The 72089-nt window shown below is 36.9% G+C and overlaps 2 protein-coding genes, 1 long non-coding RNA gene and 2 other non-coding genes across 5 annotated transcripts; all 5 read left to right on the forward strand.

Moving 5' to 3' along the window:
• Positions 1-4099: 4099 nt before the first annotated feature.
• LOC130977511 (small nucleolar RNA R71) lies at positions 4100-4207 on the forward strand. The gene has a single exon (XR_009085200.1). It is a non-coding gene; the product is annotated as a small nucleolar RNA R71 (small nucleolar RNA).
• A 4615-nt stretch (positions 4208-8822) lies between these two features.
• Positions 8823-24265, forward strand: LOC130975442 (cold-responsive protein kinase 1-like). Its single transcript, XM_057900238.1, has 9 exons — positions 8823-8991; positions 18533-18588; positions 18677-18760; positions 18982-19102; positions 19677-19728; positions 23068-23173; positions 23838-23902; positions 23996-24055; positions 24205-24265. Exons 1-9 carry the CDS (start codon positions 8823-8825, stop codon positions 24263-24265), a joined length of 774 nt encoding a protein of 257 aa, XP_057756221.1.
• A 1403-nt stretch (positions 24266-25668) lies between these two features.
• Positions 25669-34970, forward strand: LOC130973289 (uncharacterized). Its single transcript, XR_009084100.1, has 7 exons — positions 25669-26253; positions 32402-32494; positions 32582-32641; positions 32856-32917; positions 33270-33453; positions 33537-33617; positions 34430-34970. It is a non-coding gene; the product is annotated as an uncharacterized LOC130973289 (long non-coding RNA).
• Positions 34971-57143: 22173 nt separating this feature from the next.
• LOC130975443 (secreted RxLR effector protein 161-like) lies at positions 57144-57869 on the forward strand. Its single transcript, XM_057900239.1, has one exon. It carries the CDS (start codon positions 57144-57146, stop codon positions 57867-57869), a length of 726 nt encoding a protein of 241 aa, XP_057756222.1.
• A 14069-nt stretch (positions 57870-71938) lies between these two features.
• Positions 71939-72042, forward strand: LOC130977684 (small nucleolar RNA R71). Its single transcript, XR_009085367.1, has one exon. It is a non-coding gene; the product is annotated as a small nucleolar RNA R71 (small nucleolar RNA).
• Positions 72043-72089: the final 47 nt, after the last annotated feature.

Genomic DNA, 72089 nt, shown 5'->3' on the forward strand with positions numbered 1-72089 from the left:
TTTGTATTCACTGCTTTTTCTTGCTTCAAGAATCATTTTTATGATTTTTCATATCCTCAGTAACAGGTCTCCTTTTTCATCATTCTTTCAAGAGCCAACATTCATGAATCACAAATTCAAAAGACATATGCACTGTTTAAGCATGCATTCAGAAAACAAAAGTGTTGCCACCACATCAAAATAATTAAACTGTTATAAAATTCAAAATTCATGCAATTCTTTTTCTTTTTCAATTAAGAACATTTTTTTATTCAAGAAAGGTGATGGATTCATAGGACATTCATAACTTTAAGGCATAGACACTTAAGACACTAATGATCATAAGACACAAACATGGATAAACATAAGCATGAAAATTCGAAAAACAAGAAAATAAAGAACAAGGAGATTAAAGAACGGGTCCACCTTAGTGATGGCGGCTTGTTCTTCCTCTTGAAGATCTTATGGAGTGCTTGAGCTCCTCAATGTCTCTTCCTTGTCTTTGTTGCTCCTCTCTCATGATTCTTTGATCTTCTCTAATTTCATGGAGGAGGATGGAATGTTCTTGGTGCTCCACCCTTAGTTGTCCCATGTTAGAACTCAATTCTCCTAGGGAGGTGTTCAGTTGCTCCCAATAGTCTTGTGGAGGAAAGTGCATCCCTTGAGGCATCTCAAGGATCTCATGATGAGAGGGGTCTCTTATTTGCTCCATCCTTTTCTTAGTGATGGGCTTATCCTCATCAATGGGGGTGTCTCCTTCTATGTCAACTCCAACTGAATAACAGAGGTGACAAATGAGGTGAGGAAAGGCTAACCTTGCCAAGGTGGAGGACTTGTCCGCCACCTTATAGAGTTCTTGGGCTATAACCTCATGAACTTCCACTTCTTCTCCAATCATGATGCTATGAATCATGATGGCCCGGTCTAGAGCAACTTCGGACCGGTTGCTAGTGGGAATGATTGAGCGTTGGATAAACTCCAACCATCCTCTAGCCACGGGCTTGAGGTCATGCCTTCTTAGTTGAACCGGCTTCCCTCTTGAATCTCTCTTCCATTGGGCGCCCTCTTCACAAATGTCAGTGAGGACTTGGTCCAACCTTTGATCAAAGTTGACCTTTCTAGTGTAAGGATGTTCATCTCCTTGCATTATAGGCAAGTTGAATGCCAACCTTACATTTTCCGGACTAAAATCCAAGCATTTTCCGCGAACCATAGTAAGCCAATTCTTTGGATCCGGGTTCACACTTTGATCATGGTTCTTAGTGATCCATGCATTGGCATAGAACTCTTGAACCATTAAGATTCCAACTTGTTGAATGGGGTTGGTAAGAACTTCCCAACCTCTTCTTCGGATCTCATGTCGGATTTCCGGATATTCACTCTTTTTGAGTGAAAAAGGGACCTCGGGGATCACCTTCTTCAAGGCCACAACTTCATAGAAGTGGTCCTGATGCACCCTTGAGATGAATCTCTCCATCTCCCATGACTCGGAGGTGGAAGCTTTTGCCTTCCCTTTCCTCTTTCTAGAGGTTTTTCCGGCCTTGGATGCCATAAATGGTTATGGAAAAATAAAAAGCACTGCTTTTACCACACCAAACTTAAAAGGTTTGCTCGTCCTCGAGCAAAAGAAGAAAGAAGAGAGTAGAAGAAGAAGAAATGAGGAAGAAGGGAATGGCTTTGTGTTCGGCCAAAAAGGGGGAGAAGTGGTGTTTAGGGTGTGTGAAAATGAAGGAGTGAAGATGGGTTCAAATAGGTGTGAGGGGAAGGGTCATGGTTCGGCTATGGGAGGGTGAGTTTGGGAGGGAAAGTGGTTTGAATTTGAAGGTGAGGTAGGTGGGGTTTTATGAAGGATGGATGTGAGTGGTGAAGAGAAAGATGGGATTTGATAGGTGAAGGGTTTTTGGGGAAGAGGTGTTGAGGTGATTGGTGAATGGGTGAAGAAGAGAGAGAGTGGTGGGGTTGGTGGGGATCCTGTGGGGTCCACAGATCCTGAGGTGTCAAGGAAAAGTCATTCCTGCACCAAATGGCATGTAAAAATGCATTTTGAGCCAATTCTGGCGTTAAACGCCGGGCTGGTGCCCATTTCTGGCGTTTAACGCCAGGGTCTTGCCCTTTCCTGGCATTTAACGCCAGTCTGGTGCCCCTTTCTGGCGTTAAACGCCCAGAATGGTGCCAGACTGGGCGTTAAACGCCCAACAGCTAGCCTTACTGGCGTTTAAACGCCAGCACGCTCTCCTCCAGGGTGTGCTATTTTTCTTCCTGTTTTTCATTCTGTTTTTGCTTTTTCAATTGATTTTGTGACTTCTCATGATCATCAACCTACAGAAAACATAAAATAACAAAGAAAAATAGATAAAATATGACATTGGGTTGCCTCCCAACAAGCGCTTCTTTAATGTCAGTAGCTTGACAGAGGGCTCTCATGGAGCCTTACATTTTCTCAGAGCAATGTTGGAACCTCCCAACACCAAACTTAGAGTTTGAATGTGGGGGTTCAACACCAAACTTAGAGTTTGGTTGTGGCCTCCCAACACCAAACTTAGAGTTTGACTGTGGGGGCTCTGTTTGACTCTGATTTGAGAGAAGCTCTTCATGCTTCCTCTCCATGATGACAGAGGGATATCCTTGAGCCTTAAACACAAAGGATTCTTCATTCACTTGAATGATCAGTTAACCTCCATCAATATCAATCACAGCCTTTGCTGTGGCTAGGAAAGGTCTGCCAAGGATGATAGATTCATCCATGCACTTTCCAGTCTCTAGGACTATGAAGTTAGCAGGGATGTAATGGTCTTCAATCTTTACCAGAACATCCTCTACAAGTCCATAAGCTTGTTTTCTTGAATTGTCTGCCATCTCTAGTGAGATTTTTGCAGCTTGCACCTCAAAGATCCCTAGCCTCTCCATTACAGAGAGAGGCATGAGGTTTACACTTGACCTTAAGTCACACAGAGCCTTCTTGAAGGTCAATGTGCCTATGGTACAAGGTATGGAGAACTTTCCAGGATCTTGTCTCTTTTGAGGTAATCTCTGCCTAGACAAGTCATCCAATTCTTTGGTGAGCAAAGGAGGTTCGTTCTCCCAAGTCTCATTTCCAAATAACTTGTTATTTAGCTTCATGATTGCTCCAAGGTATTTAGCAACTTGCTCTTCAGTGACATACTCATCCTCTTCAGAGGAGGAATACTCATCAAAGCTCATGAAAGGCAGAAGTAAGTCCAATGGAATCTCTATGGTCTCATTTTGAGCCTCAGATTCCCATGGTTCCTCATTAGGGAACTCATTGGAGGCTAGTGCACGCCCATTAAGGTCTTCCTCAGTGGCGTTCACTTCCTCTCCTTCCTCTCCAAATTCGGCCATGTTGATGGCCTTGCACTCTCCTTTTGGATTTTCTTCTGTATTGCTTGAAAGAGTACTAGGAGGGAGTTCAGTAATTTTCTTGCTCAGCTGTCCCACTTGTGCCTCCAAATTCCTAATGGAGGACCTTGTTTCAGTCATGAAACTTTGAGTGGTTTTGATTAGATCAGAGACCATGGTTGCTAAGTCAGAGTGGTTCTGCTTAGAATTCTCTGTCTGTTGCTAAGAAGATGATGGAAAAAGCTTGCCATTGCTAAACCTGTTTCTTCCACCATTATTGTTGTTGAAACCTTGTTGAGGTCTCTGTTGATCCTTCCATGAGAGATTTGGGTGATTTCTCCATGAAGAATTATATGTGTTTCCATAGGGTTCTCCCATGTAATTCACCTCTTCCATTGAAGGGTTCTCAGGATCATAAGCTTCTTCTTCAGATGAAGCATCCTTAGTACTGCTTGGTGCATTTTGCATTCTAGACAGACTTTGAGAAATCAAATTGACTTGTTGAGTCAATATCTTGTTCTGAGCCAGAATGGCATTCAGAGTATCAATCTCAAGAACTCCTTTCTTCTGATTAGTCCCATTGTTCACAGGATTCCTTTCAGAAGTGTACATGAATTGGTTATTTGCAAACCATTTCAATTAGTTCTTGAGCTTCTGTAGGCGTCTTCTTCAGATGAAGAGATCCTCCAGCAGAGTTATCCAAAGACATCTTGGATAGTTCAGAGAGACCATCATAGAAAATACCTATGATGCTCCATTCAAAAAGCATGTCAGAAGGACATTTTCTGATCAATTGTTTGTATCTTTCCCAAGCTTCATAGAGGGACTCTCCATCCTTCTGTCTGAAGGTTTGGACTTCCACTCTAAGCTTACTCAATTTTTGAGGTGGAAAGAACTTTGCCAAGAAGGCATTGACTAGCTTTTCCCATGAGTCCAGGCTTTCTTTAGGTTGTGAGTCCAACCATGTCCTAGCTCTGTCTCTTACAGCAAAAGGGAATAGCATAAGTCTGTAGACCTCAGGGTTAACCCCATTAGTCTTGACAGTGTCACAGATTTGCAAGAATTCAGCTAAGAACTGATGAGGATCTTCTAATGGAAGTCCATGGAACTTGCAATTCTGTTGCATTAGAGAAACTAATTGAGGCTTAAGCTCAAAGTTGTTTGCTCCAATGGCAGGGATAGAGATGCTTCTCCCATAGAAGTCGGGAGTAGGTGCAGTAAAGTCACCAAGCACCTTCCTTGCATTGTTGGCATTGTTGTTGTTTTCGGCTGCCATGGGTTCTTCTTCTTTGAAGATTTCTGTTAGGTCCTCTGCAGAGAGTTGTGCCTTAGCTTCTCTTAGCTTTCGCTTCAAGGTCCTTTCAGGTTCAGGATCAGCTTCAACAAGAATGCCTTTGTCTTTGTTCCTGTTCATATGAAAGAGAAGAGAACAAGAAAATATGGAATCCTCTATGTCACAGTATAGAGATTCCTTGAGGTGTCAGAGTAAAAGAAAAATAGAAGAAAGAGGTAGAAGAATTCGAACTTAGTGAGATAGAGTTCGAATTGTGCATTGAGGAGGAGTGATACTCCATAAATAGAAGGATGTGAGAAGAGGGGGAGAGGTTTTTCGAAAATTAATTAAAAGGGTTTTAAAAACATTTTGAAAAACTTTAATTGATTTTCGAAAACCAAGAGTGGGAAAGAAATCAAATAATTTTTGAAAAAGATTTTGAAATTAGCATTCAAAACGGTATGATTGAAAACTTCTTTGAAAAAGATGTGATTAAAAAGATATGATTGAGAAGATATGATTTGTAAACAATTTTAAAAAGATTTGATTTTAAAAATTAATGACTTGCCTAACAAGAAAAGATATGATTCAAACATTAAACCTTTCTCAACAGAAAAGGCAACATACTTGAAATGTTCAATCAAATCATTAATTGTTAGCAAGTATCTTTGAAAAAGGAAAGAAATTAATTTTGAAAACATTTGATTGAAAAGATATGATTTGAAAAAGATTTGATTTTGAAAAACTTTGAAAACTTGAAAAAAAATTGATTTGAAAACAAAATCCTCCCCCTTGTGCCATCCTGGCGTTAAACGCCCAGAATGGTGCACATTCTGGCGTTTAACGCCCAATGCACTACCTTTTTGGGCGTTAAACGCCCAACCAGGCACCCTGGCTGGCGTTTAAACGCCAGTCTGTCCTTCTTCACTGGGCGTTTTGAACGCCCAGCTTTTTCTGTGTAATTCCTCTGCTGCATGTTCTGAATCTTCAGTTCCCTGTACTATTGACTTGAAAATAGAACCAAGATCAAATAAACAATGCATGCAAGACACCAAACTTAAAATTAGACACTAGACTCAAACAAGAAACATAAAATATTTTTGGTTTTTATGATTTTGAAATTTTTTTGGATTTTTCGAAAATTATATGGAAATAGAAAATAAAGGTTTCAGAATTCTTAATTTGGATTCCAGGAATCATTGCAATGCTAGTCTAAGACTCCGGTCCAGGAATTAGACATGGCTTCACAGCCAGCCAAGCTTTCAAAGAAAGCTTCGGTCCAAAACACTAGACATGGCCAATGGCCAGCCAAGCCTTAGCAGATCATTGCTCCAATAGCAAGATTGATAGAGATCAATAAGCTCTTGTGATGATCAATTGAAACCTCGGTCCAACAAGATTAGACATGGCTTCTCAGCCAGCCAGATTTCAACAGGTCATCATGAAACTCTAGAACTCATTCTTAAGAATTCTGAAAAATACCTAATCTAAGCAACAAGATGAACCGTCAGTTGTCCATACACGAAACAATCCCCGGCAACGGCGCCAAAAACTTGGTGCACGAAATTGTGAACAATACTTTTCACAACTCTCATAATCCCCGGTAATGAACCCCAAAAACTTGGTGTTCAATACCATGGCATAAACACAACTTCGCACAACTAACCAGCAAGTGCACTGGGTCGTCCAAGTAATAAACCTTACGCGAGTAAGGGTCGATCCCACGGAGATTGTTGGTATGAAGCAAGCTATGGTCATCTTGTAAATCTTAGTCAGGCAAACTCAAATGGATATGGTGATATACGAATAAAACATAAAGATAAAGATAGAGATACTTATGTAATTCATTGGTGGGAATTTCAGATAAGCGCATGAAGATGCTGTGTCCCTTCCGTCTCTCTGCTTTCCTACTGTCTTCATCCAATCCTTCTTACTCCTTTCCATGGCAAGCTTATGCAAGGGTTTCACCGTTGTCAGTGGCTACCTCCCATCCTCTCAGTGCAAATGTTCAACGCACCCTGTCACGGCACGGCTATCCATCTGTCGGTTCTCAATCAGGCCGGAATAGAATCCAGTGATTCTTTTGCGTCTGTCACTAACGCCCCGCCTTCAGGAGTTTGAAGCACGTCACAGTCATTCAATCATTGAATCCTACTCAGAATACCACAGACAAGGTTAGACCTTCCGGATTCTCTTGAATGCCGCCATCAGTTCTAGCCTATACCACGAAGACTCTGATCTCACGGAATGGCTGGCTCAGTTGTCAGGCGATCAACCATGCATCGTGTATCAGGAATCCAAGAGATATTCACCCAATCTAAGGTAGAACGGAGGTGGTTGTCAGGCACACGTTCATAGGTGAGAATGATGATGAGTGTCACAGATCATCACATTCATCAAGTTGAAGAACAAGTGATATCTTAGAACAAGAACAAGCGGAATTGAATAGAGGAACAATAGTAATTGCATTAATACTCGAGGTACAGCAGAGCTCCACACCTTAATCTATGGTGTGTAGAAACTCCACCGTTGAAAATACATAAGAACAAGGTCTAGGCATGGCCGAATGGCCAGCCTCTCAATGATCTAAGATAGCCTCAGAACAAAGATAGCTACCCAGATCCCTAAATACAATAGTAAAAGGTCCTACTTATAGAGAACTAGTAGCTTAAGGTTTACAGAGATGAGTAAATGACATAAAAATCCACTTCCGGGCCCACTTGGTGTGTGCTTGGGCTGAGCAATGAAGCATTTTCGTGTAGAGACTCTTCTTGGAGTTAAACGCCAGCTTTTGTGCCAGTTTGGGCGTTTAACTCCCATTTTGATGCCAGTTCCGGCGTTTAACGCTGGAAATTCTGAAGGTGACTTTGAACGCCGGTTTGGGCCATCAAATCTCAGGCAAAGTATGGACTATTATATATTGCTGGAAAGCCCAGGATATCTACTTTTCAACGCCATTGAGAGCGCGCCAATTGGGCTTCTGTAGCTCCAGAAAATCTTCTTCGAGTGCAGGGAGGTCAGAATCCAACAGCATCTGCAGTCCTTTTCAGTCTCTGAATCAGATTTTTGCTCAGGTCCCTCAATTTCAGCCAGAAAATACCTGAAATCACAGAAAAACACACAAACTCATAGTAAAGTCCAGAAAAGTGAATTTTAACTAAAAACTAATAAAAATATACTAAAAACTAAACCAAATATACTAAAAACATACTAAAAATAATGCCAAAAAGCGTACAAATTATCCGCTCATCATTCATGCTGTCGAGGGGGCCCGCCCCTTTTTTCTAGATGAAAATGATGAGCCTTCTTTCCCTCTAGAGTGGCAGAGGGATGTGAGACTGTCTCGCTATACTTGGGAGATGCTTGATGATGTTGAGCGTGCCTTTGTTGTTGTTCCTGAGGATCTATGGGGGAAACCACCCCATCTTGATACAAAAAGGTTTTTGAATGACCTGTCCTTGGTTCGGACCGTTTTGGGTACTTGTCTGACTTGTCTCTTATACTTGTTTCTTAATTTTTTCTTCATCTTATTGAGATTGTAACTCTTTGCTGTGGATGATTCTGTATTTGCAGAGATGTCAAAGAACAATGACCCTATGAGGCCTTTAAAAAGGTGAAGAAGGCAACTGCTGCTCTGAACATCTCGGCCAAGGTGGCCGGAGAGGGATCTTCTCAGGCCCTCGTGAAACCTCCTGTGCCGAGTTCTCCCGGGCCGAGAAAAGCAATTCCTACTCCTCGGTTTTGTCGGGTCGATCCTCCACAGATTTCTGTCGCTGCTTCTGGTGCTCCTCTTTTAAAAAAGTAAAAAACATTCGAGCCCTTTAACCTGGATACCCCGGATTTTGATGCTGTCGAGTTTGTTGACCAGCAAATTGCCCCCTATGGTGGGCTCTCCTTGGACAACGTATCTCTTCTTCAACATCTAGAATTTATCACCAAAAGTAGTGTGAAAATGGCACATATGGGTGCGGCTATTTTCCGAACAGTTCAGGGGATCCCGATTCATGCCACAAAATCCTTCATGGAGGAGGCCAAATCAGAATTTGATCGGATCAAGGGTCTGAAGGATGAGCTGGAGGTGAAGTTGGCGAAGGTAGAGAAGGAACTGGAGGGTGAGAAGGCCAGCTCTATTGCTTTGGCTGCTTCTTTGAAGTTGGATGAGGACATAGCACTGAAGCACAAGGATAGCTATGTCTCGGCTTATAGGGAATTAATGCATCTCCGGGATGATTTGGAAACTGCTCGGGTTAATTATGCCGAGCTTCAAGGTCACCTTGTGGGCAGCGTAATTGCCGCCTCCGAGAATCTGATGGAGCAGTTCCGGATTGTTGCTCCTGATGCTGACTTGACTCTCGTCGGCCTGGACAATGTTGTGAGGGATGGTAAAATTGTCCCTGATGACCAGGATGATGATGATGCTGACCCTCCCCCAGTGCCTTCTCTTAAAGTGTCGACCTCCTCGGTTCCTCCCGTTACGTCTGATCCGGATTGCCAGATTCTGAACCGGGATGATGGAACTGTAGATGCTGTGCCTATTCAGACTTTCCCTCCTTCTCCCCGTATTGATGCTGTCGGGAAGGCTCCAGATCTTGGTTGACCTCCTTTTTTAAGTATTTGTGTAAATAGCCCGGTTTGTGGGCTTTGAACTCTTTTTGTAAATGAGGTTTTGTTGACTGTTGATACTCCAGTTGCTATTTTTAGCAATTTTTTTGAAAAACAAAATGGTTTCTCTGGCTCTTGGGGTTGGCTTCAAGCAGCCTGTTGAGTCTTTGTTTTATGGTAATTGCGATATGCTTGCTTGCAGCTTTCTTTATCATTTACCTGGAATTTTCAGAGTTGTTTTTTATCCATCCTCTTTTGATTGCTTTTGTGGCGAGGTCAAGGTCTATCGGGTCGAGTTATCTCCCCTCTGTTGGTTGATCTTCTCAATTGATCTTTTTGAGCAACCCCTTGGGATTACTTTTTGTAACTTTTTGTAGCTTTAGTCCGACTTCTTCATGTCAGTCCCCGTTTCGCTACTAGGTGATCCTTTTTCTTAGATCTTATTCAGATATCTTTTGAGGTTTTACCTTTTGTAACGTTATTTTTTCGGGCCGACTTCGTCATGCCAGACTCTATCAAGTTATTTGATAATCCTCTTTTTTGGACCTTGTTCAGGTCTCTTTCAGGGATTATCTTGTTTTGTAGGAGACCGACTTTGTTAGGTCGATCTCTTCTAAGTTGCTTTTGTAATCCTCTTTCTTGGACCTTTGTTAGGTCTCTTTTAGGGATTACTTTTACAACTTGTCTTGTAGGAGACCGACTTTGTTAGGTCGATCTCTTCTAAGTTGTTTTTGTAATCCTCTTTCTTGGACCTTTGTTAGGTCACTTTCAGGGATTACTTTTACAACTTGTCTTGTAGGAGACCGACTTCGTTAGGTCGATCTCTTCTAAGTTATAGCAATTCCTCTTTAATAGGGTTGGCCAGACCTCTTTTCAGGGATTTGCTGATAACTTGGGTTGACTTGGTCCGACTTTTTAGTGTCAGCCAGTCTCTTTAAGTTATTATATAGCAATCCATAAGACCTCGTCAGGTTCTTTTTGGGATCACTTTCGATAACTTCTTGCATTATTCTGTGTTCATCTTTGCCGATTTGTAGACAGTTATTTCTGTCCTGGTTTAATCGACCTTTAGGTGAATCGCGTTTTCACCTTTGTCGGTTGATCATTCCTGTCGAGATCGTATAGTGAATCTGTCTTTCACTTTCTGTTCGATCCGTTGCTTTATAATCGGACGATGAATGCTTCAGATTAATGCGTCTTGGGAATTTGTAGAATATCTGAAATGTATTTTATTTAAAGAAAGTGCAAATATATACAGGCGGAAGTTTTTCATACCCTTAAGTCGGATTAAAACTTAATCTTGACGCCTCATTAAAAAACCTTTTCAGGAAAAAGAGTGCATCTTGTGATGAGACCTTTTATCTTTCCTAACTATAGTACCTTCTTAGGTTACAGGCGTGCCATGATCTGGGGAGTTCTCGTCCCTCGAGTTCGGACAGTCTGTAGTAGCCCCTCCCAAGTACTTCTGTGACTCGGTAGGGTCCTTTCCAGTTGGCTGCCAGCTTTTCTTCTTCGGGTCGAGTTGTTCCAATATCATTTCGGATTAAGATGAGATCATTCTCAGCAAAACCTCTTGGCACTACCTTTTGATTATACCTGGAAGCCATTCGCCGCTTTAGTGCTTCTTCTATGATCCGAGCACTTTCTTGGATTTCCGAAAGTAGGTCGAGCTCTTCTCTTTGAAGTTGAGAGTTGGTTTGTTCATTGTAGTGGACTACTCCGGGAGACCCTTCCTCTACTTCTATTGGAATCATTTCCTCCACTTCGTATGCTAATCGAAATGGTGATTCGTTCGTAGTAGAATGGGGGTTGTTCGATACGCCCATAGGACTTGTGGAAGTTCCTCGGCCCAAGCTCCCTTTGCTTCTTGCAGTCTCTGTTTCAGCCCGGCCAATATGACTTTGTTGGCCGCTTCAGCTTGTCCATTGGCTTGGGGATGTTCGACGGAGGTGAACTGGTGTTTTATATTCAAGTCGGCCACTAGTTTTCTGAAGCCTGCATCTGTGAATTGGGTGCCATTATCTGTGGTGATGGAGTATAGGACCCCGAACTTTGTAATGATGTTCCTATATAGGAATTTCTGACTTCTTTGAGCAGTGGCGTTGGCTAGGGGTTCTGCCTCGATCTATTTTGTGAAATAGTCTACCCCCACTATGAGGAACTTGACTTGTCCCGATCCCTAGGAAAAGGGTCCGAGAAGATCGAGTCCCCACTTTGCAAATGGCCAGGGTGAGGTCACGCTGATGAGCTTTTCCGGCAGAGCGATGTGAAAGTTGGCATGCTTCTGGCATGGTGGGCAAGTCTTTACAAATTTGGTAGCTTCCTTCCATAGAGTAGGCCAATAGAATCCCGTCCGGAGTACCTTTTTGGTGAGAGCTTGCGATCCGAGATGATTGCCACAAATGTCGCGGTGTACTTCCTCCAAGACTTCCTTTGTTTTGGAGGTCGGTACGCATTTTAACAATGGTGCTGAGATCCCTCTTTTGTATAGGGTGTTGTTTATGATAGTGTAGTACTGTGCTTCCCTTTTTAACCTCTTTGCCTCCTTTTCATCTGTAGGGAGCGCATCTATTTTGAGGTAGTTAATTATGGGGGTCATCCATCCTTGATTCCGACCTGTTATGGCTAGGACTTTTTCTTCTTCTGATATTGACGGGTTCTGTAGTATTTCCTGGATGAGGCTTCTATTGTTGCCCCCTGGTTTGGTGCTGGCTAGTTTTGAGAGTGCGTCAGCTCGGGCGTTTTGCTCGAGGGGTATGTGGCAAATCCTATATTCGCCGAGTTGTCCGAGCTGTTCTTTGGTTTTATCCAAATATTTTTTCATAGTAGGATCTTTGGCTTGGTAGCTCTCTGTTATTTGTGAAGTAACTACTTATGAGTCGCTGTAGATATTGAGTTTCCGAGCTCCCACTTCTCTAGCCAGCTTGAAGCCAGCTAATAACGCTTTGTATTCCGCCTGGTTGTTTGAGGCCGGGAATCCGAATTTGAGGGAAAGCTTGAGTTGGCTTCCTTGGTTGCTTTCAATTATCACACCTGCACCACTTCCGGCTTTATTTGAGGAACCGTCCACGTATATATTCCACTCTATGGGGATCTCCAGGGCGTCTGTGAATTCTACAATGAAGTCGGCTAGGTATTGTGATTTGATGGCTGTCCTGCTTCGTATTGGAGGTCGAACTCGGACAACTCAATTGCCCATTGTAGGATTCTTCCTGCTAGATCTGTTTTCTGCAATATCCCCTTTATGGACTGGTTGGTCCGAACCTTAATGGTATGCGCTTGGAAGTACGGGCGAAGTCGTCGGGATGTGAGTATGAGAGCGTAGGCAAACTTCTCTATTTTCTGGTAGTTCAGCTCTGGCCCCTGCAGTGCTTTACTAATGAAGTAGACGGGTTGTTGCCCACCCTCATCTTCTCTAATTAGTGCTGAGGCTATTGCTCGACTTCCTACTGTGAGGTACAATATGAGCGGTTCCCCTTCTCGTGGTCGAGATAGGATAGGTGGCCGTCCCAAGAATTCTTTGAAGTCTTGGAAGGCTTGTTCACATTCCGTTGTCCACTCAAAGTTCTTTCCCTTCCTTAAAATAGCGTAGAAAGGGAGGGATCTTATCGCTGACCCTGCTAGGAATCTGGATAAGGCTGCCAGTCTCCCATTGAGTTGTTGTACCTCTTTGACGTAGGTTGGGCTCTTCATGTTGAGTATGGCCCGGCATTTATCTGGATTTGCCTCGATTCCTCTTTGTGTGAGCATAAAGCCCAAGAACTTACCGGCTTCCACTGCGAAGGTGCATTTAGCCGGGTTAAGTCGCATGCCATGCTTTCGTATGGTGCGAATACTTGAACCAAGTCGGACAGTAATGTTTCTTCACTTTGTGTCTTTATCAACATGTCATCCACGTAGACCTCCATGATTTTTCCGATGTGATCTGAGAAGACCTTATTCATTAGCCTCTGATAAGTATCTCCCACGTTCTTAAGGCCGAAAGGTATTACGATGTAACAATAGTTTGCTTTGGGTGTTAGAAATGAGGTTTTTTCTTGATCTGGTGGATACATTGGGATCTGGTTGTACCCCGAGTATGCGTCCATAAACGAGAGATACTTATATCCCGATGAGGCATCTACTAGAGCGTCGATGCTTGTAGTGGATAAGGGTCTTTTGGGCAGGCTTTGTTGAGGTCGGTGTAGTCGGTGCACATTCGCCACTTCCCATTTGACTTTCTCACCAAGACGATGTTTGCTAGCCATAGTGGGTACTTAACTTCTCTTATGAACCCTGCCTCTAGTAGTGCTTGCACTTGTTCTGCTACAGCCTGAGATCATTCCGGCCCGAGTTTTCTTCGTCTTTGTTGTACCGGCCGGGATCCCGAATAGACTGCCAACTTGTAGTTCATCAATTCGGGATCTATGCCTGGCATGTCGGCAGCTTTCCATGCGAAGAGATCAACATTATCTCGTAGGAACTGTATGAGTGATTCCTTTGCGTCTCCTTTCAGGATCGTGCCAATATTAGTTGTCTTATCCGAGGTGTCTCCGATCTGAACTTTCTCTACTTCACCTTCGGGCTGTGGACGGAGTTCTTCTCGTCTCTGAACTCCGCCAAGTTCGATTGTGTGGAACTCTCCTCCTTCGCCTCTGAGGTTTAAACTTTCGTTATAACAGGGACGCACCATCTTTTGATCTGCTTTTATTGTAGCTATCCCTTCTGCAGTTGGGAATTTTATACATAGATGTGGAGTTGAAACTATTGCGCCGAGTTGATTTAACGTCGTCCGACCTATTAAGGCGTTGTAGGCTGAGCTTATGTCAACCACGATGTAGTCTATCTTAAGTGTTCTGGACTGATTTCCCTTTCCAAAGGTTGTATGTAGCGATACGTATCCCAGTGGTTGTACTGGGGTATCCCCAAGTCCGAATAGGCTGTTCGGATATGCTCTTAGCTCTTTTTCTTCTAGGCTGAGCTTGTCGAAGGTAGTTTTGAATAAGATATCGGCGGAGCTTCCTTGGTCAATTAATCTACGGTGGAGGTTGGCGTTTGCCAGTATGATAGTGATGACCATGGGGTCGTCGTGTCCCGAGATGATTCCAGATGCGTCTTCTTTGGTAAACGTGATTGCTGGGATGTCTGGCGCCTCCTTTTTTCCTTCGACATTGTATACTTCTTTGAGGTGTCGCTTGCGAGATGACTTGGAGATTCCTCCTCCCGCAAATCCGCCGTGTATCACGTGGACGTGTCTCTCTGGTGTGCGAGGTGATCGTTCAGACCGTCCGATATCTTCATCCCTTCTTCTTTTTCTTGACTCTTCGTCCCGGTTGGCCAAAAATCGATCTAGTTTTCCTTCTCTTACTAATTTTTCTATGACGTTTTTTGAGTCGAAGCATTCATTGGTAGAATGTCCTCGAACTCGATGATACTCACAGTATTCGTTCCGATTCCTTCCTCCTCTTTTGCCTTTGAGTGGCCGAGCTGGGGTATTTTTTCCGTATGGCAGACTTCTTTGTAAACATCTACCAAGGATACCCTGAGAGGGGTGTAGTTACGATATTTTTTATTTTCTCTCCGGAGCGATCTTCCTTTTTCTTGGATTCTTTATCTTTATCTCGGTAGGCAGAACCTAACCTCGAGGCTTCCCCAAGTCGAGAATTCTCCTCCATGTTGATGTATTTCTGCGCCCGTTCTTGTACTTCATCCAGGGATGCAGGGTACTTCTTTGATATAGATTGGCTAAACGGTCCTTCTCGTAGGCCATTTATGAGACCCATAATGGCAGCTTCTGTTGGTAGACTTTGTATGTCCATGCATGTTTTGTTGAATCTTTCCATGTAGTTACGAAGACTCTCCCGATCTCCTTGCTTGATTCCTAGTAGGCTGGGTGCGTGTTTAGCCTTATCTTTTTGTATGAAAAATCTGGCCAGGAACTTTTTGGCCAGGTCATCGAAGCTTGAGATGGACTTCGGGGGTAGGCTGTCGAACCATCTAATGGATGTCTTGGTAAGAGTTGTTGGAAAGGCCTTGCAACGAACTGCATCTGAGGCGTCAATGAGGTACATTCTACTTCTGAAATTGCTGAGATGATGGTTGGGGTCTGAAGTGCTGTCATACAGAGTCATATCCGGAAGTTTGAAGTCCTTTGGGATTTTGGTCTTCATAATTTCCCTGGTGAAAGGATCTTGATCCTTGCGAGAGCTATCCTCTGGAGTGGATTGAGTAGCTTTAGTTTTGAGATCGGCTTCGAGTTTTAGAAGTTTATCTTCTAATTCTCGGCGTCGCCTTATCTCCCGATGCAGATCCTCTTTTTTTCGCGTTGATGTTGGGCTTCTTTCTCAAGTTGCTTTAATCGATCTTGAAGCGCCTCTATCACTCCTGGATTTGATGAATTTTTGTCCCCGTTGGGCTCCGGAGTATCTTTGAGTGTAACATCCGCGTTCTTGTGCGGCGTTCTATCTTCCAAATCTGAATCGTGGTCGTTGTCATGGTCGTCCGCCATGGTGATGAGATGACTTCCAGGTTTCCCGGCAACGACGCCAATGTTCTAAGGGTTACCTGAAACTGGAGGTCGATCTCGGACGAGATCTTCTGTACTAGTCGGTGCTAACGTGTCCGGCTGGTGGAAGACGGCCGGAGCGGTCGTGTCCAACTTGTTGGACTGACTGCACTGCTGATCCCTTGTCACCGAAGGGTGGGAGGTACCTGCAAGGGACTCCGATGCTTAAGTTAGCAAGGGTATTAAACAGTTATTGAGTAGAATCAGAGTATGAGTTATACCTAGGTGCTCCAGTGTATTTATAATGGTGTAAAGTGACCTTTTTAGATAAGATAAGTTAGTTATCTTATCTTATCTTATCTTCTAGGTGAGGTCAGCTTATCTTTCATGGGAACCGCCCTTCCCTCTGTAGGCTTGGGCTGCCTTAGGTTTTGGGGCGTGTTCCTCTATTTGGGCCCTTCTTTGGGCTTTTCTGATGACTTGGCCGAGCTCTTTGGAAAGAGGTCAGGTTGTCCTGAACTGAAGAGGTCAGTTGTTTGTCTGTCGAACATCCCTGGTCGGACAGCTCGACCAAGGGTATAAACAGTAAATTATGTATGTATTAAAAAAATGTTACAAAATAAATGTTGTGTTTTTGAAACTAAAGAAAAAAAATGTTACAAAATCAAGTTATATTTTGTAACCAAATTTTATGATAGAAAAAAATATATTGTTAAAAAATATTTTAAAGGTAAAAAATTGTTATCACTTTTGTAACAAATTTTGGTTTTTGTATTAAAAAAATTTGTTACAAAATATTACTTTGTATTGTAACCATTTTATTTTTTATTACAAAAACTTTTTGTAACGGAACATACTGCAATAATCCTTTTTTTTATAAATTCTTTTGTTTCGAAATTCATATTTTTATAACATTTTTTCTTGTTACAAATATTGCTTTTTTGTAGTGCATTTTGTCAGCGCTAGAATCTTTTAAGTACCAATTTAGTATTTACCTCTCAAAAAAAAAATAACGGTTTAAAACTGCTATAATTTACTACATAAGATTAAAAAAATTTGAAAGTTAAAAACACTTTAAAAAATAATTCATTGTTCAACACAAAATATGCAACTTACAACTTCGTCATATTATGTTGCAATTGCTTTATAAATCTAAAATTACCAACAATAGTTTACACATGATATAAGTCTACAATATAAATAACAAGTTCATATACCTGCATTCACACACTTAAAAAAAACTCTAGTGTATACATAGCATCAAAATCCAACACACATGAAAGGTAACTCTCTAAATACATGTTAGTTTGGTATTGCGTTTGCCATATTTACCAATGCCATTATATCAGCTTGATGTCCTTTTCAGTTGGACCAATAATTTGATAATTACTTTCAAAATCTTCTTGCTATCACTGTTATAATCAGGTCAATTTATGTTTGGTTCAGGTAAATTAACTCCAACAATCAAATATTTAAATTCAACATATGATACGATGACAAACACTTGTGCTAGTATGATAGTAGATCGAAAACATCACTTGCATACTTATTTTATCAATCAAATACCTTGTTTGAAATTGAATGAAATCACCAAATACTAACACAGGCTATTTATACTGAATATTTGTCACTCTCTTTAATATTTTGTGTTCTATGCTTTGACAAAGTATACTCTTTAAGTTCCTCAAATGATATTGCGAAAGGAACAATAATACATAGATCCTTACAAACAAAACTCGCACCCTTAAATGTTTAAAATAAAATCTGACCATTGTAATATATTCTCAAACTAATACCGTCCTCCATTTTATATTCTTATTAAATTCACTCAAGCAAATTTCACTACAAGATTTCTGCTTGTTTATGGAAATTTTTTTGTGGAAGTTTTAAAAAACCTCCATAACATATTTTATTTATGGCAAAATATGACCTCCATTAATTAATGCTAGTTTAAATTCCTAAGTCCAATTGCCCAAACAAATAGCCAGTCCCTAATCTACTCTGATTAAAGCCAAACAAATTTAACTCCAAACAAAAATTTGTCCAAAAAATTAGAAGAGGAAAAAGAGTGAGAATAAAACTTTATATCTACTCGCCACCACCGTATTCATCTCTTCATCATTGTCACCATCAAGTTCGTCGTAGCGTCTGAGATTAGAGGGAGAGTAACCTCGTCGTTGCTGCCATTCATGTCCTCATTGTTGTTGCCATCAAGCTTCTATATCAATCCATTGTCTCATTCTATTTCAGAAATAAATAAAAAGCTTATGCTGATAAACCAGTAAAGGGTATACATGGATTTGAATACATCACCGAGGAATTTAGTTACTATTTCTTCTCTGTGTATTTAAGTAATGGAATATCTAACCGAGGAAGGTGATTTCTGCAGGAAATGGTAGCAATACATCACAAACCATTGCCATCATAGTTGTTGTTGCTGTTGCTGCTGCTATTTTGGTGTTCAGTTTTGTGTACGTCTATTCAAGAAAGAATTTTTAAAGTAAGTGTTGAATGTTGACTACTTTGCTTAATTTTGTGATGCATATGCTCCTAAAATTTGAAGTGGCAACATTGTGCCAACTGAATTGTTTCCATCAAATCTTAGAATGATTCCACGCATTAATTACTCAATCATTATTTATTGTAAGGGAAGAAAAGAAAAAATAGGAGAATTCAATAGCCTTTCTATTCTAGTTCTACCTTAAGAGATGTAAGTGTACTAAACTACTAACTCACTAGTTATCCTTATTTCAATTGTGATGCTGATGATTCGGATGAAAAAATCATAGTTGATGAATCATTACAGTTCACCTTTGATACCATATGAGTTTCTACAGAGGATTTCTCATATTCTAATAAACTAGGAAAAGGTGGATTTGGATCTGTTTATAAGGTAAAATAGTGCTATTTCACTCCAATAGATATCATTTCTTTTTATTTTATTTTTTATTTGGTCAAAACATTGTATGATATATTCTCAGGGTAAGCTCTTCAATGGACAAATGATTGCTGTGAAGAGGTTATCAAAGGACTCAGGCCAAGGAGATATGGAATTCAGGAATAAAGTGTAGTTATTAGCTGAGCTTCAACACCAAAATTTAGTTAAGCTTCTTGGTTTTTGCTTGAAATTAAGTGAAAGGTTACTTATCTATGAATTTTTTCCCAATAAAAGCCTTGATTACTTCCTATTTGGTATATCTTTATTGGTAACATGTTACTTTCTTCCCTATGATTTTTATCTTGTGCTTATTTCTATATTCTAATATTTGAATTTTATTGTATGTAGGAGGGTGCGAAAGTGAATATTAGTGCCGATGGAGCAACTCCTTTACATATTACAGCTAATAATGATAGTCTGAAAATTATAAATTGCTTATTGAAAGCTAGAGCTGATCCTAATGTGTCCGGTAAATCTCTTTTCCTAGATTATATTGTGCATTTGTTTCTAATAGGCTTCAAGCTAGAAACCAAAAATTCAGTACTAACACAAGAGAATGTTCTTATTTTTTTTGTTAATACTTTTTCAGCATTGTTGGAAATACCCTTGTTTGTGCAACTGGAAAAGATCCAAACTATCGTGGCATGACACTGATGCCAATGTCCATGAACTTAAATGGCACTGAAGGGAAGAATAAAATCTCTCAAGAGTTTCAACTTTTTTCGAATTAATTGTGAAATTGTGTCATCGTTTTCATGCTGACATCAATAATTTGCTTCTTCCTTAGATGCGTTACCATCAAGCAAACCAAAATCTCATAAAATGGCAGTTGCTTTTGGCTTGAGTCTTGGATGTCTCTGCCTTGTTTCGGCCTTGTTTTTTGGTAGAGGCACAAGCACAATCAACAAGCATTCATTATTGATGTTAAATGTACTTTCCAATTAGCATCATAGCTAGCATTTTTTTCTTCTTCTTTAATTGAGTACTATAATAGATCCTTCAATTCATATACAATTTAATGTTGAATGTTTTTTATGTTTCAGACCGACATCACAAAGAAGTATACCTTGGAAACTTGAAGGCTTACTGCATGATGTTACAAAAAATTCTTGGAGTCAATGATACTCTATTTTTAGGACCATATAAACTTCATTACATTTCTGCTACTTTGTAATCTAATATGTTTTGGCTCTATGAACTATTTTACTTGTTGAGATTTTTTTGTATCTCTTTCTGTAGATATAATACATCTATAGTTAGAAAATTCTAATTTATAGACAAGGAGCTCTGATGCAATCTTCACTACAAGAAACACCATTAAAATCGACGGCCAAATCGACGGCTTTGCCGTCGATAATATTAAAAATCAACGGCATAAGTTATCGCTTTTTATCTTGTCAATTTTTTGAAATTCTAATAAAATCGATGGCTTGCTAGTCCGTCGATAAGTTTTCAATAAAATTGACACCATTTTCATCGATAATATGAGTCTACGATTTTTACATATTCAATAAAATCGACAAAGTAGCCGTCTATTTAATTATTAAGATACCGACAAACATATCGTCAATTGTTTATTTTCTTTTGTCTATTTTAAATTTAAAAAGCGACAAGAGTGCCGTCGATTTTAATAGTCATATTTTTTTATTTCTTTTTCATTTGAAAAATAGTAGACATTTAATGCAAATAAACTTTTAAATATAAAAATAAAATTTATACTAAATATTAGATAACGAGGCAACTAAACTTTTAGATATAAAAATAAAATTTATACTAAATATTAGACAATAAATTTACAAACTTATCAGAATAATAAATAATCTTCTAACATAAATATTCAAGACAATATAAATAACTAAACTCAGACTTATATTCTTCTAAATTGCAATCCACTAATGATACAAAATATTCAAAACAAATTAAATAACCATACTCGTACTTGTCTAAATAGTCTTCATCTGAGTTATTGAGATCGTCAAAATTATCCTCTATCTGAGAATCCTGCAGTTATCCTGGTGGCTGCAGGATAAGTGGGAGATATGTGTGATGATTGATCATTTGCTATACATAGCAACAATGTAACAATGTTGTACAAAGATATGTTACTTCAAATCTTCACCATTTTTCAATTGCCACCTCTAGGATCCAGTATTTCCCTCTCTTCAGCTAAATTTAAACCTCAAATTTGGTGAACTTTCTTCTGTTTTACCTTGCCCTCAGCCAAGTTAGGTGTTTCTTATGTAGTTTCATATTTTTCACTAGTTTTCCATTTGATTTCCCACAGCTTAGTAGTCTTCCCAATTGCTATAGGCACAGCCCTTCACTTTAATTTGGTGTCATTGAAATCTTGCATCCTTACACATGCCACACATCAAATAAAATGTGACTTGGAATAGGAATCAATATAATACATCAACTAACCCTTCATTATCATCACTATTTCTTTATAACAAATTTTCACAAAATTACTAGGACTCTTTCTAATATTTTTAAATTTGTTTACCCTTTTGTTATAATTTTTAAGAATTACATATAGTATAAGAGTGACGTTTATTATAAATTCAAACTAGCTAACAGAATCATGTTGTACAACAAAACAAAAGTTTACAAAAAGGGTGTTTGTTTTTACTAATTTGAAATGTCATTAAGTCTGTGTACAGTATATTATTATTAGAGTTTAACTAATATGTATAATTAAGATACATAATTAGTTTATCATCAGTAAAAGAAGATTATCAAACTGAAAACCTGATAGAATGCTAATATAAGAGAATTTTGCCCTGAAATTAAGTCATTAAACAAATAAAAATTTTAGCTATACCCAGCTCTAACATTTAATCTATATTGTAATTAAGAGAAGCATTTAATCTACTGCCATTAAACTGAGTATACAAAAATGATATCATTATAGTAACTAGGACTTTCTACATTTGTGCTAAAGTATGTTAACAATGATTCAACTAAGACACTAATATGACTCCTATATTCAAGGAAAAAATAATCTACACTACAACCATGACATTGAAACTTATTTGGTGGTTCTAAAATATATCTGCCAGGTATGTATCATCATCATTCACTTAAACACAAAATATATATACTCACCACATTAATTGGAACATGCTAGTGTAGTGTAGGCACTAGCTACTTCTAATGGAAATCAACACTTAGGCTTATCCCTTCCAATTAAACAGGATCTACCTACTATATATTATACCATGAAAGCTATGTTAGCTTCCGTAAATAAATTCCAATTACATGTATCATAATAAATAGGATTGCCTACTTCAATTGAAATATTTTAGTTATAGTGAAAAACTACTTGGATAGCTCCTGCATATTGATGCACGATAGTAATTGATAAAATGTCATGCATTGCTATAGCACCTGCATAGTAATGTTAATCAGAGGTACTAAACTATTTTATAATGGAATCAACAAAAATAAATATTTATTGAGTAAAACAGGAGCAAGGAAGAACTGTCCACTCTAGAGACAAAACATGTTTAACTTCTAATAGTATTTGGTAACTTCCTCAAGCATAACAGAACCAAGTTAACCAAATTTGATGGTTACAAATATTTACAAGCAATTCATAGCCTATTTTCAACAAGAGACTCTAATTGATATCATCTAATGGCTTTATATTAAGTAAAATTGCAACAAAACTAAGAAAAGAAAGCAGTTTCAACTGATAATAACTAACGATGTGATGTTCAATTTTTATATTATTAATATAAGTCAAATGATACACTTAATATTGCTAATATAAGTCAATAACTAATGTAGTACAGCTAGTTGCAGTCTAATACAGGTCCAGCCAAAAGAGATCATTAATAGAATAGGACACTTAGAGCAAAATGGCTCTTACCAGCTTTCATATCTACACTTATGCAATTTTGTTAATTAACAAAATCTAACAAAATAAATATAAGAAATAAAGCATAATGAATACTTAGTACCTTGCTTATTGGAATATTTTGAGGTAGGCTATAGATCACAAAATAGAAGAGCTTTCTTGTAGCAAAATGGCATCAACATGGCTTGGTTTAACCTGGTCTTGCACCACTAAAAAGAAAATAAATTATAGAGTTAAGATTCAATCTAAAACAAAAGAAAACAAATTAAAGTCGCTCAATATAAATAGAATCATTGAAAAAGTAGTGAATAAAAAAAATTTGAGTTTATGCTATAGAATAATTGAAGTGAATCTGAGAAATTAGGGATTGAAAAAATTAGATACTAGGTTCTTCTGTACTTTTTAAGTTGCTTTAGGATCCAAATTTGATTAATGATTAGTACCAAATTAATCTTTGAAGACCTATTCTGTAACAATGCTGAGCAAATTTTTATCCAAATAATTGATGAAAAATCAATGAAGAACAAAAGAGAGAGAAAAAGAGAGTAAGTGAGTAACTATTTTTGATTGAACAGCAACAACAACAGTGCAGAGAGACGAAGCGATAGAACAGTGGAGCGACAGCTGCATGGTAGCAGCGAAGCGACGGCGGCGCGGCGACAGTGGAGAAGGAGGGTTGAAGTATGCGAGGTGAATTTAGGGTAAAATAAGGGTTGGTGAAATAAAACGGTGAATTTGGGAAAATGAAGGAAACGCGGGGAGTGAGTGGGGAAAAATTTATTTTATTAATAAAAATCGACAGCATATTTGTCGATTTTAATTTGAAAAAAAAAACAACACATTAAGTATCTATTTTATACATTAAATCCACACCATTTATTTGATTTTAGAAAGCAATTTAGACCGTTCAAATTTATCGATGAAAACATTGTCGATCTTTTAAATATAAAAATAGACGCCATGTCCGTCGATTTTAAAATAAAAGTATTTTCAACCCCTGATTCGTCGACAATATGACGATAGTTAAGACAAGTTTAATGCATCATAAAAAAATCGACGGCCAGGCTATCAATTTTATTATTTTATTTTTAATTATCTTCTTTTAAAAATATCGACAGCAAGTCGTCGAAAAATATCGACGGGAGAGATAGCCGTCGATTTTTTGCATCAAAAAATACACTTTCTCTTGTAGTGTTTAAATTGTGACAAAAATTGATCACTTCAAGCTGTGGCAGTCCTACACAAAATGTAGGTCTACCTAATTCTAATTGTTTCTCTTGTGGATATTATTTATTTGCTTTCTACCATCTTACTACTCCTAAAATTTCCTTTTTGAGTTTCTTAGGTAAAGGGAAACCAGTTCTTGTATGATATTGTGGCAAATGGTCGCAATGAAATTAATGTTGATAAGTACATACTTTTCTGCCTTTCTTCCTCGTCTTGTATGACTGCTATTGATATGTGTGCTTTTTATAATAATACTATAAAATTCATGATTTTCAGGTTTGAGTACATTGTTCGTGATTGTCGTGCTTGTGGCCTAAGTTGCAACTTTCCTGAAAGGTATTTATTAGGACGAATGCTTTGAGTTTGACATCCAGAAATGTTACTCTACTCTTCATTCCTGAACTATGCAGAAGCATCCATACTTTATCCATGTTTCTTTTTTCAAAAGGGATGATAACTGAAAATAATTTTATTGTATTTTGCAGATTGACGGAGACAATGCAAGTCATTGATGATGAAATATGCTATCGTGCCAAAGATTGTTAGTACATTCTGAAATATTTGAGACTTTTATGTAATTAGATGGTATTGAATATTGAAGTTATTATTTTATTTTATTTTTTAAAGAAAAACAGTAATAGTTATGTAGAACAATACTATATGCAATTATGTTTAGAATTATTGACATTGAGAATTTTTTTTATATATATAGAATTATGTCTTATATTGAGTAATTGTGTTATAAAAGATTTAGTTTTTAAATTTTGATATTAAAAAATAAAATTTTAATTTGAGAGTATATAAATGAGATGAGATTAGTTAATGATTTGAAATTAAAAATAAATAAATAATTATAAGATTTGTGGAAGTTTAAAAATCTCACAAAATAATTAATTTTGTTAAATTAAAAAATTAATTTGTGAGAATTTTAAACTGCTACAAAAGTTCAATATAAAACCTCCACTAAATACACACAAAATTCTCAAAAAAAATCTCCAAATCTTCACAAATCATTTAATAGAAGTTATAAATTTCTACAAATAAAAAAAAACTGTTGTAAATAAACAAAAAATTTGTAGTATTTACATTATCTCTCCTAGAAAGAAGAAAAAACTCATCGAAAAACTTGCAAACGAGGAAGGAAAAACTCAACAAAGAATATTGAGGAAGAAGACCCTCTTTGCCCCCTTTTTGACTTTGCTTTATATTTTTTAATCAAAGAATTACAAAACACCTCCACTGAAAATGGCAAAACGGTCCTCCCGTACTGGAAATTCGTTCCGGACTTTTTTTTTTCTTTTTAATTATAAGAAAATTCTTCTCACTACAATAATACGCCAAGTCTATTTTGTGTTTACAAAAAATAAAGAGAAAATTAATTACAAATTAGAAATGAACACAATTTGTTGAAATGGTTTTGTGTTTTCGAAAAATAAAAAATAATTGCAATTCGTATGTAATATATTGCATATTTTTAATTCGTCTCATATCTATATAAAATATCAAATTAGTCCATATATTTGAATTTCAAACCTCGTCCTCCCTCCTCCCCCTCCTATATAACAAATTTAGCCCAATTATATAGAAGCCATGTAACTGAATTAATTCAGTTCAAGGTTATCAAGACAAATTAGATTTTCTTCATTTGGTATATAGGAGTGTACATGCAAATCTTAATTGCTCACCTAATTCACACAAGTAGAGGGTATACATGTAATTTCAAGTATATATAAATGCTCTAGTTTCTAGAGAAGAGTAAGTGGTCCTAAATAGTAATGTGAAATATGACATGCTGTTGTTTGGTTTAAAAACTCCATAGGCCCCCACACCCAACAACTAAGTCTCTTTTTGTAATTTCCTTAATTGTTGCCATATCACTATGCTACCCACACCACCACCTTTAAAAACACACTCCATTTTGCCCCTTTTGTCATTAAACGCACCTAAAAATCCACCACTACTTCTTCTATCTTGAAATTCAAACCTTTCTATCTACCTAGCTCCTATACTTTTGTTTGTTTGAACAAGTTCCTATAACTTCTATAGCTAGTGACATGTAGTATATTACTATATTCACATGAGAAGGTGCATGTTGAGCATGATGGAGAAGCAGGGCACGTGCAATACTAACTTACCATAGAATTCACATTATTATTACTATGCTTGATTTCATATGGAAGAGTTTCAAGTATATCAGCATATATTAGAAATCAAATATTGGTGTTCTAGTAGTTTTTGCAGATGATTCTGATCATAAAATATATACATTATGACTGGAACACTAGTGTTCTTAATATATCAGGGCATGGGTGGCTTCTTTTGCTTCATAAAATTGCTTACATTTGCCTGGTACACTGTAATGTTCTCTATACTATTTTCTCGCTAATGGAGGAGTTAGTTCTTCATGTGCCCCTCTTCCCCATCATGATGACAGCACCTGAAATATTATAGCATTTGGAAATGGGAAATCTGCTGAAAGCTAAGGATCTCATGGAGAAATTTTTGATTGGCTTCTATGTTTCCACACATTGAAGGTGAGTAGTATAATATTATTTTTTTCCATCTAACTTTTTTAATTATCATTATCATTATTATGTATTATTATTCAAGATATATATAACATTATCATATATTGTACATGATGAGATTTTGGGGGAACAATAATATTTCAAATCATATCATGAAGTCAAAAACAAATCTTGAAAATCTTTAAGGATATTTAGCGATATGAGTGGCTTTGGAAGAATGTCGGTGTGTGTTTGGAAAATATTATGGTGATAAACATAATTGGACTGAACAACTTGATTGTGTCATAATCAGAAAACACTGACATGCATGTTAAAGAGAGCAATAATAATTAATCATCCATTATAAACAATTTTTTATTTTTTATTTTTGATGAAGAATTGTCTAATAATAACTAAGTAGTACTCAGTCTTATTCCAACTCGTAGGTTTCCATTCTCTCTTTTGCCCCCATTCACTCACTCAAAGCAAAAAAATTGGTCTCAATTATTATTATTAATTTAGTGGATATATGTTGCTTTAATTTGATGTTGAAACGAAATTTGAGCCAATTGTTGCATAAATGTGATTATCACTATATGAATGAAAGAACCATATTAGTTGAGACATATCATATCAAGTTCATGCTATCATCACTTGATAGAAAAAAACGAAAAAAAGTTATTTTTTTAGGATCAGTTTTTATTATTTATTTATTTATTTTAATACTAATTCTCAATAAAAAGGAATAATATGTCATTCTCAGTGAGGCACTATCTAATCAATGACCTTCCTTGCCTCACATTCAATTGCATATGGGTTTTTTATTATTGAAAATGACCAAAGTGGTATTATGAGTCATTTGTAGCTGGTTTATTTATCCTTCTATAAAAATAAAAAAAAAAACCTTGTAATTAACTTATTTATGTTGTTAGTTGGCTGACATAGTAAAATATTTACTCAATTTGTAAGTTAAATTTATGTGTTCACTGAATAATTACCTCTGATTATTGTTTATTGATGCGAAATGGATCATATGGTGTCATGGTGATATCAATTAAACCATTCAAAAAGACCAAGATTGAGAAGGATTTTTGTCGTTTTATTTTATATATATATATATATATATATATATATATATATATATATATATATATATATATATATATATATATATATATGGAGAAAGATGGAAATGAATAAAATGGAGGTGTTCCATTCCCCACTAGGAGTCATTGATGATTTCTATTTCCATTATACTATTACATAAATGCAAGCCACGTTGGTTCTAGATTTGTCAAGCTTCTGTTTGTTATTATATTGTTCATTTACCCCTTTTCTTTTCCCTCTAGTTATGATGAGAAATAAAGAAGCAACTTCCTACTTCTTTTCTTTGTTGGTATTATTAAAAACAAAAATATTTTATAGAAAATAAAAAATAAATTAAAAATATTTAAAATCTTCATATTTTATATTTTTAATTAAAGTTTATTTTATTTTATATTTATTAATTATTGTTAGCATAATTGAATAATTTCATGTGTAATAAGTGTAATCACTACTACACTACTGGTCGTGATTACCAACAGAACCTCCAAAAAGCATTTCAATGACAAAAGTTACCAAGGGCTGTTGGTAAATTTCAAAGACATCAATAAATATTGTAGATTTTATTTTTTTATCGAGAATTTATTTTACTGACAGTTTAACTGTGAGTAAATATACATGTAGTTTTATCGAAATATTATATTTACCGATGACATAAGTTTAATTTAATAAAATATTTATTAAATTTAATTTATTTATTAGTTATCGACGATTTGGCCATCGGTAATTTGAATAAAATAAATATGCTGTCACTAAAATAAATGAGTGAAACTTTTCAACTTTTTGTGCCTATCTATATATTACCGACAGCTAAGCCATCAATAAAATTGATTTAATGAAATGCAACATTTTGCTACCGTTGCAAGTGTATTTTACTTACTGTTTAACCATTAGTAAAAGGCGAATCATTATTTTAAATTCATACCCGGCCCTTCCATTACAAAAAATTACTAGAATAGTGACCGATTTTAGTGACCGAAAAAACTGGTTGCTAATAGAACCCGATTTAGTGATGGATATAGAATTTCCAGGACCAAAAAAATATTGGTCGCTAAATCGGTCGCTATAGCGACCGAATTAGCAACCGATAAGTTTTAATACAACTAGAATAAAGTTGGTCGCTAAAATCGGTAGCTATTTTTTATTTTAGCGACCGATTTTGCAACTGATAGTGAAATAGGGTGAACAATTGTTTGGTCGCTAATTCGGTTGCTAATGCGCTGGTCACTAAATCAGTTGCTAATTGTTAAGATAGTGACCGATTTTAGCAACCAATAAAATCGGTCACTAATAACAACCGAATTAGCGACCAATAAGTTTTAATACAACCAGAATAAAGTTGGTCACTAAAATCGGTCGCTATGTTTAATTTAGCAATCAAATTAGCAACCAAAATAAAAAAGTAATGTCTTTGGAACTTTTAGTCACAAAATCGGTTGCTATTTTTTAATTTAGCGACCGATTTTGCAACCGATAGAAAAAGAGGGTAAAAACCACTAAATTAGTCACTAAATTGATTACTAATTTAAATAAACTGATCGGTCGCTAATTTAAATAAAGTAAGATAGCTACCGCGTTACTCTCACTAACCCTAACTCACCCACACCATTCTCCTCTTCCCCAGTTACGGAGTTACCATCGTCGTCTTCTCAAATAGCGCCATTATATTTTCACCATCACCTCCTCTGGTCACACCGCCTCCTCTGATTGTTGCATCGCCGTCCAGATCCGCTTCCAAATCCGTTGTTGCTCATCGTCGCGTCGTTCTTTTCTCATTATTGCCTCCTTTGGTCTCGCCGGCTCCTCTGCTCACTCTTTTGTCACAGATCATCGCATCGCCGTCCAGATCCGCCATTGCTTGTCATCGCGCCGTTCTTTTCTCACCGCCGCCTCCACTGGTAACTTCTCCAGCAACAACAACAACAATAGTCTTCCGATGAATGTAACACCCTATCACACGGAGCCTTATGCTTAAGTCGTAAAGCAGAAGTGGCGAGGTATTACGACCTCTAAAAAAAAAAGACTTATATAAATATAGTTGAAAAGAATTTTATAATGAGGAGCCTTGAAGAATAAGCTAAACAAAAGCGAAAACAGAAAATCATGTCACACTCGTACGAATAAGCGTAAAACAGAATGGACAAGATCAAAAGAAGGCTGAAAACATATATATATATATATATATATATATATATCAAAGTACCAAAAAAATATATCAAGCTCCAAACTCGACCTGCCGAACTAAGGTCATTCCCGAAAAATTAGCTTTTTATGATTACATCGGCAATAATCCGGCAAAAGGGGGCTTATTTAGAGCGGGCTCAATGGATAATGGAGATGGAATAGCCGTCGGTTGGTTAGGACATCCTATCTTTAGAGATAAAGAGGGGCGTGAACTTTTTGTAAGGCGTATGCCTACTTTTTTTGAGACATTTCCAGTTGTTTTGATAGACGGAGACGGAATTGTTAGAGCCGATGTTCCTTTTCGAAGAGCAGAATCGAAGTATAGTGTTGAATATATATATATATATATATATATATATATATATATATATATAGACACACACACACACACACACACACACAACACATACACACACATACACACACAACCCAAAATAAAATTCAAACTACAAAATAAACACTTGTTTCTCCAAGTCAACCTCTAGGAGGGACAAAATACAAAATATACATGCGGAGATTCTATAAACATATATACATAGCCTAAAACAAAATATAACAGCCCAAAAGATAGTTCTTCGCTTGCAAGGAAGGTCTCCAGACGCTCAACGAGGTGCCTCTCGACCTGCATCTAAAAACAACATATGTATGGAATGAGAATCAGAGGTTCTCAGCAGGGTAATATTGCTCACATATATAATATATAAGGTCTCGGGAAAGCCAAAGGCGATCCTAGAACTCTGACACTCAGATTTAAATCTTAAAGTTTATAATTTGAAAGCCATAAACAGGGTAGGTTATCTAAAATTCTTATTTCTAATTCCTTTCTAACTTAAGCACTAATTTTCGCCTTCCTTCAATCCTCCAAAACTCCAGTGCACAGATAAGCAATACAGACAAAACAAACACAAGTAGGATATAGATACATCAGGTAGCAGGTATAGTAGGTAAGCATAGTAATCACATAGGCAAGCCCAATTAATGTACAATCAAATAAAACACACATATGCATATGATGTATGCCTGCCCTATAGCTGATGATATCATCTGTCGGTTATATAGCCAATCCCGACATGTCCTGTTAGCTAAGCGTGGACAGAAACACCCTTCGCAGAGCAAGAGGGTTTGAGCTACAACCCCCTTGTTACTACCTGCTTAACCCAGAGCGAGTGGAAGAACTACTACTATCGCTACTACCCATGCGGGTGTTTAAAAGCTCAACCTGGAGCAAGCGGGACAAACCACAATCCTTGCTACTACCTAGGTATCACAAACATACATTCATTCAATCTTAATCAAATAAACTATTCTTCCCAAATTAACCAATACAAAACTTCCTAAAATTTTCATAAAATTTCGGCAGCACCTCCCCTAAAACTCGGACTTTGCCACTCTTCTCAGATCCCATCCAAACCACTCAATAATCCACAAACACACACACACACACACACACACACACACACACACACACACACACACACACACACACACACACACACACACACACACACACACACACACACACACACATATATATATATATATATATATATATATATATATATATATATATATATATATTCAACAAATCTCCACAACCTATCCTCATCATCATTTACTATCAATATTATTTATCACATTCATTATTCATTTCAAAGCTCATCGTTATAATTCAATATCGTTCATCAGTCATCAATCATTCACATCATCATTATTCACAAACATTAATAATCAATCATCATGCATTTCAACCACCCACTCAATAATTTTCTATAGCGAGTCACTAAACCTCAACCTTCCATATCATACAACTTATCATATGGTCATCTAGCCTATATTTTCACGAAACATTATATATTATCTACGAGAAACAAAAACCATACCGTGGCCGATTCCTCCCTAAGCTCAAAACTCCTCAAAAACCTCTCCTTTCACAAGCTCTAAACTTCCAAATGTCTATTCAACAAGCTTAATCACCCCGAATTTTGTTTCACACAGCCTAATTGAACTCCAAATCAACAAGAACACAATCTAATTTATACAATATCACTATAATCAACATAGAGTTCACTAAATTGGAAATTCACCAAGAAATAGGAGTTTCTTACCTTACCCATGGCTCAAATGAACAAAACCTAATAGTTTTCTCAAGCTAACTCAGGCCTAGAACATCAAAATCACATAATCTATCAAACTCAAAATCTTAAATTGCGAAATTAGGGAGGATTGTCTAAGTAAGAAATTTCTAGATTCTTATCAAATTGATTTGTAGGTTTTGTAGAGAATTCCAAGACAAACGCGTGGCCGCTGATGGCTCGTCAATCGGAGTTCTAAATTGAAAGTTACGGACGATTGAATTTTTGGAAGGGGTTTAGGTTTTCAAGATGTGAATCTCTCTTCGAAGCATTCCTAGGAGTGAAAAATGAGGAAAGCTTGCTCGTGGCTTAGTTTATAGGTGGGCCTTGGGCCGGTTTGGGCCCGGTCCAACCGGTTTGGCCTGTTGGCCAGATTTTGGGCCAAAAATTTTAAAATTAGTGTCAAATTTTGTATTTTAATTATTTCTTCCATTCTAAACTATAAAATTTAATTTTCTAATTTTTTTGAATAATAATTAATTTGTTGGCTAATTATTTATTAATTTCTCGGGGTTTTATAGTAAAGCTGACATGTATATTATTATTGACTTTGTATTATTTTCGTTGTTCTTTGCTTTTGGCTCTGTTCATTTCTGTCTAGTAGCAAAACTTGAGAAATTGAATCTCTGTATTTGTGTTGAGGTTTTTTATTAGAGCACCATGTTGTGATGAAGTTTTTGATTGTAGGCATTGCCTAAGGTGTGTTAATTATTTATTTATTTATTTTTTAATTCATGATCCTTTTGTTTTTGCAGAAAATGTGGCGTATTGTTTTGTTTTCATAAAACTCTGAGGAAATTAATGTTAAGAAGGATCTTCATGATATCCCACGCCATGAAATTAACAAGGTTTGCTATTCAATTTCATTAGAAAACTCTTCTGTTAATTAGAGATGGTTGTTATAACATGTTAATGATTATTTGGTTACATTTCAGGTCATTTGCCAAGAAATCTATATAGAAAAATATTTGTTTTATGTAGAACAATGACCTGAGGTAAGAATCTTTATTCTTCAATGTTCAGATGAGTTCAGCTTGATTAATTTTAGCTTGATTCTGAGTTAGTTTTATAGTTGGATCCACTCTAAAACGGAAATTGTTCATGACCTAGATTAGTTTTATGTCTCAAATTAACTAATTAATGCGTTTTATAGTGTTTTCTTAATTGATGCTCTGCTTCTGATTATTGCACCTGTTGAGTTTGTCATAGGAAGCTAATGAAAACTTGGATGAAGTGGTGGCTCTCGCTAGAGACCTTCAAACTGAGTTAAGGTATAGTGTTGGGTGTTTTTTTTATTGAGGACAACTTAGCTTTAGCTTCGAGGATTTCTGGGGGTTGAGTCTCTATATTAGTTTTAGTTTATTTCTTATCTACCATCAACTGTACCAGAGACAATTTTTACATGTTACTTTTCTATTTCTCAAGAATGCTTTGATTCATATAGCGTTTACTCCAACTTCAATTATCTATTACTTCATCAACTACCATAAAATGTGAATTCTAATGTTAAAATAGCTGACTTCTGGTTCCCTCAATCAAAGCATAAGCTTCAATTTCATTGTGATTTGTGAATAAAATTTTTGAAACTTTCCTGGTTAGAAGGACTTACTTTTTGTGTTGCAGATAACTGGTGGATCCTTGGAGGAATCGAGGGAAGCACTTGCAATAGTTGAAAGTGATGGTTTGTTACATTACCATCATTTTCTCTTTATGAATCTCGGATTCCAAATGTGGATAATTTTGTTGTATTTTGTGCGTCATAGGACGACTGTTCTGCACAGTCGGTGTGCATTCGACACGTTGCAAGGTTGCTTTTCTCTGTGAAAGCTCTTCTTTGGAGAAGTAGTTTAGATTGAAGTATATATAACCATCATTAGTGTATTGGTTCAGGAATTCGAGGAGAGTAGAGATCCAGAAAATCATTTCTAGGCTCTTGTGTCGTTAGCTAAAGAGGGAATTCAAAAAGGAAAGGTATTCTTAAGTTTAATTAATTATTTCTAAATGCTAATTTGCGTGGCTTTGAATCTTAAGTGACTTATTCAGTAGGTAGTTGGTATTTAGTATTTAAGGTAAAATAGTAGTTGCCTCATTTCTAATAAATGCTAGTCCCAAAATGTTTTCATCTTGTATGTTGTTATTTTATATGGTGGCTGAAATTTTGCTCTAGTTCAAAAAGTAAAAAAAAAAATCCTGCATAAGTAACCATTTGAAAATAATAGTTATATTCTGCTTTCTCTTCTTTATATGGTAGGTCATGGCAGTTGAAGAATGTGGGTTAGACTATGACAAACTTCATTTTTGCCCTGTAGAGATTCAAAAGAAGTATGCATTTGCAAGATATCTATTCATAAAACATGTCACATTAGATCTCTTTTTCCCCTCTTCTTGTAATTGTTTCCCTGATATTTTTGATTATGTGAATTTTTTGTTTTATTTTTTGACTGAAAGCAAGGTATTTTGAAAAGCAGTTTGAATTAGCACATATCACAAAACTACCTATGTTTTTACACATGCGAGCAGCTGCTGCAGACTTTTGTGAAATGGTTGAGAAAAATAAGTACAGGTGTGGTTGTTAGACCTCATATTTTGAAATTATTAATATTCATATAGGGCTGCTTTAATATCTGCTTTGTTTGGTTTATGAGTCTATCTGATTTGAGAAATTAGTTCTAAGGATTAGAAAATGTTGTTACCATCCTTGCTATGTTGTTTCTGCTTTAGAAATTATATAGGGTGTGGTTGCTTGGAGATACTTATGGTTCATTCTTTTACTTATATGTCAGGTTCACTGCCGGAGTTGCACATTCTTTTACTGGTAGCACGGATGATTGCAATAAGCTTCTTTCCTTTGATAACATGTACCTAGGTGATCCATAGTTGAGCTTTATTACACTTTTAACCATTTGAAGTCACCTAGACCTAGGTATGTCTAATTTAAATGTTACCTACCTGTAAATATAACCACAACTAATTTTTCGGTGCTGATTACAAGCTCTTCGGGGTAAAAATGATATATGTACTTTGGAAAAGCTGTGCTTTCTCATAACTTTTTATCTAAAAAGTAGAAAATATGAACGTCGTGTTTCCCTTCTTGCTCTTGGTTTGATTCAATATCTATTTCTTTTGTTTGGCACTCTAACAAGCATAAATGGGTGCTCTCTCAAGACAACTGAGAACCTTGATGTTGTGAGGGATATTCCTATTGAGAAAATGATGATTGAGCCAGCCAAGGAGGCACGGAAGAGGGTCAACCTTAATTTTCTCAAGGGTTTTTTTCACTTTATGTAAATAGAATTTTTTTTCTTTGCTTGTTTTTTGTATACATTCGGGGTCATTGGCTATAAAGCCATCTATGTACATTTGGATTGTGAATCATAAATTTGATGTACTTATGAATTTTGTCTCTTTTAATTTCTATATTTCGACATAGATGTTGTGAATATTTTTGGTATTTATTTGAAAAATTGATCTATGTTTGATTCTTTTTATATTTTGTTGAAATATAATTATTTATAAAAAGCAAGTTTTTTTAATAGTGGTAAATGTGAAATTAGTAAAAATCTATAATTAGGAAATCAGTAACAATGATCGATTTAGCTACAGATTTTAGATTTTTAGATCAGACATCAGCGACCGATTTAGCAACCGATTTTATCGGCGATCGAAAAGTTGGTCGCTATTTAGCGACCAATTTTCTCAACGACCAATTTAGCGACCAAAAAAGTGGTCGCCATTTAGCGACCGATTTAGCGACTAATATCGTTTGGTACTAGTTTGGTAGCATTGGTTGAAAATCGGTCGCTAACGGTTAGTGACCGAAGTTGGTTGCTAAATCGGCCGCTATTCCAGTAATTTCTTGTAGTGTTCTCTCTTTCCCCTCTCATTTCAGAATCTCATATATATATATTTTCTCTCCTTGGAGTTTTGATCAACATTCCATCACCGCCATTGTGACTGTGGTGAGTTCTTCTTAAATTTAACCGGTTTAGTTTTTTTTATTAGTTGAGTTTTTCTATTTGTTTTTTAGTGTCCCTATTTATTGATACTTTGAGTTTTGAACTCTGATCCAAATGTGATTTTTTTCAGATTCTTGGTGTCTTTAAGGATGTTGTCATTGCCACTACTACAACTGAGGGGATTGTTCAATTATTTTTGCAATTTTTGCAGAGCCAATAGCTTAATTTTTCCAATTAATTCGGTAAATATTATTTTTTCCTATTATTTTATTAATGCTAATTATAATATTACCTGCAGCTTCTTCGTCGGTATTATTAATTTAATTTTACTGACGGTCGAATCATCGGTCAAATTAGATCGAATTTTTTCCACGAGCCATTTATACGTACTTTTACCAATGGTTAGGCCATTGGTAAAATTAATAATGATGGTTTTGCCATTGGCACCGTCAGTAATATCAAAATGTGTTGTAGTGAATAATTATGGATATTATATATACATAAAATTATTAATGTAAATTAAATAAGATAATTGAGTTAAAAAACACCTAAGAGAGGAGACAACCTCCTACTTCCCACCGCACGAGGTCACAACTTGAAATTTCTCTCCATTTCCATTTTTCGCTAGAAAATATGGTCCCACGGGGTCTCTACAAGGATTAATTATGTTAATAAAACATGTATTAATTCTACCATAATAAGATACGATGAATTTAATATTCTTCAATTGTATCATATTATAAAAATAACAAATGTCAAATTCTTACATCACTACAAGAAATAGTGTAATTATCGACGCCAAAAATCTACGGTCAAGTTTTTCATCGATATTTTTCGATGGCTTACCGTCGATAAAATAAAAAAGAGATGATTTGAAATAAAATATTAAAATCGATGGTGATGTCGTCTATTTTTCGGCAACCTTCTAACCCCTTACTACTATCGTCACATTAACAACGAAACAGTAGTTGAATTTTTTTTCTTTTAAAATCGACAGACTGGTCGTCGATAAATTTAGACGATAGAGATTTCTTCTGTAGATTAAATGGACAGTGTAGATTTATTATATAAAATAGATGGCTAAAGTGTTGATTTTTATTTTAACTAAAATTGATGAAATAGCCGTTGATTTTTATCCAAAAGAACATCACTCCCGCGTTTACTTCCCACGTCCCTTGTTTCACTCATTTCCCCAAAATTTAACCCCAATCCTTTACACAATCAGGGTTCAGGTGAGGCTTCTTCTCCTCCAATGCCTGAGAGTAGACACCAGAGATGGAGTCACGGTCACGGAGAGAGGCAGAGAGCAGAGCTTCCTCCTCCTCCCCCGAGCCCGCCTACCGCACCATCCTTCTTCTTCTCCTTCTCCTCCTCCTTTGAGCCCGCCGCCGCCATCCTCTTCATGTAAGTTCTTCTCTCTCTCTCTCTCTCTCTCTCTCTCTCTCTCTCTCATTGTTGTTTGTGAATCTGCATGTAAGTTCTTCTTCTTCCACAGATTCGTCGTTGCAACATCTTTGCCGATCACTGTCGCTATGAGCCTGTAGCCAGAGCACGTCGCCGTGGCAGGTTCTTGTAAATTTCTCTCTGTCTCTCTCTGATTATTATATTTATTTTTGTAATTTTTGTATCTACTATTTTCATCATGAAATTCTGAATTTGCGTTTGTTAAACCTAATTAGCATAATCAATCGATCACATTACTTCAGCTCAACTAGTTTGTTAAACCTAATTGCGTTTGTTTATTTTGCTTTTGTTAATGTGAAATCTAGCTTGGAAAAACTAAATTATATTTTGAAATTTAAATCCCTTTTAATACTGACTTACCAGACTGAATTGCACTGCAATATTGATGAAATAGTTAATTAAAACAATTATCAGACAGAGGAGAAAACAGTGAAGTAAGAGGTTTTTTTAGTTAATCAATTTGCATGATAATAGTTATATAAAAGTAGGGTAAGAATCCGCATAGAAGGTTGTAGGTAATTAATTGCATATTAGTATATATATAATGTAATGATGATAATAATATTTTGTTTTACAGCGCAGCCACGGTGGCTAAAAGTCATAGATTACACTAGAATTAAATATGCATATTATATATATAATAGTATGAAGTATGAAGTTCATAGAAAGGCAGAAGAAAGTCTTGAAAATAATTAGTATAAAAATATTTGTGCATGTCAGGTAATACTCACCCTAATTATCATAATTTGATTTTAGAACATTGAACAAACTGGTCCGACTTTGGTGCCTCTGCTCTATATTTGCAAAAACATAGGTGATTTCTGAATCCTTTAAGTTGGTTGCACACTTACCATTCACTTATTAATTATTATTCTTTTAATGTTTCAGGAGTTAAAAACATGTTTAATGTACATTCTCTAATAGAGAGCTTGCACTTAATGATTTTTCAGATTCAAGAGGGATTGCAACAGTTTCCATAGCAGTTCACAAGTAGACATAATCTGCCATCCAATGGATGCAGTGGAATCACCACCTACATATTTTAGGACCCACAATTTCACACCTACATATTTTAGGACCCACAATTTTACAAGTCCATATCAGGAGATTGTTGATGCATATGGGTGAGAGCCTTATATTTTGTGTTTCTGTGAATAGTTTAATCTCTTAATTATTGTTTGGAGTGCTTTCTATTGTATTATTTGTCCATATACTTCAGTTAATAGATGGTAAATATATGATTGGTATATTAGAATATCATAATTTGGGAATAAAATTAGGAAAATATCAAAAAAGATTAGAAAAAAATCAATGTAATTTATTAGGATATTATTCCATAACAAGTGTACTCTTAGCGTACTCTTGATTTTTTTTTGTGACTAGCGTACTCTTGATTTATATGTTGGTAAGAACCTTATAATCACAAATGAGAAATATGAATAATAAAAATAATACTTTTTTTTTAAATAATTCTTCGTTTCTTTTTTACTCTTTGTATCACGATAACTTTTTTTTTATAGGAAGTGAGTGAGTCATTTGCATATGAAAGAGTGAGTCATGTTAGAGTATTATTTCCACCTTCCAATGTAGAAAGGGAATCATTTGAACTCAAACTGAGACTGAAACATCCTATACAGTTCAATACTATCTAACACTCCCTACATCTAGTCTTTTTTCCAAGATAGTTCCCACGCAAATCATGATCAAATTTGATTTTGTGGCTTCTAGTTCCACTTTGGAATTAGCTGTTACCTTTTCTAATTCAACCTTCAATGCTTTGTTGGCCAGCTCCATATCAGCTCGAAGTATATCCATATGACATTTCAGATCTTTCTGAAACTCCCTCTGGGCACTTTCATCTATCACCCGGTTTAACGTCAGGAAAACTCCTCTCCCCTCAAGCCGGCTATTTATAGCTGCACAATCTATATAGATCAGGCGTCCGGTTGAAAATCTTCCTGCCATTATCAATAATCTTATTATTGAGGGGAGTATTAGAATATCATAATTATTAGGGAACAAAATCAGAAAAATATCAAAAAGGATTAGAAAAAAATCAATGTAATTTATTAGGATATTATTCTATAACGAGGGTACTTTTAGCGTACTCTTGGTCTATATATTGATAAGAACCTTGTAATCACAGATGAGAAATATGAATAATAAAAATAATACTTTTTTAAATAATTCTTCGTTTCTTTCTTAAACTCTTTGTACCATGGTAACATAGTATATGTAGAATTTTAGAAAGATAATTTAGGATGACATGATCTTGCTTGGTTTTTGTAGGTTCTAACCTCAACATGTATAGCTATTTCTTTTTTATTGTTAAACTTGCACTAAGATGTCATTGAGTTTGTAAATTCGTGATAAAATGTTTCATAGAAAGTTTCTTACTTGTCCATGGAAAACCATTTGACTAAATAGATAATTAGAGAAGGATAACAAAGCTTTGTATACTGGGAAGAGTAGGGAAAAAGACTGAAGTTTTGATTTTCAACCTGGGTGCATAAATCTTTATGGATAGAAAAATTGGGCGAGTTGTCCCTTTCCCACCTCTTTCTAAACTTGTTTGTTAATCTCAACCTGTATAAGAGAATGTAAAACTTCTTTAGAAGTTATGAATCATGATACAATTCCTTGGTATTGTTTGAGCTTTTTGACTCTGCATTGTTATTCTAGGAATATATAGTGGCTTGAGAAAACTTTTTTCTAGTACATTAGCTATTACTTCTCTGTTTATAATTAATGAAGACTTGCAAGATTCCTGATTAGCCCTTCAACTTGGCAGTGTTGCGAGATACCAAGAAGCAAATCCTGCTGTTTAGACAACTATTATATTCCCCTTCCTATTTGCTGTGATGTTTGGGGATTAGGGTCCTGAAATTTGCCTGTTGCTCGGAGCATTGATTTTTATAGCGTGTGAAAGCAAGCTCAGTACCCAGGTAATTTTGTTTTAGCTATTTTATAAAACCAATTAGAAACTTAATGATTATGCCAAATATATGTAATGGCCTGTGACCTATATAGTTGATGAATGGATAATCTTATTATTGAGATGTGCCAATTTAATTTTTCTTCCTTTTCGTTGTTGGTGCTAAAAAAATGATGTTGTCTAAGCATTTTATTGTTAGATGTGGCGTGTCCTGTGTTTAACATTATTTTGCTCATAAATACAGCACTGTTTTGGAACTACAATTTTTTTTCTTTAGTATTTTGTAGACTTTGTACCAGAAAAACCTGATTATTTTGTGTTAGAAAAATATTTGAAAATTTTTAAGTGTTTTATTGAAAAAAATCTATTGTAGTACGTAGAAGTTTAGAGGGATAAAGCATGTCCTTTTACTTTTGGTGTACTTGGCATGGCAATTAATTACCTAATACTCTAATAGTTCTATTTATTTTCTGCAGAAGCTTTGAAGTTTTATGGAGATGCTATTTGGTGGACGCTATGTACTTCTTTTGATGTCACTATTCTCAATCTATTATGGATTAATCTACAATGAATTCTTTTCTGTTCCATTTCACATATTTGGTGAGTCAGCTTACAGATGCCGAGAGAATACATGCAGATATGTTTTTTGTTTCTTACCTCTAACTTTGATGCACTTCAATGTCTTGTTTTCTTTTTTTTTTGTTTTTTAATTTTATTTTTTTATTATCTTGATAATATAACACCCTGATTGTTTGTCATAATTTCTCCTCATAATTTTAAGTTCCATTGTACATTCAATGTTTATTACTTAGAATTTTATTTCTATATTTAAAAGTTTGTTTGCACTAATTATTTATTATTTTTCAAATAAAAAGAATAATTAAAATAATATAGCTATTAAAATCGACGATAGAGCTATTTTTTTTGTCAGTATTTAAATAATTAAATCGACAGCAGCCATGTCGATTTTATTGAATCAAATATCGACAGAAACGGCGTCGATTTTATATAATAATATCGACAGCAATGTTGTCGATTTTATAGAATCAAATATCGACAAAAATGATGTCGATTATATTTTATATAATAATATCGACGGTAATGTTGTCAATTTTAGCAAGAGGATAAAATTCTTAAACTCATATTATAGACGAAAATAATGTCGATTTTATTAAATTATTATCTACGGCTAGGCAAGCCATCGATTTTATTCGAATTTTTAAAAATTGGCAAGCTTAATAGCGATCACCACTGCCGTTCATTTTGCCGTCAATTTTTAAAATTATCAACGGCTTAGCCGTCGATTTAGCCGTCAATTTTAACGATGTTTCTTGTAGTGCATCTTAAATAAAATATACAATATAATTTTAAAAAACAAAAGAATATTGTAGATGCTAAATATGCTTTCTAATCTTCAGGCATTAGTATGTTTATCATAAAAAAAAGGTTGTGGCTACCATTTAGACTTTATTCCGTGATAACCACACACACAGAGTATCCTTTCATTCTGCTGTATCTATAGGTACACACATGCATGTGCACACACGTCCACACATGAACACATACAAGGTGCACACACATACGCATATAGTATCCTCTCAATTTGATGTATCTACACACAGAACACGCGCACACACAACGCATCCATGCACTATATATACCCACATACTCACACAGAGTATCCTCTCAATATGTTGCATCTACACACACATAAAGTATCCTCTCAATCTACTATATCTACACACACGTGCACACATGAATGAACAGACGTACGCGCACGCACACACACTTTTTTAGTGACACATTTTAGTGCCTCTAATCTCAAGATAGATGGAGACATGGAGTCAATTGCCAAAAATGTGAGCTCTCCAAAGTGATCATGGGGTCATGTACTCATGTTATATATGGAGTCTGAATTTAGAGTTTTATAAAATTGTAAAACTTGGACCCTTGTTGAGGAACTTCTATGAGCTACTATTGTTGGATGTAAATGAAACTTTCCTTAAACAAAATCAACAAAAAGACATCTTATGTTATAATGCAAACTTAGTTATCGATGGTTTTCATTAACGAAAAGGAGTTGACTTAACTATCAAAATTATTCTCACCATTACTCTATCAAAATGCTGGCAGCTTCATTTCAACTTTGATAATGTCTTTCTAATTGGCAAAATACATGGAAAATTCGTTATGGAGTAACCTCATGGATTCTCTCATACGAATAAGTCCCAGATTCTCTCATACAAATAAGTCCCTTATGTGCAGCTTGAATAAAGCTGCATGGTCTTAACCAAGCTTCAAGGGCCTAGTGTTTTACCCTCTCCTTTTCTTTAAGCATTTGGTTTATATTGTATTAAGTTAAATCAATTTTTGTTCGCTAAGAAAACTAAAATTACTTTCTTACTTTTTTATGTAGATGATATTTTAATTACGAGTTATGATTCAAACAAGATAAATTTCTTTATTTAAATGATCAATAATATTTGGGAAATAATAAAAAATAGTCTAAATAGTTTAAAATTGTTTTATTTAATATTAATTAATTATTGTTAAAATAATTATATAATTACAAATATTATTTGTATAAAATTATAAATATTATATTATACAAAATAATTTTAGATTTATCTTTCTAACATTAATGTTAAACGATGAACTTCATATTCTCTCTTAAAAGACCTTGGAAGATTTAATTACTTCCTTGATTTGGAGGTTACTTATCTTGGTGACCAAAGTATCTTACTCACACAAACTAAATATGTTACCGAATTATTAACCAAGACTAATATGTCACACTCTGATCCTATCCCAACACCTTTGGTAACTACTACAAAATATATACTAATGACTCATTAGAACAATATGAGAATTCTACACAATTCAACATATTTAGGTCCACTTCATCAATATCATACTTTAACTAGACCTGAGCTGATTTTTTTCTATGAATAAGGTTTGTTAATTCATGCATCAACCAATTCTGTTAGATAATTAAATCAAGAACATTTAAGAATAGTACAAATATAACATATTAAAATATTGAAGAAATTTGAAATCAATTTGAATTGGAATTAAAAATCAAGTTGCACTATAAATTAAAAGGTGGTAGAAACTATAAGAATGCAAGTTGTTTTTCTAGTGGAAGACAACATAACATTCATGAAAAATGAAGAATTATGAATTGGAAGTTTCAAGTTGATGACTAAAGAATTTGAAATAAAATTGAACAAGGAATTAGACTAGTCAAAATTTCTACTTGTTTCTTGAATTATTACAACTAGTGCTTAGTTGTTATAAGAATTATTATTTTATTAAAAAGATTTGCCTATATAAAGGCTTCAATTGTATGTTGTTAATTATATCTTCATGAATCAAAATATTTAGTGCTTGTTTCAAAAATTTTCCCTTATATTCTTTTGATTTAAAAAGTTTGAGTGATGAAAAATATGGTAGTGCCATTTATGTGAGTGAGTAATCCTAGAACTAATATACTATGGGTATTATACTTACATTTGGTATCAGAGCTGGTTAATCCAACACCAAGTATTTGAGAATTTGTGAGGTGTGAGAGAGTTCTCACATAGTTACTTATTCATAGAGTCAGTACGATAAACATATTCAATATTGTGTGATCCGGTCCCAAGTTAGATGAGAAACTTGATTATAGTTACTGGGAGATTGATGTCTACCCATTTGAAAGCTCAAAATCTGTGAAATTTTATTGAACCGAGTTTGCAAGAAGGAGAAGATGCTGCCCAATAAAGGAGATATCGATTAACGCTATTTTAAATTTATCAAGGTATAGATTATACTGTGTTTGGCAAAATAGCAAATGTCAAAAGTGCAAAAGAAGTATGGAACACTTTGAAGCTATTATATAAAGATGTCGATAGGCTCAGAAAGCAAAGCTATAATCTTTCAGAAGAGAATGTGAAAAGAATGAGATGTCTAGCTCAAAAACTATTGAGCAATATCTTACTCGTGTTATAGATCTTGTCAATAAGATGAGAGTCTATGGAGAAGATATACTCGATAGCAAAGTAGTGAAGGAAATTCTTTGCACCATGTCGATGAAGTATGATCATATGGTGACTATGTTACTGGAGTCCCACAATATGGATACCATGATAATTGTAGAGTTACAAGGAACCATGGAAAGCCATGTCAGTAGAATACTTGAGAAATCAAAAAAATCAACCGAAAAAGTTCTAAAAAGCTTAACGAATTTAAACAATGTTGCAGAATCAACATATGCAAGAAGGACAAGGTCGTGGTTTGAATCCTCAAAATAGAGGTAGAGAAAGTTTCAGAGGTAGAGGTCCTGTCAATTACAACAAAAAAAAGTTATAATAATTTTACACCACCTAATCAAGGAAGAAGTGGAACGAATTTCAGGCTTGTCAACCGAGGAAGAGGTCGAGGCAATTTTTATCAAGAAAGAACCAATTTTAACTGCTTTCATTGTGGAAAGTATAGATACAAAGCAGTAGATTGCAGATTCAAAATGATGAATAATAATCAAGCACACGTTGTAGAAAATCAATATTAAAATACTAATGATAATTTGGGTACTCAGATTTTATTTTTTACAAGTAATTCATCTGCTGAAGATGAAAATATATGGTACTTGGATAATGCCTATAGTAATAATATGTCTGGTAGAAAGGAGTTTTTTTTATTAGATGATTCAGTTAAACTATTATTGAAGTTTCGTAATAGTACAAAGATCCCTATTGAAGAAAAAGGGCACACACCAATTAGATTGAAGGATGGTTCTCTGAGTTATATTTCTGATATTTTCTATACTCCTGAACTTGATTACAATTTTTTGAGTATGGGACAATTATCTGAGAAGGGATATAAGATGATAAATTATCGTGGATATTGCACTATATTTGACAACAGTAGAAGGTTCATAGATAAAGTAAAGATGACTTCAAATAGAATGTTTCCATTAAAAATTCAACATGTTAATCCCTCTTGCTTGAGTTCTGTGATACTTGATCATAACTGGTTGTGGCACATGCGGTTCGAGCATTTTTATTTTTCTGACTTAAACTATCTGTCAAGAAAATGACTTGTTTCTTTCTACCACGGGTCTATTCCCAAATATATTGTGAGATTTGTCAATTGAAAAAGAATCACAGAGATTTATTCCCTATAGGAAAGTCATAGAGAGCCAGAAGATTACTTGAAATTATGCATTCAGATCTCTATTCTGTAGAAATTTCAAGCAACGAGGGTAGCAGGTACTTTATCACTTTTATTTATGATTTTAGTAGATATACATGGGTATACTTTCCGAAGCAGAAATCAGAAGCATGTGATGTCTTTAAGACATTTAAGGTGTTTGTCAAAAAACAAAGTGCCTGTAAAATCAAAATCCTCAAACAGACAGAGGAAAGAATATCTTGCATATTCAGAATACTTTAAGCAACACGAAATTCAACACCAACTATCAACTAGATATGCTCCTTGATGATTGGATTTTTGACAGTTTAGAATTTCCCAAATGAAATCTCGTTGTAAAGTATAGTCTCTAAACCAAACAATAATCCTTTCATACAAAAGATTATTTGTCACAAGTAACAAACCCCTAAATTTATAAACCGAAGTATTAAAACCTCGTGTCGTTCTCCCTAGGATTTACAATAAAGTGTCTTGTTATTGGTTGTGAGTTATTTTGGGGTTTTGGATAAGAAGCATAAAAAGTAAATGGTAATGAAAATAAACTAACAACTAACAAAGCTCTTGGCAAGGTGTGAGAACTAGAAATCCTATCCTAGTTACCTTTCTCAATTGTGATGAGAATTGTTCATTGCTCCCACTTAGTTAACCTCTAACCATGGAGGAAAGTCAAGTGGATGAATCAATTTGATTTCTCAAGTCCTAATCAACTCCTAAGGAATGACTAGCTTTAGAGGCATTCAAATCAATTAGCAACTTCTAATTATCAATCAACAAAAGAAATGGATAACTCAAGAGTCACTAATTACTCTACCTAGGCCAAGAGGAACAAAATCTACACTAAAATCCACCCAAGCATTTCATCAAACACTTGGAAGGCATAAAAGGAAAACATAACAAATCAACGACAAGAATGAAATCTAACAACAATTGTTGAAAGGGATTAACAACAACAATCAAAAGAAACACATTTATTATGAATTACCTTTATTGAATTGGAAGAGAGTAGAAGGAACAATACTAGATCTATAACAAAATACAAGAACAACATAAGAGAGATTATAATAAAAGAATAGAAAAAAGAATGAATGTAGCTACAAGGAATTGAGGTGTAGAAGTAGAAGAACATCAATCTAAATCTAGATCTAAGAACTAAACCCTAATCCTAATTTTTAGAGAGAAGTGAGAGCTTCTCTCTCTAACTCTAAAAAATCCTCATCTAATGGTAACTAACTCTATGATGATTGTGATGCCTTCCCCTTAATCCTTCATCCTTCTATTCCTTTCCCTTAGCATTTGGCGCCAAAATGGGTTCAGAAACCCCCTCAAATCGCCAGGCACGTGTTGCATTAGTAAGGTCATGTGCCATCATCGACGCATGCGCGCACGGTACGCGTGCGCGTCCTTGGCTTGTATCGCAATGTGCGCGCGAGCGCCTTGTACGCGTGCGTGTGCATGGCTGACTTTGCTTCTTTGACTTTTTTATGCTTCTCTCCCCTTGCATGCTTCCTTCCTTGCTTCCTTTGATCCATGCCTAGCCCATTCCAATCCTGGAATTACTAGCAAACACATCAAGGCATCTTATGGACTCAAAGAGAGACTAGAATTCATCAAAATAAGGCTTAAAAAGCATGTTTTTACACTTAAGCACAAATATGGGAGAGATAACAAAACCATGCTAATTCATAGGCTAAATGCGAGAAAAGGTTATCAAAATACCCTAAATTCAATACAAGATAAACCGTCAAATTGGGGTTTGTCAACCTCCCCACACTTAAACCTTAGCATGTCCTCATGCTAAATTAAGAGGGAACTAAGGGTTATGACATTTATTGAATGCAACTAAACTATATGAATCCTATCTAAATGCAATTATCTAAGCAAATGGAAATGCTTAGTTCAAACAAATCAATTTCCAAGAGACATGCATAAGCACAAGAACTAGGCAATAAGGATTAAGTCCAAACCACAATTGCATTGAATTATCAAAAAGAGTTCAAACTTGCAAGAATATAGACAATATGGGTGAATGCATATAATTGAACTTTGAACCCTCACCGGATGTGTATCCGCTCTATTCTCTCAAGTGTTTAAGGGTTAATTCACTCAATTCTCTTCTAATCATGGTTTCCAAAATTTGATTTCCTTCTAGCAATCTACACTTATTCCATGCATGCATACATTCATCATGAGGTCTTTCATTTAGGTTGTAATGGAGTTAGGGTCAAGGTAGGACTAGGATTTGAATCTTTGATTAACATAGACTTTCCCACCTAACCTATTTAATGACCTATACAAATGCAAGCTATTCTAACTACCCATTCTTCACTTTTTCTTACATACTCATGTATTCCTTTTTAATTTCACAACACCTATGCATTGATTTTATTGGACTATACTTTGATTTGGAGCATTTTGTCCCCTTTTTATTCCTTTCTTTTTTTTTCTTCTTTTTTCTTTCTTTTTTCTATATATATATATATTTTCTTTTCCATATCATTTTTTTCTTTTTCTTTTGTTTTTCTCATTTTTCTTTTTATATACAAGAATCTCAATGCATAAGGTTTTACATTTGATCAATACATGAGTATGTACCCGATTCCCGATATTTTCAATAACAATACAAAATTACCCTTTTATTCACCCAATGTCCCAAGGTTCCCACACTTGAATGATACTCACACACTCTAGCCTAAGCTAATCAAAGATCCAAATAAGGACATTTATTGTTTTTCGCTTTAAGGCTTGTAATGTGCTAAAATTAAGAACAAGTGGGTTAATTGTAGGCTCAAATTGGCTAACAAAGGAATATAAAAGGTAAGGTCATTTGGATAAGTGAGCTAATGAAATGATGGCCTCAATCATGTAAATGCATAAATACAAGAGATAAATGGACATATAGAATCAAGCAAATCAAGGATCATAATCATAGAGAGAGCAATTTCACACAAGAAATGGAAAATAAGTGGTTATAAAATGTAACCACATCAATAGGCTCAAGTCTCACAAGCTTATGTTCTTAGTTCAATACATGCTTCACAAGGTATGAAATTCAAGCAAGTTTCACCAAAAATTTTCTTTCAATCAATTGGGTGATGCCTCATGTTTAAAATTCTTGCAAAGTTTCAATGTTTGACTAAGCATTGTTGTGATTGAAAAATTCAAAAATTTTCTTAGTTCACCCTTTCCTTTTTCACTTAAAACCAATTTCTTATACAAAAAGGGTGACTAAGTATTTACAATTCAAAGTATGATTTCTAATCACAACCACAACTAAAAAAAATAAAGATAGGCAAAATGTATAAAGAAAAATCCAACTAAAAATATGGAATCTATCATCCAAAACATCTAGAAATATCCAAAAGCATCAAAATATCTAAAATCCAAAATAAGTAATAAAAGTATCCAAAGCAACTAGGAATGCATCAAAATATATACAAAGATGTGCAAAATAAGATAACTAGGCCGAAAAGTTCACCGGTTCCCAAATAATGCTACCGATGCCCTCCCCACACTTAAAATCAAGCATCGTCCTCGATGCTAAACCGGAGGATCAGTGGGAGGTACAACGATAGGCTCTGGCTCTGGCTGTGGGACCGGCTCCTCATGAGTCTGTGGTGGCTCTGTAGTGTCAGGGGCATCCTGCTGAACTGGTGCCTCCGCATCTTTCTCCTGATGATTCTGCTCATCGGAGGCCGGAGAGTTGGGAAGCGGAGGTAACTCAGCACCCAAAGAAATAAGTGCCTGGTCCATCCGGTCTAAACGGCATCTGACATGGCGTCTCTTGCGCTCTAAGAACCGGAAAAGATGCTGGACCAGGAGATAGGTCGGCTCAGGTGCTACTGGTGGATCTGTAGATGATGAAGGAGCTGCGGCTGTAGAGGATGATGGGGCAGCTGTAGGGGCTGATGGTGAAGGTGTCCCCACGACAGCTCTAGCCCGAGAGCGGTGTCTAGCAGGTGGTCTCTCATGCACCCAACCACCCCAGGGGATAGTAACCTCCCTGTCATCAGCATCAGGGGGGTGGTGGTCGCACATCATCGTCCAGCCATGGGACCTCAGCTAGGGCCGCCATACTCGTGACCAATGTAGGAAATGGAAGTAGGCCACGAATATGCGCCCGCCACATGCACTGTCTGATAAGTCTAGGGAAAGAGACATCCTTCCCTTCCATGACACATCCAATCAGCAGGAGCATCTCCATGGGGATCTCAGAGAAGTGGGTGGTAGGCAGGACGTAGTGGGCGAAGATCATCTGCCAAGTCCTGGCCTCTCTGGTCAAGTGAGCAAATAGCATCCCCTTAGGCTTGGTGTTGCCCGCATCCATAACCCATGCAGCATCCGGTATCCCAATCACGCGCCGAAGCGCCTCATAGTCAAAGGTCATGGTATGGATGGCTATCTCAGCCTGCTGATGGGCACACAGGTCATCCAGAATGTGTCGGCAATGTAATGCCTCCCCAATGGCAGTCTCAGTGATCATAATCTCTCTACCCCGCACCTGAACCGAATCCAATGTCGGACGGAAAAAGTTGCAGTAGAATTCCTTCACCCACGATATATTGATATCCCCCAAATCCCGGTCAACAAAGTCGATACCCAACTCAAGGATCCGACCGGTAACGGAACGTCTCACATCATTAGGTAGGAGCAACTTCTTCTCAGTATTCAGCTTTGTTGTTCGATATCTAGAAAACCGAAGCTCACAGTAGAGATTGGGGAATTTGTCTGGATTGGTAGAAGGCAACTGCTGATTTTCTTTTTCCTCATCATTCAATGGATTCTTAGCATAATGCTTGTAGATGGAAGGAATAGAAGGGGTAGAGTGTTTTCTTTTCTTGGAGGCAGTGGCTATGGCTTTGCCCTTATCTGACATCCTGAAAAATATGATTGAGTATATAAAACATTTAGCATGTAACAAAGAAGGCATGTTCAGGATACAGTTGGCAATAACAAACTTGATGTTGCAAAGAATACGCAAAGGTGAACAAGTAAACCAAGAATGCAAGCTTCATTAAAGTCAACAACTCATCTTCAAAAGGTAATAATATCATCATATTGTTGAAAGAATTGTTAAAGAGGGTTAAAGGTGAGTGGAAGTTAAATGGTTAAAGAAATTAGTGAGTTAGAAAAGTGGATTAGCGATATGATGATATATAGGCTCAATTAAACGAGAAGTTGCGATTCATGTTCACAATGATTGTGCAAATCCGGGAAGTCAAAAGGAAATGGGAATTTGCCCAAAACTGAAATAAAGATCAAAATGAAACTAATTTCCTTGAAAATCGGGCAGCATTCCGGCTTAAAATTGAACGTTCCCGGATAGCAAAATAGCACAATTAGCACAGAAAACAACATCAATTACGCACAGCAGTAAACAGATATTATTTAGCAACACATATCGCATGAAATAACAACCCAAAACCAACATACAGTACCCAAGGAAGCCAGCAGCGAATATGCACATACGGAGCAATTATCAGGCCTAGAATCCTCTATCCAGCCCTAGCTACCTAACAGCAAGTATATCTATCTAACCTAACATATAAAATCTGAATCCAAACTAACTAACATGCAATTACAGTAACTAACATAAACGAATAATAAAAAGGAAAAAACAGAAAAAGATATAACAGAAATGGAGCAGGAACCTGGGAGCTGGGGAACGAATAATGGAAGGGAAAATGGGGGAGCAATAGGGCCAGGAGCTGCGCCGCCGTGAACTGCGGCGGTTGTGGCGGAAGAGTGGCGGCGGTGGGGGCTGCGGACAGCTGGCAGTGTGACAGAAGGAACGTGATGGGAGAGTGTGAGATGGGGAATGAGAACGTCGCCGGTGGTGAGGGTGGGACGGCGGTGGAGCAGAGACGGGCGGCGATGCTGCTGCCGCCGCTGTTATGTGGGAAGAAGGGAGGAGGAGAGAGCGGGTGGAAGAGAGAGAGGACGAGTGGGGTTGATGGTCGAGAGAGGTAATGAGTTGGCCGTGCGGCGGTGGCCGGCGCTGCTGCTGCGACGGCAATTGGGGGAGAGAAGAGGAAGAAGAAGGTGGAGGTTGGGGAAAGGGGTGCGTGACTGCGCAGTGTGCTTCGCGTGCTAGGGTTATCCCAATTTTTGAATCGACGCGCGCGCGCACTTTGCGCGTCTGTGTCCACGGAGGAAACTTGGGAACTACGCGTGCACGTACAACGCGCTTAAGCGTGGATGAGTCAAACCAGGAAAGGGCGCGTGTGCGTATAGTGCGCGCACGCGTGCATGGAGTTGGGCTAGAGGCTTAGAGTTGGCCCAACTCAGGCCTAACTCTCTGGAGAACGGCCTGGAAGTCGCGCTACCAGACCGGTGCGCACGCGGCATGTACGCGTCCGCGCGCATTGGGGAAAATGGAGAATCATGCGCGAGCGTGCAGTGCGCTCTAGCGTGGTAAGGCAGATTAGGTAAGGGCGCGTGTGCGTATAGTGCGCGCACGCATACATGAGATTGGGCCTGAAGCTTAGAGTGGGCTTGAGGCACGCCTAACTCTCGGGTTAGAAGCCTAGATCGGTGGCAGCACGTAAGGACGCGCGCGCGGCAAGTGCGCGTCCGCGTACGTTTAACGATTTGGGATAGGGTGCGCTAGCGCAATGCGTGCGCTTGCGTCCATTCTTTCTTGGGCATATGGGTGCGCACGCGGCGAGTGCGCGTCTGCGCGAGTGGAGTTGGGCCAGGGGCCTAAAAATGGCCCAGACCTGGCTCAACTCTCTGGGGTTTGGCTCAATCATTTGCAGCAGCAAATCGGCGCGGACGCGGCAGGTGCGCGTCCGCGCGAACTTCCATGTTCTAATAGTCGGCGTGCACGCAGGTAGTGCGCGTCCGCGTGGGTTAGGTTGGGCTCAGGGCATAATGTTTGCCCAAGAGAGGCCCAACTCTCGGGTATATGGGCGATGTTGCATTCGCACAGGGACGCGTGCGCGTCCATGGTGCGCGCGCGTCCACCCCTTTTTTTTTCAGAAAAATTTTGCTGGGTGCTCCCCTTAGTGTTCACAACTCTTATTTACTCAACCATCATACAATTCACAAAGAATGCAATTTTGATATTATTCATCTACTACTAAACACAACATGCATGTGACTAAGCTAACAATTAAGTTGTACAAACAAATTTGTATGAAACATCTACCTACAATGGTAACTCAAATCACTTATTGAGCAAATTTAAAGAGAGTGGAAAGAGTTTACCATGGTGGGGTGTCTCCCACCTAGCACTTTTAGTTTAAGTCCTTAAGTTGGACATTTTGAGATGCTTGTTGTCATGGTGGCTTACGTTTGTACTCATCCTTGAATCTCCAAGGATCTTTGCTCCTCAATCAGTTGACAGAATTTCCAACCATTTTTATTAAGCTTGGGCAAAATTCCACCCAAGATATGAGTCCCCATAGTTGGTCTTCACATAGCGAACCGGGATCCCATATCTTGTCTTCACATCCATCCGTTAGTTGAGTTTCATGATTTTGTCGGATGGGCGGTTGACATAAATGTGATTGACACATAGAATTCTCTTTATTCCACCAATGCTTCCTTCTAGACCCATATACGGTGATTTCCGTTCCATCCCCATTCCTATACCTTAGAATCTTGGCCTTTATGATTTTTACATCGAATTTCCAACCACTACACAACTCTCTTTTATTCCTAACTCCACAAAGAGCTCTAAGTTGACCATCATTTTCAATTAAACCATATTCAAGTGAGAAATTAAAGCTTAGAGACAGAGATTTTACCCACTTAAATGTTGTGTTGGATGATAACTTGGGAAGGGAGGCTTCCCCACACTTAGACAAAGCAAGGTCCACTTCCTCGTGCTCTTCTTTAGTTATTTCCACCTTTTCACAAGCTTCTTCAATTTCAACCTCATCCTCTTTGTTACGTGGCTTGGTGTTATCTTCAAGAACTTCATCTTGTCTAATGAGAGGTGATTCAATTTTGGATAGAAATTCATTGATGAATGAGTTCATCTCTTGATCAACCTCTTCATATTCTTCAATTTCAATATACACCATGCCATTTCCGTCTTCCTTGGGAGGTTGTACACACTCTTTCATAATTTCAGCTTCATGTCCAATGGGATGGGATTCCATTGTAGAGAGAAGTTCATCCATGATGGAATCCATCTCTTGATAAGCTTCTTCCAAATCTCCATCGATGGTATGCCTTGGAGGTTGCGCACCCTCCTCAACATCAATATCAAGCTTCTTGGAAAAGTGCTCCATGATGCTACATTACCATGGACTTTCAACATCTCCTAAATCTTCAACCACCTCTTCCTTTTCTTTAATGATCATCGGCTCTTCCAATTGTTCCAATACAAAATTTGACTCCTCCTTTTCCACCGAATTTTCCAATTTCTCCTTCATACTTTGCTCTTCTTTTGACCTTTCACATGTGGTCACGGAAGTACCTTAAGTATTCAAGCATTGGTAGGCTAAGATAGACACTACCTTGGTCAAGTTGGTCACAAACTCAAGTGTATCCCGCTTCATGGCCTCTTGTCCTTGAAGTAACAAAGTGAGAGAATCGTCTATTGGGGCTTGTGGTGGGTAGGAAAGTTCATCATTTTGGAGAGAGGGTTCATAATAGGAAGGTGGTTTCTCTTGGTAAGGTTGTGGAGATTGTGTGTATTGAGGTGGTTCGTGGTGGTAATCTTGATAGGGTTGTGGTGGTTCTAAGAGTTCTTGCTCATAATGGTCATAAAAATATGGTATGGATGATTGGTCATATGATGGATATGGATCATAGGAAGGTGCTTGGTATGGAGAGGCTTGTGAGTATGGTTGAGGTTCATGTTGAGGATGAGATTCATAGGCATATGGTGGTGGTGCTTGGAAGTCACAAGGTGATTCACCATAGCCATTGGATTGATATGCATCATAGAATGGCTCTTCTTCATAATGCATTGGTGGAGGTTGTTGCCATGAGGATCGATCATATGCATATGGCTCCTTCCACCTTTGGTTGTCCCATCCTTGATACACATCCTCATTGAAGTTCTCATTTCCTACAACATAGTTGAAACCAAACTCATAGCCAAAGTGAGAATTCATGGTGGAAAAGCAAGAATAAAACTAACAAAAACTAGAAAACAAGCAAAAGACAAGCTATTTGCAATATTCACATATGTACAATAACCAATAACATAACACCATTGCAAATCCCCGGCAACGGCGCCATTTTGATGATTGGATTTTTGACGGTTTAGAATTTCCCAAATGAAATCTCGTTGTAAAGTATAATCTCTAAACCAAACAATAATCCTTTCATACAAAAGATTGTTTGTCACAAGTAACAAACCCCTAAATTTATAAACCGAAGTATTGAAACCTCGGGTCGTTCTCCCTAGGATTTACAATAAAGTGTCTTGTTATTGTTGTGAGTTATTTTGGGGTTTTGGATAAGAAGCATAAAAAGTAAATGGTAATGAAAATAAACTAACAACTAACAAAGCTCTTGGCAAGGTGTGAGAACTAGAAATCCTATCCTAGTTACCTTTCTCAATTGTGATGAGAATTGTTCATTGCTCCCACTTAGTTAACCTCTAACCATGGAGGAAAGTCAAGTGGATGAATCAATTTGATTTCTCAAGTCCTAATCAACTCCTAAGGAATGACTAGCTTTAGAGGCATTCAAATCAATTAGCAACTTCTAATTATCAATCAACAAAAGAAATGGATAACTCAAGAGTCACTAATTACTCTACCTAGGCCAAGAGGAACAAAATCTACACTAAAATCCACCCAAGCATTTCATCAAACACTTGGAAGGCATAAAAGGAAAACATAGCAAATCAACGACAAGAATGAAATCTAACAACAATTGTTGAAAGGGATTAACAACAACAATCAAAAGAAACACATTTATTATGAATTACCTTTATTGAATTGGAAGAGAGTAAAAGGAACAATACTAGATCTATAACAAAATACAAGAACAACATAAGAGAGATTATAACAAAAGAATAGAAAAAAGAATGAATGTAGCTACAAGGAATTGAGGTGTAGAAGTAGAAGAACATCAATCTAAATCTAGATCTAAGAACTAAACCCTAATCCTAATTTTTAGAGAGAAGTGAGAGCTTCTCTCTCTAAAACTCTAAAACTAATCCTCATCTAATGGTAACTAACTCTCTATGATGATTGTGATGCCTTCCCCTTAATCCTTCATCCTTCTATTCCTTTCCCTTAGCATTTGGCGCCAAAATGGGTTCAGAAACCCCCTCAAATCGCCAGGCACGTGTTGCATTAGTAAGGTCATGTGCCATCATCGACGCGTGCGCGCACGGTACGCGTGCGCGTCCTTGGCCTGTATCGCAATGTGCGCGCGAGCGCCTTGTGCGCGTGCGTGTGCATGGCTGACTTTGCTTCTTTGACTTTTTTATGCTTCTCTCCCCTTGCATGCTTCCTTCCTTGCTTCCTTTGATCCATGCCTAGCCCATTCCAATCCTGGAATTACTAGCAAACACATCAAGGCATCTTATGGACTCAAAGAGAGACTAGAATTCATCAAAATAAGGCTTAAAAAGCATGTTTTTACACTTAAGCACAAATATGGGAGAGATAACAAAACCATGCTAATTCATAGGCTAAATGCGAGAAAAGGTTATCAAAATACCCTAAATTCAATACAAGATAAACCGTCAAATTGGGGTTTGTCACTCCTCAACAAAATAGAGTTGCTGAAAGAAAGAATAGAACCATTATGGATATAGTCAGATGTATCCTCAAGTGAAAACAAATGCCTAAAGAGTTTTGGGCAAAAGAAGTCACAACAACAGTTCATATTTTTAACACGTGTCTAACAAAAAATGTTCATGATAAAAATCCAAAAGAAGCTTGGAGTGGAAAGTGGCCTTCCATTCATTATTTCAAATGCTTTAGGTGTATCGCTTATGTCCATGTACGAGATCAATTAAAGAAGAAGTTAAATGATAAAGGCGAGAAGTGTATCTTTATCGACTATAGCACAGACTCAAAAGCATACAATCTGTACAATCCAGAAACAAAGAAAGTAATCATTAGTAGAGACATGACGTTTGACGAGAAAGGCATGTGGGACTGGGACACAAAGACAAAAAAGTAGCCGATTGTAATTTCAAATACATGTGATGATGAATAAGAAAGACAACCGGACACAACCAAACAACCAGAATCATCTAGAAGACCTCAAAGAGAGCGGAGACTACCTGCTAGATTAGCAGGTTATGAAGTTGGCAATGACGACGATTCGTCCGATGAAGAAATCATAAATTTTGCTCTATTTTCATATTGTGAGCCGTTAAACTTTGAAGAAGCCTCAAGAGACAACAATTAGAAGAATGCAATAGATGAGGAGATTCATGCCATTGAGAAGAATGACACATGGGAGCTGACAGATTTACCTGCAAATAAGAAGCCGATTCGAGTAAAGTGGGTTTACAAAACTAAGTACAAACCCAACGGTGAAGTTGATCATTTCAAAGCAAGATTAGTTTCTAAGGGATACAAACAAAAGTCAGGTATCGATTATTTTAAAGTATTTGATCCTATTACTGGATTAGACATTATTCGTATGATTATTTCACTCTCGACTCAAAATAAGTGGAAGATACATCAAATGGATGTTAAGTCTACATTTTTAAATGGCACTTTAGAAGAAGTGTATGTTGAGCAACATACAGGATATGAAGTTTCTGGAGAAGAAGATAAAGTTTACAAGTTGAAGAAAGTTTTGTACGGGTTAAAGCAAGCACCAAGAGCGTGGTACAAGAAGATTGATTCTTATTTCACTTAGAATGGTTTCAAAAGATGTCCATTTGAGCATACACTTTATATCAAGTTCGTTGAACTTGGATATATCATGATTGTGTGTCTTTATGTTGATGATTTAATCTTTACTGGTAACAATTTGAAGATAATTGCAAAATTTAGGGAGGTTATGATAAATCACTTTAAAATGACGGATTTGAGCTTGATGTCTTATTTCCTTCGCATCGTAGTTCTTCAAAAAGATGATGGAATTTTCATTTCTCAAAGAAAATATGCAAATGATATTTTGAAGAAATTTCAGATAGAACATTCAAAGCCAGTTTCTACTCCAGTTAAAGAGAAGCTCAAGTTGCTGAGAGAAGATAAAGGAAGAGCAGTAAATCTTACATATTACAAAAACTTGATTGGAAGTTTGAGGTACTTAACTGCAATCAGACCAGATATTGTGTTTGGAGTTGATTTGCTTAGCAGATTTATGGAGGAGTCTTGTACCAACCATTTGCAAGCGGCAAAACGAATTCTTCGATATATCAAAGGTACTTTAAATGATGATATTTATTATGAAAATACTAATGAAGTGAACCTTATCGATCACACTGATAGTGAATGGGTTGGAGATATAAAAACAAGAAAAAGTACTTCGGGATTTGCATTTCATATTGGTTCTGGTGCAATTTCATGGTCATCAAAGAAACAACCAGTAGTAGCATTTTCTACAGCAGAAGCAGAATATATAGCAGCAGCAAGTTGTGCAACGCAAGCAGTTTGGCTAAGAAGAATTCTTGAGGAATTGAATGAGAAACAAAGTACTCTAACAGCAATATTTTGCGAAACAAGTCAGCTATTGTACTTTACAAAAATCCAGTATTCTATGGAAGATCGAAGCATATTGATATTCGAGTTTATAAAATAAGAGAGTTGGTAAATGAAAAAAAAGTTGTGATCCAGTACTGTCCAACTGAAGAACAAGTTGCAGATATATTTACAAAGCCATTGAAGACCGAGTTATTTTACAAGTTGGAGAAGATGTTTGAAATGATAAATTCTACAAGCTTGATTTAAGGAAGGCAATGTTAGATAATTAAATCAAGAACATTCAAGAATAGTATAAATACAGCATATTAGAACATTGAAAAAATTTAAAATCAAATTGAATTGGAATTGAAAATCAAGTTGCACAATAAATTAGAAGGTGGTAGAAACTACAAGAATGCAAGTTGTTTTTCTAGTGGAAGACAACACAACATTCATGAAGAATGAAGAATCACGGATTGAAAGTTTCAAGTTTATGACTAAAGAATTTGAAACAAAACTGAACAAAGAATTTGACTAGTCAAAATTTTTATTTGTTTCTTGAATTATTACAACTAGTATTTAGTTGTTATAAGAATTATTATCTTATTATAAAGGTTTGTCTATATAAAAGTTTTATATATATTAATTATCTCTCCATGAATTAAAATATTTAGTGTTTGTTTCAAAAATTCTCCCTTATATTCTTATGATTGTTCAAAAGAAGTGATGAAAAATATAACAATATCATTTATGTAAGTAAGTAATTTTAGGACCAATATAATTGAGTATTATAATTACAAACTCTCAATCATTGAAAAACTGTCAAATACATCCTAACTTTAATCTAATTGCATTTTTAGATATCGATTGAGGATTGGATCTTGATAACAGACGCTCCATGACCGGCAATTGTGTATTTCTAAGGCAGAACTTTGTGGCATGGAAGTGCAATAATAATTAACAAGCTATGATTGATCAAGTACAAAAGCTGAATTCAGAGCACTTGTGGCAGCCTAAGCAGAAATTACTTTGTTTCAAAATCTGTTGAAGGAACTTCAAAACCTCACCACTATTCCTCCTATCTTCAACTGCGTTAATCAAAGTGCTTATCTGTTGGCTGTCAACGTAGTCCTCCATAACAAAAGATCAAAACGTTTCGAACTTGATATACTCTTTGTTAGAGATAAAGTTATTTAACAACTTTATTTTCGTGAGTTAATCTTATGCTTGGCCTAACTCAATTAAACTCTTACTTCTAACCTTACATAGGATACAATATTATCCATCTATGTTTACGTTTAGAATGTCGGATCAAGAATAATAATTATTCGCTTATGCTAAGTGTTTAGGTAGGTAGTGACGTGTGGTATATATGATGCTCTTTCACGGTTGAAGTCTATATTACATTTTCCGATTGATTTTGTTAGAAACGGAAGAACATTGTGTGTAATATACTTTGATGACAACTTGATTTTGTATTAAAATTTACTGATAAAATTTGTGTAACCAAATATTTGATTGTTAGATTTGTTGATATCTAACTTTATATCATAGCAAAATGCATCAAGTCTCAATAATACTGGAAAACACTATTGTTAGTCTAATATTAAAATTAAAAGGTGACGTTTTCTTCATAATATTTATGTATTTCTGTACTTTTATTCGTAAATTATGATAGTTTGAGCCAAGGTTAAATGTATCTCAGAGAGAGATTTTGTTTTTTCCCCTTAATAAATTCATAAATTAATATTTTTTAAATAAAAGGTCAAACATGCCATTATTATTCTTGTTTTCCCTAAGAAAAATTTATATTAAGCATGGCAAGCCATTCGTTTTCGGACAATAATAATTGAAAGTGATGTTTTCGTAAGATACATGAGGCTAAAACAAGAATGCATCCAAAAAACAGCACATATTAATGGCATAAGAATAAAATTTATTCTTCTAATAATTCATTAAATAAGTAAAATTTTATATATATTTTGAAAATATTTAAAAAATTTAAAAATTCCAAAATTTTCTTTAATTAAAAATTTGAAGAATAATTAAAGACTTCCCACCACTTTTATATTGTATATATATACATGAATTTTAAAAGTCTTATAATATATAGGAACATGAGATATATATTAAATATAAATTATTTTTTAGATAAATTATAATGATATTTTGATATTTTTTATATTAAAATATAAATTAATTTTTTTACTATTTTCAATATTTTTCATTAAATAAACTCTTTAAAATATTTTTTATTTTAATAAATAATAATATATTATTCATACACTGGCGCAAAGACATAACCAGACCCAAAAAGAATAAAGGCCCACACAAGAGATCAAGCCTCCTCTACACCGGACGCGGCGGCGGCAGTTCCATAGAAAAAGAAAACAGTTATCTACCATTAAAAGTGAAACTACTCTAAAAGGTGATTTTCTTTTCTACTATAAATATACTGACACACTCAGGTATATTCAAAACTCAATCTATTAAAAAATCTGCTTTAGACCCTTGCTAACTTAAGTATCGGAGTCCCTTGCAAGTACCACTCTCACCTCCTCACAAGGAACTCGAACCGCGGTACCTCGACATCAGCAGAAACCGGGCGCTGCTCTAAAAGGAGTCTGGACCTCACATTCAAACCCAAAAGCAACTCCGTTTTAGGTAACTCCTAGAACATTAGTGCCGTTGTCGGAGAACTGGAAGTTTATACCCAACCATGGTGGACAATCAGTTCAAGGACGGTCACACGGTGTCTCAGTCAGAACCAGAACCTCACAACGATGACTGAGCACTCATGATACCTATACGACATAAAAGAACGAGTGGCCCCCACGGAAAGGGTATATCGGAAAATTCTCCACCATAGTAAATCTATTTGAAAGTTCATCCACCCGAGGATGAGGAGCCCCCCTCATCCAACAGAGATCATGGAACTTGTACACGGACACCATGATCGATTAGAGCAACTTGAGCAGGAGATTGAGTGACAAAGAGAGGCGAAAAGAGATTTGCAAAAAGAGGTATGACGACGAAGATAGCTGGAAGAAAAGCTCTCAAAATTACAAGCCGACCTTTGAAGTTGGAGTAATCGGAGAGTCTCCATTCATTGAAGAGTTCATGTGAGCTAGGGTTCCTAGGAACTTCAAAAGTCCCAACATAGATCTCTATGATGGAACGACCGATCCAAGACACTACCTTAGCAATTTTAAAAGTCGGATGTACCTGGCTGACGCGTCCGATGCAACTCGCTACAAAGCTTTTCCGACGACGTTAACCAAAGCAACGATGAAGTGGTTTGATAGTCTACCACTTAGGTTGGTAACTTGTTTCGACGACCTAGCAAGAAAGTTCCTCACCTGCTCTTCGATCCAGAAAGGTAAAGTCAAATATGCCCCTAGCCTACTGGGGGTCAAACAAAAAGTCAGAGAAACTCTCTAAGTTTACATGGAGCGATTCATCAAAGCCTGTTTGGAGATCTAAAATTTATCCACAGAAGCAGTAATAATGGGGTTGGTTAACGGTCTTAGAGAATGGTCGTTTTCTCAATCTATATCCAAGCAACATCCGACCTCTCTGTATGAAGTACAAGAACGGGCAGAAAAATATATTGACATGGAGGAGAATTACCGATTTAGAGAATCAGTTCCAAGTTCAAACCTTCCCTACCAAGTTCAGGTCAAAAATAAAGAAGCAAAGAAAAAAGTGGAATATAGCTCGGAGAAGCCTCAAAGATATCATAATCCGAGTTTCTCTTGTCGACATCTACAAAAAATCTGCCACACTGAAAAACTTCCACCTTTTTGTCCTATTAAGCAAGAAAGTCAGCAGTCGGAAGGAATATTATGAATATTATAAACTATATGGGCATTCTACCAATGATTGCTATGATATGAAAAATGTGATAGAGAAACTGGCCAGAGAAGGTCGGTTAAAAAGATACATCGCCAAAAGGTCAGACGATCTGGGAAAAAAGGAAGAAAGGTGATGAAGATAGGGGACGACGAGATTGGCCATCACAGACGCCTGATAGGCACATCCACATGATAGTTGGAGGATTTGCAGGAGGAGGGGTAACTAAGTCTTCTTGCAAAAGACATCTAAAAAAAGTCTACTAAGTCGGTGAAGAAAGCGAAGTTCCCGACTTACCCACAATTTCATTCACTAAAGAAGATACCCAAGGAATAACCCTAGGGCATGATGATCCTGTTGTAATTATAATGATACTTGCCAATGCGAATCTCCCCAGAACTCTGGTAGATCACGGGAGCTCATTCGACATCTTATTCAAGCCTGCTTTTGACAAGCTTAGACTAGAAGAGAAAGAACTAAAAGCCTTTCCCAATAATCTTTTCAGGTTAGGAGACACATCCATCCAACCCCTCGACTTCATCTCCTTGCATACCACTTTTGGTAAGGGGTTGAAGTCCAGAACTTTGAGTATAGACTACATTGTAGTCGACGTAACATCAACTTACAATGCACTGATAGGTCGGACAACTTTGAACTGACTAGCTGCAGTTGTTTCCACTCCTCATCTCTACATGAAATTTCTGACTTCAGAGGGAATTGCCACCACAAGAGGAGACTAGAGGTTGGCATGAAAATTCTATAATAAGAGCCTAAATCTACGGTAAAGCATAAACAATAAAGAAGTCAACACTATTGAGCTCAGTAGTGTCCGAGCATGAGAAGAGCTACGACCCCAACCTGGCAAAAAAATTGTAGAGGTACAAATTGGAGACCAGGCAGAGAAAATAATGACTATTGGAGCCAACATCCGGAAAGAGTTAAAAGCAGACCTCATTAAGCTCTTATAATAAAACTCCGACCTCTTCACTTGGAAAGCTTTGATATGCCTGGGATAAATCCTAACCTCATGTGTCATAAGCTCGCTATCTACCCAGGATCACGACGTGTTCAACAAAAGCGACGAAAGCACGGGCCTAAAAGAGCATAAGTCGTAGAAGAACAAGTACAAGCCTTATTAGAAGCCAGGTTTATAAAGGAAGTAAAATATTCTTTGTGGCTAGCTAATGTAGTCTTGGTGAAGAAATAGAACAGAAAATGGAGAATATGTGTTGATTATACTTACTTCAATAAAGCTTTTCCCAAAGATCCAAATCGTCTTCCTAGCATTAATTCCTTGGTAGATTCAGCTTCAAGATATAGGTATCTTTTCTTTATGGATGCATACTTGGATTATAACCAAATCCTGATATACAAGCCGGACTAAGAGAATACCTCTTTTGTCACTCTAAAATCTAACTATTGTTATGTAGTAATACCTTTTGGATTGAAAAATGCTGGAGCCACATATCAACGATTAATGAACAAGGTATTATCACCTCACCTTGGAAAATTAATGGAAGTGTATGTGGACGACATGCTTTTCAAGACCAAAGAAGATGTCAACCTCCTATTCGACTTAACTAAAGTATTTAACACAATCAGAAAGCACAGAATGAGACTAAATCCTTCAAAATCTACTTTCGCAGTGGAAGCCAAAAAGTTCTTAGCCTTTATGCTCACCTGAAGGGGTATTGAAGTCAACCATGAAAAATGCAAGGCAATATTGGAGATTAAAAGCCCGACTTGTCTCAAAGATGTCCAACAACTGAATGGAAGGTTGGCAGCCTTATCTAGATTCTTGGCAAGACCAGCTCAAAAGTCTCTACCCATGTTCTCAATAATTAAGAAAGGGAGCCGATTTGAATGGACTCAGGAATGTGAACAAGCTTTGCAAGACTTCAAAAATTTTCTAAGTCAACCACCAATACTCACCCAACTTGTTCTAGGGGAAAAGCTCGTATTGTACCTAATAGTGGCAAACAGAGCCATAGCCTCAGTCTTAGTCTGGGAAGATGAAAAAGTTCGCATATGGCCTTGTTATCACTTCTAGAAGGCTACGACCTTATTTTCAAGCTCATACTATAAAGGTCCGAATTAATCAACCTATGAAGCACATCTTACAAAAGACGGATACTATAGACCAGATGCTACAATGGGAAATAGAGCTATCCAAGTTTGACTTAAGGTATAAAAGTTGGACAGTAATCAAATCTCAATATTTAGCTGACTTTGTGGCCAAATACACTGAAGCCAAGGAAAGCCCTACAGCTTAGAACTTATATGTAGACGAATTATCCAACAAAGATGAAAGTGGAGAAAGAGTTATTCTAGAGAACAAAGAGGGAACTCAGATAGAACTTTCATTGAAATCCAAGTTTCCAACCTCCAACAATCAAGCCGAGTACGAAGCCTTACTTGCTAGCTTGAGGTTAGCCAAAGAAGTCGGGGGCAGTAAAGTTAATTGTGTTTAGTGATTCTCAAGTAATAACATCTCAAGTTAATGGGAGTTATCAGGCTAAAGATCCCAACATGAAGAAGTACTTAGAAGAAACATGAAAATAATTAGCTTAGTTTTACGAAGCAGAAATCCAACATATAGCTCAGGAAGAAAATAACCGATTGATGCCCTTTTCAAGTTGGCTAGCACCAAAACAGGGGGAAACAATAGAAGCTTGATCCAGAAAACTCTCCACACACCATCAGTAATTAAGGAAACAAGTCGGGCATAATGGCCATATCCAATCTAAGTTTAGACTGGATAACTTCCATCATCGAATATCTCAAGTTTGATATTATCCCTAAAGAAGAAAGGGAAGCAAGGAGGCTTATAAAGGAAGCACAAGAGTACACCTTGGTTCACAACATCCTCTATAGAAGTGGAATATCAACACCTCTACTAAAATACATCCCGACCTCCAAAACTAATGATGTTCTAGAGGAAGTCTATAGCGGCATATGCGAAAACCACTTAAAAGCACATTCACTAGCTAAAAAAGTTATTCGAGCCGGCTTTTTTTTTTGGCTAACCTTGCAAAGGGAGGCAGCCGAATTTGTCAAAAAATGTGCACTTTGCCAGAAACATGCTAACTTCCACATGACACCTCCAGAAGATCTCATCAGCATCACTTCACCCTGGCCATTTACAAAATGGGGCTTAGACCTCCTCGGACCATTTCCACAAGTCCCCGGACAAGTAAAGTACCTCATAATAGGTATCAATTATTTCACTAAGTGAATTGAGGTAGAACCTTTGGCAACCATCACAGCTCAAAGAAGTCGAAAATTCCTTTACAAGAACATTGTTATCCAGTTTGGAGTTCCACACTCCATTACCACGGACAATGAAACTCAGTTCTTCGACTCAGCCTTCAGAAGCTTGGTTGCAAGCCTCAAGATTAAGCACCAGTTCACATCAATAGAACACCCTTAAGCCATTGGACAAGCAGAAGCTATGAACAAAGTCGTGTTGGTTGAGTTAAAACACCGACTACAAGAGGCAAATGGAGCATGGGCAGACGAGCTTTCTCAAGTCTTGTGGGCATATTAAACAAACCCCCACTCAACAAGAGAGGAATCTCCTTTCTGACTTGCTTATGGCATAGAAGTTATGATCCCTATAGAAGTCTCCGAAGAATGTCCAAGGTTAGATTCTATGACGAAATAGAAAATATCTGAGCTCAAAAGAAAGAACTAGACCTCCTCCCAGAAATCCGAGAATGCACTCGGATAAAAGAAAAATCACTAAAATAGAGAATGGCCATAAGGTACAAAAAGAAGGTCATCAAATGAAGCTTTCACACAAAAAAACCTTGTACTAACTCGAAACGACATCGAAATACAGAAATCGGGTGATGAAAAACTGGCTACGAATTAGAAAGGACCTTACAAGATCATTGAAGTCCTAGGAGAAGGTTATTACAAAGTGTCCGACCTAAAAGGGAACAGGTTCCTAAGGTCGTGGCACACATGTAACCTAAAGAGGCACTACAATTAGAAAGCACACCTGGTTCCCTAGTGTACTCTTTTTTCTGATTTCATGATTTTTTTTTTCGAGAAACGATTTTTCTGAAGGGGTTTTAACGTGGCACCATAGCAAGAGCTAAGAGTAAAAAAAACTCTTAATAGCAACAAAACTTATGTAAATCATTTTTTATTAATGATAACTCGTCTTCTCATAAAGTTTTTCATTTCAAACGCACTAATTTAAGCTCGAAAAACTGCGAAAATCATTGTCCGACCTACATGGTTGGCAAGATGAAACGACGAGGTACAAATTTGTATAAGAAGTTATATAAGCATATCGGTCCGACCTCATTCAAAACATAATAGTACAAAATGGGTGGATCTAAAATGAATCGCAAAAGTAACTTGTTAACACCAACTACTTAAAGTCGAAATAAAACTAAGGAAAGTACATAGTCCTGATCTTATGCAAAGATTAATAAGGAATGACTTACTTCAACCAACATCTTTAGCAACTTAACAAAATTATCATTAAAAGCTATTAAGCAACTTCGGTTTTAAGTCACAAAAAGCTAAAGAAACAACACCAAGCAACGTTAAAGTAACATTCATCCATACTAAGAAAGAGAGAAAAAGTTTTGTAAGAATAACAAAACAAAGAGGAAATTGTTCCAAACTATAAATATTACAAAGCCAGACTGTTCATAAAAACCCATAAGCCAAGCCATCCAAGTACTTAGAAATTAAAAAGCTAAGGAAGAGGGATGTATTCACTGGAAGTCATGTCTTCGGGTTGTGCGGAAGAGGTCGGAAGAATTTTTAGCTGAGAAGGAGTAGGCCTGTCGTCCATCCGAGGAGCCCCTTCAGCTCAGACTTCAGGAGCCTTCAAGTCGGGCATAGGGATGTCCTCCTCATCCTTAGGCGTAGGGACTATCTTCCCATTCACTACAACATTGTCAGAGCTAATGAGGGAGAGGTCCACCTTAGGAGCTATAACTCGGAACTAGGCCTTCAATTTTTCTACCAACTCCTCCATTCCTTCCGCGATAGTCCCCTCCAGCTCCGCATATTTCTCCCTAGACTTGACGACTTTGTCCACCAAATCAAGTTTTTCCCTAAAGACCCTAGTGTAACTCTCTTTAGCCTTTGGTACACGAAATCGTGATTCACACTTTTTACAACTCCGTGCAGCTGACCAGCAAGTGCACTGGGTCGTCCAAGTAATACCTTACGTGAGTAAGGGTCGTTCCCACGGAGATTGTCGGCTTGAAGCAAGCTATGGTCATCTTGTAAATCTCTGTCATGCGAATTCAAATGGTTATGGGGTTTGGATAATTAAAAGAACGAAATAGAACATAAAATAGGATAGGAATACTTATGCAATTCATTGGTGAGAATTTCATATAAGCGTATGAAGATACTTTGTTCCCTCTGAGCCTCTGCTTTTCTATTGCCTTCATCCAATCATTCATACTCCTTTCCATGGCAAGCTGTATGTAGCTGGAACACCGTTGTCAATGGCTACCATCCATCCTCTCAGTCAAAATGGTCCTCTACGATTTCCCGCATGGCTAATCAGTTGTTAGTTCTCAATCGTGTCGGAATAAGATCCATTGATCCTTTTGCGCACTGTCACTGCACCCCACAATCGTGAGTTTGAAGCTCGTCACAGTCATCCCATCCCAGATCCTACTCGGAATACCACAGACAAGGTTTAGACTTTTCGGATCTCAAGAATGCCACCTATTTGATTCTAGCTTATACCACGAAGACTCTGACTGCACGGAATGGAAGCTCTGTTGTCAGGAGAGGCAACCATGTGTCATGAACCAGGAGGCCAAGAGATACACACTCAAGCTCTCACACATAGAACGGAGGTGGTTGTCAGGCACGCATTCATAAGGGAGGATGATGGTGAGTGTCACGGATCATCACATCCATCAGGTTGAAGTACGAGTGAATATCTTAGAACAAGAATAAGTGTGAATTGAATAGAAGAACAATAGTACTTTGCATTAATTCATGAGGAACAGCAGAGCTCCACACCTTAATCTATGATGTGTAGAAACTCCACCGTTGAAAATACATAAGAACAATTCAGCCATGCCTCCCAAATAGCATGAAACAAACGAAAAAGGATTCAAAGACCTGATCCCAAGATCAAAGATGATCAAAAGATCACCGATGATCAAAAAGATGAAAATACAATAGTAAAAGGTCCTATTTATAGAGAACTAGTAACCTAGGGTTACAGAAATAAGTAAACGATTCAGAAATCCACTTCCGGGGCCCATTTGGTGTGTGCTTGGACTGAGCATTGAAGTTTTCACGTGCATAGGCTTCTCTTGGAGTTAAACGCCAACTTTGGTGCCAGTTTTGGCGTTTAACTCCAATTCTGGTGCCAGTTTGGGCGTTTTATGCCAAAATTTTTATGTTGACTTGGAATGTCAGTTTGGGCCATCAAATATCAGATAAAGTATGAACTATTACACATTGCTGGAAAGCCCAAAATGTCTACTTTTCAACGCAATTGAGAACGCACCAATTGGATTTCTTTAGCTCCAGAAAATCCATTTCGAGTCCAGGGAGGTCAGAATCCAACAGCATCTGCAGTCCTTTTTCAGCCTCTGAATCAGATTTTTGCTTAGGTCCCTCAATTTCAGCCAGAAAATACCTGAAATCACAGAAAAACATACAAACTCATAGTAAAGTCCAGAAATGTGATTTTTGCATAAAAACTAATAATTATATACTAAAAACTAACTAAATCATACTAAAAACTATCTAAAAATAATGCCAAAAAGCGTATAAATTATCCGCTCATCACAACACCAAACTTAAATTGTTGCTTATCCCCAAGCAACTGAAAACAAAATAGAATAAAAAGAAGAGAATATACAATTCTCACAATATCAATGAAACTTAGTCCCAATTAGATGAGCGGGGCTAGTAGCTTTTTGCTTCTGAACAGTTTTGGCATCTCACTTTATCCTTTGAAATTCAAAATGATTGGCATCTATAAGAATTCAGAATTTAGATAGTGTTATTGATTCTCCTAGTTCAGTATGTTGATTCTTGAACACAGCTACTTTATGAGTCTTGGCCGTGACCCTAAGCACTTTATTTTCCAGTATTACCATCGGATACATAAATGCCATAGACACATAACTGGGTGAACCTTTTCAGATTGTGACTCAGCTTTGTTAAAGTCCCCAGTTAGAGGTGTCCAGAGTTCTTAAGCACACTCTTTTTCTTTGGATCACGAATTTAACCACTCAGTCTCAAGCTTTTCACTTGGACCTTCATGACACAAGCACATGGTTAGGGACAGCTTGGTTTAGCCGCTTCGGCCAGAATTTTATTCCTTTGGGCCCTCCTATCCATTGATGCTCAAAGCATTGGATCCTTTTTACCCTTGCCTTTTGGTTTAAAGGGCTATTGGCTTTATCTGCTTGCTTTTTCTTTTTCTTTCTTTTTCTTTTTCGCCATTTTTTTCTTTTCTTTTTTTTCGCTACTTTTTTTCTTTTTCACTGCTTTTTCTTGCTTCAAGAATTAATTTCATAATTTTTTAGATTATCAATAATATTTCTCCTTGTTCATCATTCTTTCAAGAGCCAACAATTTTAACATTCATAAACTTCACTATAAAAAAATGCACTGTTCAAGCATTCATTCAGAAAAACAAAAAGCATTGCCACCACATCAAAATAATTAAACTAATTTCAAGATAAAATTTGAAATTCAAGTACTTCTTGTTCTTTTGTAATTAGGAACATTTTTCATTTAAGAAAGGTGAAGGATTCATGGAATTATTCATAGCTTTAAGACATAGATACTAGACACTAATGATCATGTAATGAAGACACAAACATAGATAACACATAAAGCATAAAATCGAAAAATAGAAAATTAAGAACAAGGAAATCAAAGAACGGTTCCACCTCAGTGATGGCGGCTAGTTCTTCCTCTAGAAGATCCAATAGAACGCCTGAGCTCCTCTATGTCTCTTCCTTGCCTGAAAATGAAGGAGGAAAGAGGGGTTTATATTGGAGTGGAGAGAGGGGTAGGGTTCATGTGTGAGGGTTGGGTTTGGAAGGGAAAGTTTTTTAATTTTGAAAGGTGGGGTAGGTGGGGTTTTTGGGAAAGAGTGGGTAGATGTGAGTGGTGAAGAGGTGATGAGGAAGAGAGATGGAGGTGATTGGTGAGGGGTATTTGGGGAAGGGTGGTATGGGGAGGTGTGAAGAAGAGAGAGAGTGAGTTGAAGTAGGTGGGAATCCTATAGGGTCCACAGATCTTGAGGTGTCAAAGATTTCTCATTCTTGCACCATTTTGGTGTGTAAATGCCCTCCCAGTGCCAATCCTGGCGTTAAACGCCAGGTCGCTGCCCATTTCTGGCGTTTAACGCCAACTTTTCTTCCCTTTCTGGCGTTGAACGCCAACTTGGTGCCCTTTTCTGGCATTAAACGCCAGTCTGGTGCCCTTTTCTGGCGTTAAACGCCCAGAATGGTGCCAGACTGGGCGTTTAACGCGCATTCTGCTACCCTTACTGGCGTTTAAACGCCAGTAAGCTCCTCCTCCAGGGTGTGCTATTTTTAATGCTGTTTTTGAGTTTGCTTTGATTTTTGTAGTTGTTTTTTTTACTCCACTTGATCATCAACCTAAAGAAAACATAAAATAACAATAGAAAATGGAAATTTAACATAGATAAATAAAAATTAGGTTGCCTTCCAATAAGCGCTTCTTTAATGTCAATAGCTTGACAGTGAGCTCTCATGGAGCTTCACAGATATTCAGAGCATAGTTGGGGCCTCCCAACACCAAACTTAGAGTTTGAATGTGGGGGCTCCGTTTGACTCTGTATTGAGAGAGGCTTTTCATGCTTCTTCTCCATGTGTACAGAAGGAGATCCTTGAGCTTTAAACACAAGGTAGTCCTCATTCACTTGAAGGACCAATTCTCCTCTGTCAACATCAATCACAACTTTTGCTGTGGCTAGGAAGGGTCTGCCAAGGATGATGGATTCATCCTTATTCTTTCCAGTGTCGAGGATTATGAAGTCAGCAGGGATGTAAAGGCCTTCAACCTTCACTAAGACATCCTCTACAAGTCCATAAGCCTGTTTCCTTGAATTGTCTACTATCTTCAGTGAGATTTTTGCAGCTTGTACCTCAAAGATCCCTAGTTTCTCCATTACAGATAGTGGAGGTCATGGTGCCAATGGTGCAAGGTATTAAGAACCTTCCAGGGTCCGGTTTCTTTTGAGGTATCTTTAGCTGAGCCAAGGTGTTTAGTTCATTAATGAGCAATGGAGGTTCATCCTCCCAAGTCTCATTATCAAATAACTTGGCATTCAGCTTCATGATCGCTCCAAGGTACTTAGCAACTTGCTCTTTAGTAATATCTTCATCCTCTTCAGAGGAATAATACTCATCAGAGCTCATGAATGGAAAAAGTAGGTTCAATGGAATCTCTATTGTCTCTGTATGAGCCTCAGATTCCCTTAGTTTCTCAGAGGGGAACTCCATAGTGGTCAGTGGACGTCCTATGAGGTCTTTCTCACTGGGAATCACTGCCTTTCCCTCCTCCACAGGTTCGGCCATGTTGGACGTGGTTATGGCCTTGCACTCTCTCTTGGGATTTTCTTCTGTATTACTTAGGAGAGTGCTAGGAGGAGTTTCAGTAACTCTCTTACTCAGCTGACCCACTTGTGCCTCCAAATTTCTAATGGAGGATCTTGTTTCATTCATGAAACTTAGTATGGTCTTAGATAGATCAAAGACTATGATTGCTAAGCCAGAGCGATTCTGTTCAGAGTTCTCTGTTTGTTGCTAAGAAGATGATGGAAAAGGCTTGCTATTGCTAAACCTATTTCTTCCACCATTATTGTTGTTGAAGCCTTGTTGAGGCTTCTGTTGATCCTTCCATGAGAAATTTGGGTGATTTTTCCATGAAGAATTGTAGGTGTTTTCATAGGATTCTCCCATGTAATTCACCTCTTCCATTTCAAGATTTTCAGGGTCATAAGCTTCTCCTTCAGATGAGGCTTCTTTAGCACTGCCAGATGCAGCTTGCAATCCAGTCAGATTCTGAGAAATTATATTGACTTGCTGAGTCAATATCTTGCTCTGAGCCAATATGGCATTCAAATTATCAATCTCAAGAACTCATTTCTTCTGAGTTGTCCCATTGTTCACAGGATTTCTTTCAAAAGTGTACATGAACTGGTTATTTGCAACCATTTCAATGAGTTCCTGGGCTTCTGCAGGTGTTTTCTTCATATGAATAGATCCGCCTGCAGAATGGTCCAATGACATCTTGGATAACTCAGACAGACCATCATAGAAGATACCTATGATGCTCCATTCTGAAAGCATGTCAGATGGACAACTTCTGATCAACTGCTTGTATCTTTCCCAAGCTTCATAGAGGGATTCACCTTCCTTCTGTTTGAAGGTTTGAACTTCCACTCTAAGCTTACTCATCTTTTGAGGTGGAAAGAATTTAGCTAAGAAGGCATTGACTA

This window comes from Arachis stenosperma, chromosome 4 (genome assembly GCF_014773155.1).
Source record: "Arachis stenosperma cultivar V10309 chromosome 4, arast.V10309.gnm1.PFL2, whole genome shotgun sequence".
Classification (NCBI taxonomy): Eukaryota; Viridiplantae; Streptophyta; class Magnoliopsida; order Fabales; family Fabaceae; genus Arachis; species Arachis stenosperma.

What these genes read in the sequence shown, in the direction of transcription:
- LOC130975443 (XM_057900239.1), top strand. Translation starts at nt 57,144, where the DNA reads ATGACGGATTTGAGCTTGATGTCTTATTTCCTTCGCATCGTAGTTCTT.
- LOC130975442 (XM_057900238.1), top strand. Translation starts at nt 8,823, where the DNA reads ATGCATCTCCGGGATGATTTGGAAACTGCTCGGGTTAATTATGCCGAG. An exon ending in ATATGGAATTCAGGAATAAA is followed by an intron (nt 18,761 to 18,981) that starts GTGTAGTTATTA and finishes TATTGTATGTAG; the next exon opens with GAGGGTGCGAAAGTGAATAT. An exon ending in TTGAAGGCTTACTGCATGAT is followed by an intron (nt 19,729 to 23,067) that starts GTTACAAAAAAT and finishes TTGATTGAACAG; the next exon opens with CAACAACAACAGTGCAGAGA.